This window comes from Podarcis erhardii (assembly GCF_964252035.2).
Source record: "Podarcis erhardii genome assembly, chromosome: 3".
Lineage (NCBI taxonomy): Eukaryota > Metazoa > Chordata > Lepidosauria > Squamata > Lacertidae > Podarcis > Podarcis erhardii.
In genome coordinates, this window is record NC_138507.1 from 7,998,282 (window position 1) to 8,058,689 (window position 60,408).

Consider the following 60,408-nt stretch of genomic DNA (forward strand, 5'->3'; position numbering starts at 1 on the left):
GACTTCCACTGCCTCCCGCAGTTTGGTCAAACTCATGCTGGTAGCTTGTAGCAGACCATTTTTATAGTGGCAATCTAGTCTGCTCATAAAATTGTTTTTTAATGCCATAGTGTTGAATCTTTTGGTGTTTGAAGGACAAGCATAATTCATCAAAGGTTCATGTAGGGAATTCTAAAACTGTTTTTTTTTATAAAAAAAATAATGACATGATCAATGTTATTCCTGGCAGTATTCAAGCTCATGAGGGTTATTCTTTGATCTAAGATAAATAACAAGACACTTCACAACTAAACACCACACCCACTTTTCCAAGTTGAGGCAATCCTATTTTCATGTGCTATGCAGAAACCAAGACTTCAGTCCTGCAAAGACATACATGGAGACCTCACCTTATTTTTATCATAAAACAATGGGGGGGGGGCGGTTTACCTGATTTTGTTTGTCATGCCAGTCCCACTAAAAGCAATAACCCAAAGGTTAATGGGTCTACTCTGAGTATGACACTGAGTATGGCATTGGATATCATAGAATCATTTAAATGTACGAGTTAGAAGGGACCCAAAGGGTTTAATCATAAGCTGCTTTGGGTGGGCATTTCCCAGAAAAGTGTCCTAGAGTTTAGAAAAAAAAGTGGCCTTTTAAAGAAAATTAATGATAAAAATAAATAAATTATAAAAATGTGATGGCAAAAGAGCTTGTTTTAAAGATGTAGCATTGCTGATTTGGTATATTTGAAGTATAATTTGCACAAGGATACCTATCCTTAAAAAGTTCACATATTGACACAAATGTCAGTTAAATAAAATGTGACAAAACCTAGGGAGAAAACACAGGTTTCCAGCTCCTTTATTACAAAGGTCAAAAGTTATAACAATTTCAATTATTCACATGAACGCAGCTGGTATGCACAGTTACACAGACACAAGACCATCTTTATTCCATGAGCAAAGCAACTTTCCACCTATTTTATTAGAGATAAGAATGTGCTTCTCATTTGTCACAGCTTTGTAAACAGGTTTACATAGGACATAGCACCGGAGTTCAGTCCCCTGCGCAAGCTTATGCAACTTTCCTTTGACTTTGGAAAGAGCTCTGTTGTGATTATGCTTAACCCGAAAGGCTGTCTTCAGTGCAACAGAGCTTTTGCAGCTCAAAAGTGACTAGCAGCCCAGTTTCATTACATTTCACATACAAAAATATCACTGGTAACCTGAAAACTCAATGGGCTTGATACATGACCATTATACTGAATTACTGCATATTCAGGTATTAGCATTATACACACACAAAAAAAACTTAAACCATGGATGTATCATTTCACCACTCTCTTACACACTTCTCAAGAACTCCACCACTGCTGTTGACTGTAAGAGTTGTTTCAGAGACTGGGAAACAGGAAAACAACATCTCACAGGATAGGAAAGGTTTTACAAGATCCAGCAATCACACTCTCCTTACCCCCTCCCCTGGAACAACCAGCTTGATTAGGGCTGTGTGACTATTGTGGTACCAGATGTACCATCATTGGGAATTTGCATTCTTCCTGTGTGCCATGGTAGAAAGAGATTACTAGGAAGAGGTAGGTAGGGAGGTGTATTGAAGTTTATGGCACGTGGCAGGCAGGCCACATTGAAGCGCCTACTAACTAGGGTGAAGGAGCACAGTGATTTAAACAAAAAGCACAAGAAGCTGTCACCAACATATTGCAGCATGGGATAAACATAGCTAGGAGCCTTCAGATAGGGTTGCCATACGTCCTCTTTTTCTAGGACAATGGCCTCTCTTTCATGGGTATGTAAAATGAGAGTTCATCATAGCGATGCATACTTAAAAGCAGAAGTTGGCAAATGTGTCCTCCTCTTTTGCTCTTCAAAATATGGCAACCCTACTTCAGACCTCGATGGACACACCTCCAGTGTTCATTATAGCGAAGGTGTGGGAACAGTCAGATTGGGGAAGAGGATAAATGTCAAAATCCCAGTAACGCTGATGTTACGCCCATGATCTGGAACACATTCACTTGGAAACAAGTCCCATCAATTTTAAAATAAGCTTATCCCCAAGTGAGTGTGTGCTTTGAAGTCTCATTTGTCAAACAAAAGCATCTATACAGAGCGCCTCTGTTAAGGCTTTGCACTGGTCTGAAGATAGGTTCTTTCAACCAAGAGATTGTTCTTTTGCCTCTGCCTCACTTTGCTTCAGAAGAAGGTTTCTTTGTTGATCCACATGAGGCTGCGGGTCTCGTTCGGCTTGCACTCATACTCAATGCAGGCAAAGCTGTTTCCCCACTGACAGTGGTCTCGCTTGTGGTAGTTGTAGAATTTGACTTGCCATACTGTTTCAAAAGCGCCGATGTCAGTGACCTGGAGAGAGCAAACCCAATTCACTTCTTGTTAAGAGCTAGAAAAACCACCACCATCATCATTATTACTGTTATTTTATTATAAGAATTTTAGAGAGCCAGTGTGGTGTAGTGGTTAAGAGCGGTAGACTCGTAATCTGGGGAACCGGGTTCGCGTCTCCGCTCCTCCACATGCAGCTGCTGGGTTACCTTGGGTTAGTCACACTTCTTTGAATTCTCTCAGCCCCACTCACCTCACAGAGTGTTTGTTGTGGGGGAGGAAGGGAAAGGAGAATGTTAGCCGCTTTGAGACTTCTTCGGGTAGTGATAAAGCGGGATATCAAATCCAAACTACTATTTATAGAAGGACAGAGTGAGAAAAAATAAAGAAAAAGTGAGACTGAATGAAAAAATGGAAAATACAGTATTTTTTCTTTTTCTTAAAGAGCTGCAAAATCAGCATGACTGCACATTCAGAGGTCCTGTGAATACCCTGTAGCCTGACAAACACTAACCTAAACAACTGTATCAGAATTAACAGAGTTGCTGCACATTAAATAAAATAAGTTCTTTGAAATAAAGCTTTCGCAGGACAGTGCTCGCTTAACTCTGTGGCATGAATAGCAACACATCCCTATGCATGTCTAATCAGAAACAAAATAGATTGGAAAGAGAAGTTGCTGAATTGAAGCTTATTACCAAACTTAAGAAACGCGGGTGGCGCTGTGGGTTAAACCACAGAGCCTAGGACTTGCTGATCAGAAGGTCGGCGGTTCGAATCCCCACGATGGGGTGAGCTCCCGTTGCTCAGTCCCAGCTCCTGCCAACCTCCCTAGTTCGAAAGCACATCAAAAGTGCAAGTAGATAAATAGGAACCACTCTGGCGGAAAGCTAAACGGCACTTCCATGCGCTGCTCTGGTTCGCCAGAAGCGACTTAGTCATGCTGGCCACATGACCCGGAAGCTGTACGCCGGCTCCCTTGGCCAATAAAGCGAGATGAGCACCGCAACCCCAGAGTCGGTCACTTCTGTGACAGATACTTATGCCAAAACAAAGTCAAATCTGGCTTCATTCCACAACAACTTATATTGGGCATGAAGATGCTTTAAAAATTGTGATAGCTGAAAAACCACACACAAAGTCACCCCTCTAGGATCAGACACCACTTACCATATGGACCTGCAGGTGGGCCAATTACCAGACTATTGTAAGGGCAGACAAGCGTATCCAGATACGTGGATGTGCTTAATCTCCTGTTAGTTTACTGCTGACTGCAACTGCTTTTAAAGCATTTTGGTTGATTTTTAAACTGATTTTATTGCAAGCATAAACTGATTTTTAAACTGATTTTGTTGCAAGCATAAAATGTGGCAGGGCTGAAACTAGACTTTCTGTCACCCAGGGCAAAGACCCAGTTCAGCACCTCCCCCCACGTGTGTTTGCACACACACACACACACACACACACACACACACCTCAACACATTTGTTCATAAAGGGCATAAAAAGTAGTTAAAGGCTGGAGAAGTCTCTGCAAATAGTAGAACTGTCTGTGGCTTTCATTCAACCTTAAGTAGATCTCCTCAGAGTGTAATAGATCATTTGAGGAATTCTAAGACTGTATGACCAAAGGGAAAATGAAAAAGTAAGAGTAAATTGAAAGGGTTTGCACAGAAGAACATGACTTTAATATACAGTGGTGCCTTGCAAGACGAAATGAATCCGTTCCGCGAGTCTCTTCGTCTAGCGTTTTTTTCGTCTTGCAAAGCAAGCCCATTGATGGCTTAGCGGATTAGCGCTATTAGCGGTTTAGCATCTTTTAGCGGCTTAGCGGATAAGCAGATAAGCGGCTTAGAAAAAGGGGGGGGGGAGGAAAAAACTCCCGCAGGAACTCACAAGACATTTTCGTCTTGCGAAGCAAGCCCATAGGAAATTCGTTTTGCGAAGCACCTCCAAAATGGAAAACCCTTTTGTCTAGCGGGTTTTTCGTCTTGCGAGGCGTTCGTCTTGCGGGGCACCACTGTACCTGGGTGTGTTTGTCTAACTTATCCTGTTTTCCTAAGATCCTGTTGGGGCGGGGGTTATGGGGCTGGGACTCCCTGTTAGCTCGATTGTCAAGCAATTATTCCCTGTTTACCTGGCTTTTTTTTTAATATTCTCTTTTTTTTATTAAAGATTTTCTTGTTTTACAGAAGTATGTGTAATGTCTCTCGTATTTTTTCATGTAACATTTTTACAAATCAGTTTCATTTATTGAGATGTTAGTGGTTTACCTGGCTTTTGGCTCATTGAATGCTCTGTAAATGAAGGATTAAGATGAAATGGTTATCTGTTGTCTCTAGGAGCCACAGGTCCACTCCACCCCCCCCTTGCTGACAGGTGGGAAGCCTGGTGCCCTTGGGAAAGGGTCAGGGGTAGAGATACTGACTGCCCCCCTCCCATTGGCTACAGCCCTGAATGGGAGCAGGAAAGTCCATGTCCACAATCTTGAGCAGAGGAAAGGTGGGATATAAATGTAATAAAATATATTTTGGACTGTGACTAAGTTTTATTCAAAGTAGATGCATCAAAATTAATGAACAGGACTATGTTAAGTCCATTAATTTCCATGGGTCTACTCTCAGTAAAAGGGACGCAGGTGGCACTGTGGGTTAAACCACAGAGCCTAGGACTTGCCGATCAGAAGGTTGGCAGTTCGAATCCCCGCAACGGGGGGAGCTCCCGTTGCTTGGTCCCTTCTCCTGCCAACCTAGCAGTTCGAAAGCACATCAAAGTGCAAGTAGATAAATAGGTACCGCTCCGGTGGGAAGGTAAATGGCGTTTCCATGCGCTGCTCTGGTTCGCCAGAAGCGACTTAGTCATGCTGGCCACATGACCTGGAAGCTGTACGCCGGCTCCCTTGGCCAATAAAATGAGATGAGCGCCGCAACCCCAGGGTCGGCCACAACTGGTCAGGGGTCCCTTTACCTTTACCTTACTCTCAGTAAAGCCCCACCCTAACTACCATAAATCTTGTTCTATATTTCAGCTGCAATTGCCCATGTGTTTTCTAGTACAGGACCAGCCTAATACATTTTGCTGCAAATTGCCCCTGCATTTCCCAAGTCAAGATGCACAGTAGACAAGACTGGCCTGCACCATAGACAGAAAAACTCATGAGCAAACTCTTTCCTTTCTTTCCAGAAGTATAAATATAATAATAAACTAAACTATTCACTTCCCTTTCATAACACTACGCTCCATGCTTCTACAGAACTGTGGCAAAACCACAACCCTACTGCAACTCCAATGAATTTCCACCCCTTCACCTCTTAGTTTTTTCACCTACAATTATGTCTCTTGCATTAGCATATATAGTAGAACCTGGTGCAACTGGTTGCACAAATAAAATGCACAGCAGGGGAAACATCAGGAAGAAATTAGCTTCCTTCAAAAATACACCGAGGCAGTGACCACCAATATAGTTTTGAAATAACTTCATTTATGCCCACTGAAAATAATGACCTGTTATGACTTGGACTACTGCAATGCACTCTGTGTGGGGCTACCTTTGAAGGTGACTCACAAAATACAACTAATTCAGAATTTGGCTGCTAGGCTGGTGACTGGGAGCAGCCACTAGGACCATGTAACAGTAGTCTTAAAGGATCTACACTGCCTTCCTGTACGTTTCCGAGCACAATTCAAAGTGTTGGTGCTAACCTTTAAAGCCATAAACGGCCTTGGCCCAGTATACCTGAAGGAGCATCTCCAACTCTATCGTCTAGCCTGGACACTGAGGTCCAGCTCCGAGGGTCTTATGGTGGTTCCCCCACTTTGAGAAGTGAAGTTTCAGGGCATCAGGCAAAGGACCTTCTTGGTAGTGACGCTGACCCTTTGGAATGCCCTCTCATCAGATGTCAAGGAGATAAAGTATACAGCTATTAGAAGACATCTGATGGCAGCCCTGTTTGGGAAAGTGTTTAATGGATGATGTTTCGTTATGTTTTTTATATTCTGTTGGAAGCTGTCCAGAATGGCTGGAGCAACCCAAGCAGATGGGTGGGGTATAAGTAATAAACCATTATTATTGTTGTTATTATGACTATGATTAGGCCAGGAGCACTGGAAAATGGAAACTGTAAATCACAACTGACAAATACTTGTTGCAGCTACATTCGACTTGCTTAAATCAAAAGGTCTTGAAAGATGGGGAGGACAGAGAGAGAATTGAAAGCAGTTGGTCATGTTATTACTGACAGCTAATCTTTGTCAAGTGCCTTCATTCTAATGATCAAGAGCTGACCTTTGCTCATCTAAATGCATCTAAGATTTTCCAGACCAGTGATTATTGTGAGCAAATTCCAGGATGACTTTTCAGCCTAGTCAGAATCAGAAGCTTCGGAGTCTCACCTAACAGACATGAAAGGGGGGGGGGGGCTTGCTTGTTATTAGATTATATAGTGGCCCCAGGATAGGCTTCTGACATAGTAACAGGAGAGAGAGATCTCTGTCCCAAGGAACTTACAAATGAAATTAGCAACTGTTAGCCTCACAAGAAGAGAATGGTAGAAAAGGGGAGGCAAGGGTTAACCAGGATGCACATGGCTTTGCCCACATTTCCAACTGTAAAACCTATGAGCTGAACTTGATGGTAAAAAAAACAACTCAAAGCAGTTTACAAAAGATAAAACAGCAGAATCGAGAAAAAATTGCAACTACCGTATTGACCCGAATATAAGCCGCAAATGAATATAAGCCGCACGTTTAAAATTGGAGGTGGGGGGGAGAAAAAAAGGAAAAATACCCAAATATAAGCTACTCCATTCCTTGCTGCTTCTGGCTGCATACTGGGGGAGGGGGGCGTGCTGCGTTTCCGTCGGCCTTTCCCTTTCCTCGCTCTCTCCCTTCCCGGCCTTGGGGGAGAGGATGGGGGGGCTACATGTGGGGAGGGCCCCCGCTTTGCTGTGCCCCTGCTGCTGTTTGCCCTGTGCTCCTGGCCGCATACCATAAGGTCACAAATATAAGCCGCACTTCAACTTTTCACGGTCGGAATTTGGGGGGAAAGTGAGGCTTATATTCCGGTCAATATAGTAATAGAAATTAAAATTAACAAAACTTTTAAAGCATCTGGGTAGGATTGTCTAAACAGGAATGTTTTTAGCAGGTGCCAAAATGACTGCTGTGAAGGTTCTCAATAGGCAGGGAGTTCCAAAGTGCAAATGCTGCCGCACCGAAAGTCTCAGTTGCATGATAAGCCTCCCACTGACAACATAAACAAGGGACCTCTGACCTTTTTGGACCCGGAGGCACATTTGGAAATTTAAGAACTGTCACAGGCACACAGAACACCCATTTCACAGAGGATGCTCATCTCCAGGCAGGCAAAGCACCTATGCTCCCCCCAAATAAGAACATAGATAAAACAGGCAACCAAACCTCTCCCAAAGCCCACAGCTTTAAAAAATGGAAGGAGCACAGGGCCTTGGTGGGGACAGTGGAAGATATCTGAAGATGCTGTGGTGGTGCCCACGGGTGCCACGTTGGGGAACCCAGGCTGAAGATGAGTGAAGGAATAATTGCTTAAGCATGCCAGAGATGTTTGCAATCGGAACATCTGTTCATAGGAGATTTTCAGGGATCTTACGTAACAGCTAGGCTTTCAGCTCCTGTGCAAGGCAGCAGTGCAATGCTTATTTGAGCCCAACTCCCCAACCATGATGTTTCTGCCACTACAGATATGTTAACATCGGTCCAAAGGCTGGAACTCTGCTGTGTCATCTGCTCTCAGGCTTGCCAGGTCAGTGTTCTTCCTGGAGAGGTGCGCCCTGTGCCTTTACCACAAAACTGCACAAAGCAATGATGCCAGGAAGGAAAACCTAGACTTGCAAAGTACTGGTTTTTACACGTCTCCTGCCTGAGTTGTTACCACACATGGTAGCTGTTCCATTCTCCTGGTCTTACTATGCAGGCTGCTCAGCAATCGCCATGGTTTATATGCATACACCTTGCAGTTTGTGGCTATCTGATGCAGTGGGCCAGGAATTCTGCCCCCAACACCCTCCATTTCCACTGAAATCCAAAGCCCAGTTCTGAAAGGTGGTCTCCGTTTCACAGTTATAAGAATGCAAGGCTTATGAGATGCAGAAGCTCTTAACAGAGAAGGAAAATAAGAGATCTTATAAAGGTGTTCACAGCTAACGGAGATGCAGATGGCTTGCAAAATGGAAAGGGCTTTACTCGGGAGTGTGTGGGTATTAGAGCCAAATATGATAGATGATATAAATAACAAACAACACCTTGGAGCTGATGTGTTGACAGAGGGTGCAATAAGCTGAAAAATGCAACTCAGGGGGATTAAATAACTTAAAGGGGCACAGTTTGGCCAGATTTGGCAGCTTTTGCTAAGTGTCTATATGGCAGAGATTGCTCTTTCAGTGGGGCAAGATGGGTGAACATAAATCCTACACAGGTTAAAGGGAAAGGGAAAGGGAACCCTGACCATTAGGTCCAGTCATGGCTGACTCTGGAGTCGCGGCGCCTACCTCGCTTTATTGGCTGAGGGAGCTGGCGTACAGCTTCCGGGTCATGTGGCCAGCAGGACTAAGCCACTTCTGGCGAACCAAAGCAGCGCATGGAAATGCCATTTACCTTCCCACTGGAGCGGTACCTATTTATCTACTTGCACTTTGACGTGCTTTCGAACTGCTAGGTGGGCAGGAGCAGGGACCGAACAACGGGAGCGCACCCCGTCACGGGGATTCGAACCACTGGCCTTCTGATCAGCAAGTCCTAGGCTCTGTGGTTTAACCCACAGTGCCACACAGCTTACATTGCTGCAATAGCACAATACAGCAGTAAAAGATTCCTTGCACCTCACCACCAAGGATGGCAGGGGAAAGCAAAAGCTGTAATCCTTTGCTCTGGATTCAAGAACCCTGAATGGAGTCTCCCAGTAAAGATAAAGAGATGATGGAAACATGGGAAATGCTAGCATGTTAATGGTCAGCCACAGCTAATTCTGAGTGTTTTAGCCAAGGACGCATATCTTTAAACTAATGCCCAAGCCAGAAGAAGCCAACCTGGTTCCCTCTAGAAAATGTTGGACTCCTGTCAGTACCGGCCTGCATTGTGCTTGCCTCTGAATGGCCCAGTTTTGCTGCAAGAATATGTCTAGTCACGGATGACCACGTGTCACTCCTTAAACCTCAGGTGAACTGGAGCGATGAATGGGTCAGCTGAGGTCATGGGCTCTGCAGAGTAATGGCCAGTCAGCCTTTGGAGCTTCACGCTGTCACAGATGCTTAAAAAGATAGAAGTCCAAGGTAAAGGGGAATTACAACAGACAGTGCTATCTTCTTAAGGGCAATACCTTTTAAACAGACCAGAATGCACTGCCCGTGCCCAGACAACATCACTTATGCTACCCCACACCCAAAAACACACACTACCTGTATGTTGATCTGTATGGGCTGCCTCTCGCCACTTTTAGTGTGAGTTACGCCTTCTGTATCGTAGATTCCAGTGTAGGTAACAGCTTGGGGGTCTCTCGACTTCTCTTCCAGGGGGAACGTTACTCCCCCAATACCCATAGTCCTGAAAGAGTAGTTAATATTCTTAGCAAGCCTCTCTTCCTAATGTGGAGAGAGAAAGTAAGGTTTACAAGCAAACATCTGCCATGATTATAACCAGCTCCCTTTAGTTTTCTGTCCATATATCAGAATGTAACAGAGAAGGGAAGGCAGAACAAATGCCATGCTACTGTCATTCATTAGAGTGCAGGAGGGGGGACATACAATGGACAGATACTCTCAAGAAACAAAGAAGTATTTAGTTCCACCACTTTCTGTTCAGGAGGCCATCAAAGAAGATGTGTCTCCTCCACGTGAGGACCAGAGGGTGGCCTTTTCTGCAGTGGCTCCCTGGTGGAATGCTTGCCTGGTACCTTCATTATACATCTTTAGGCTCCCAGGCCTTTGAATGATTCACACTCTATGTCCTTTTAAATGTCCTTGTGGGAGAGAGGGTTATGGGTTTGTTTTGTTTTTTGCATTTTTATTTTGTATTTTATGCTGTGAACTGCCCTGAGATAAATAATCATATTCTCTCCACCCCAAGGGATGTCCTAAAAATAGGCTGGAGACTCTTTTTTGCAGAAGTGCAGCAATAATGTGTCAAGTGAGGTTTAAGGCCTTGGTTCAAAGAGAGCAGAGTGCAAGATGTGTGTCTGGTGCAAACACCATTCCTTGCTTTGAAAGGGAGGAAAACAAGCAAGGAGTTTGTCAGTCCTTAGATAAAACATGTGATCATGTGTGTGCACATTTAAACTCACTTAGGAGCATAGCACCACCATGGAATAAAATGGACCTTCTGCTGCCTGATGCTACTCAGAAGCAATTCATATTTAATTCAGTGGGTTCTGCTTCCAGCTACAGGGGCGGACTTTGGGCTTTCAAATTTCAACAGCACCAAAATTCGGTGGCCTCTTGCCTTGCCTTCCATTCCAAGTCATTGTTGTGACCCCCCCCCCCCCGCAGCACCCTCTTGGCTCAGCACCTAGTGCAGGTGAACCAGTAGCACTCCCCTAGATCCGCCTCTGCCAGGTAAGTGGGGAAAGGTTTGCAACTTCACTTATGGAGCTCCTAAGCTCCATTTCACTGTATAAAAGGTAATGCTGTACCTTTACAGCTTTGGGCTCACATTAGTCCCTTTTTGGAAGGGAAATTCATTAACTCACCTGCTGTTTTATGATGTCTCCGATGAAGTTTTCCTATTACTGGCTTTTGTTATTTTAATTATTGTTGTTTACTGTTTTGATATTTTAATGCAATAATGTTATTGTATTACAGTGCATTGCTGTATTGTGATATATTGTATTTTTATGGTAATCTACTCTGGCAATCATTTTCTTAAAGTAAAAAGGAAAGGAAAGAGGGGGCTCAGACTTTGGGGGTCCATTAGCTTGCTGCATTTTAGCTTGCTTATTCAGTGAGTTAGTTATTAAATTTGTACACTGCCCTTCATCCAAAGATCACAGGACAGTTCACAACAAAATGAGAATGCAAAATGAAACAAAAACAACCCACTAACCCCAACCTCCCCTCCATTTAAAAGGGCATAGAAAGCTAGTCAAAGGCCTGGTTATAGACAAACATTTTCACATTCCACAAACGGGGAGTCACCCTCTCGGCCTCTCAAGGAGGGGGCAAAGAAGAAGGGCCTCAGATGATGATGATAGCAGGGTCTGGGTTGGAGAGAGACTTCTTTGGATGCTGTGGCACTTATTGCTTTAAGTCCTGATTTTAATGAATTCGTCTTTGACATTACCCTAATACCCCCCACCCCCAAAAAACCCGTTTGAATGGAAGGCAGAAAATGAATGTTTTAAATAAATGTCTCGGATCAGTCCCCTGGCGGTCCAGGAGTCAACCCTAGGCCCATTTGCTGCTGCCCCTCCTCACCGCCTGCAGCTCTGCACGAGGTCACCGGGCGGGGGACAGGCGGTGTCCCCTGATTCCAGAAGCCCTGGATCCGCCCTGCTTCCAAGACACCCCTAGAGGATGCGCGCAGGAGGGGAGGCCGGTTACATAAGCAAAGCCGGAGCGAGGACGCCGGGCAGATCCGCTCCATTGTCCCCCGCATCCCCTGTGCGTCGCCCTCCTCCGGTCTCCAGCGCCGCACCTCGCCGGGCCTTCGAGTCCAGCCTCTCCAGCCCCTTCCCTGCACCCGCACCGGCCCTTTTCTGCTGGCAGGGAGCGGGCCGTTTGCCTGCAAGGCTGGCCTTCGCTAGCAGGCTGCTCGGCGCTTTATTCCTCGGGCGCAACGCAGCAAGGGAGCTCGGTTCCTTTTTTGCCAAGATCCTGTTGGCGCTGCGGGTCCAGCTGGCCGCTGTGCGGGGTCAGAGATAAGCGCAGAGATGCCGAAAGGAAAGAATAAGAATGGGGATAAAGATGGAAGCCTGTCCCTTTGCCAGGGAACAAATCTGGGCGGGCAGGCGCGCTGCAAGAAGCAGAAGCTGCTCTTGGGGAGGGAAAGGTGAGGAAGGCAGGTAGGTCCCACTTACGTGGCCTGGATGGCTCCGGGCTTAATGGCCACCTCGACTTTGTACTTGGCCCCCGTGAGCAGCTTGATGGTCCGGTTCTGCCCGAACCTCTGGCCGTCCACCTTGAAGTAGACGGGCCCGTCGTTGGGCTGGATCTTGAGCGAGATCTTGATCCGCACCACGGTGGGCACCTCGGCCATGGCTGCGTCTTTGCGCTCCGCTCCTTCGGCGAGGATGGAGGCGCCAGGGGAAGAGGAGAGGGAAAAGGAGGGCAGGCTCTCCCCCCCCCCCGGATCCCCCTCGCCACGAATGACGACGGAGGCCCGCTACACCCCCACCCCACCCCCCTCCCGCGCGGGTGCGCGCTCGGGTGCGGACGGAAAGAGCGGCGGGGCGGGCGGAGCGCGCGCGGGCGCGCCGCTGGGTCTGTGCGCAACGCGAGGCGCGGAAGTTAATCCCCGCTGGCCTGATTCTGGGCCGCCCCCGAGCCAAGCCGGGCCCCTCCCCGCGGACTCGGTCAGACGCGGACAGCGGAGAAGGGAAACCCCCCCCCCCAGCGCCTCACGGGTGGGGCTGCTTTACGAAAATCAGTGCGAAGGGGGCCTCTGGCTCGGATTTAATCGCTCCGGGTGGAAACAGCTGTCTGCCGAGCATCTTCTCTCCGGGTGGCACCACGAAGAAGCTGGACTTTGGGTGCCGTAGACTGATGGTTGGAAGGGACCCCCGGGGGTCATCTAGTCCAACCCCCTGCAAAGCAGGAATCTCAACTAGATCATACATCCAGAGGTGGACTTTGGGAATATGGTGCCCTGAGCGAGGATGGCGCCCCCTCCCTAAATATTTCTGATTTTCAACAATTCACTTCTGTACAGTTGCTTTCTTAGATCTTCTCAGCAGGTGCCCAAATAAATACAGTGGTACCTTGGGTTACATACGCTTCAGGTTACAGACTCCGCTAACCCAGAAATAGTACCTCGGGTAAAGAACTTTTCTTCAGGATAAGAACAGAAATCGTTCTCCGGCGGTGTGGCAGCAGCGGGAGGCCCCATTAGCTAAAGTGGTGCTTCAGGTTAAGAACAGTTTCAGCTTAAGAACGGACCTCCGGAATGAATTAAGTTATTAACCCGAGGTACCACTGTATAGGTTTTATTATGATCTTCCATACTTGCTGGATGGGTTTTGATGCTGGGTGTCATCAATGTTACCTATCTCCTTAGGTCCCAGCAAGGTAGTGAGGTCCAGGTGTCTGAAGTTGGTGGTGATAGACTGGATGAGGCCTAACAAACTGAAAGATTGGTTGGTGGGAAGCAATCTGGTTGATCTAGGATCAAGTGCTGAGCCTATTCTGGATGGGGTTCCACGCACCCATCCTTGAAAGAGAAGATTTGCACCTTGAAGGTGCTTGTGAGTTTGGCTATTACAGGATGAACCAAAGGTAGCAGCGGCCAGTAGTTTTGCCTACTACACCAGTTGAATGAACTTTTAGCCACAGAGATGCAGACCACAGGAACCTCAAAATTAGACTACTGCAATGCATAGACTACTGCAATGCAAGTAGATAAATAGGTACCGCTCCGGCGGGAAGGTAAACGGTGTTTCCGTGCGCTGCTCTGGTTCGCCAGAAGCGGCTTAGTCATGCTGGCCGCATGACCCGGAAGCTGTACGCTGGCTCCCTCGGCCAGTAAAGCGAGACGAGTGCTGCAACCCCAGAGTCAGCCATGACTGGACCTAATGGTCAGGGGTCCCTTTACCTTTACCTAATTAGTATGTAGGATTTCAATGGCTTGAGTTCAATACATTTAGCTCTGGCAGGATTAGTTGAACATTCACATATTTACCAGCTTCTATGGTGTCAAGTCATGCTGGCTGACAAGGCAGCTAAGGGTGGGTGTTATGTATATTTGGGTGATACTGCTAGCATCTTTATATAACAGGCCCATGCCTAAAATGTAGGCCTTTATTCTTGCATTATTTGTTTCTCATTTTTTTAATGTACTGGATTTGGGATTTCAATCCAGCGTGTCTCTTTCTAAGAATCAAGCAGATTTTTATCTACAGATTTGACTCTTAACCTGGTGCCTGGGGAAGTTGTGTTTATTCTTCTTTTGGGAGTTTCCAGAAAAATGCTAGACCAGAATCTACTGCCAGGGAATCCAATGTAGTGCCCTTCAGATGTTGTTGGACTCAATTTCCATTAGCCTCAGCCAGAACGGTTGACAACCGACAACCAGGGATGATGGGAGTCCACCCACATCTGTAGGGCACCATGTTGCATACCCCTGATCTACCACAATGTTTTGCGTACAGAACCAATGGCCAACTGGTTCTTTTCATGCTCTGCTTTGTTGAAATCCTTTTTCCTGAATCTGGTCTTTTAATTTCACATACATTAGAAGGATACTTTCACAGTACCCTTCATTTTCTGCAATCAGCTCAGAGGGAATGAAGGTCATTTGGGCGACTAGTAAATCCATCCTTTACTTTTCCTGTTTCTTGAAGCTCAAAATGTTAGTAATATGCATCTATATTAATGCTGCCTCAGCATTGGTAGCTACAGGTAGGTAGCACTGTTGGTCTGCCGTAGTCAAAACAAAATAAAAAAATCCATTCCAGTAGCACCTTAGAGACCAACTAAATTTGTTATTGGTATGAGCTTTTGTGTGTATGCACACTTCTTCAGATACTGGACTTCCATTTTATGTGTCTCAATGTGGTGCCTTCTATGGTTCTAGTTACAGGTAGCAGCCATGTTGGTCTGCCGTAGTCGAAACAAAATAAAAAAAATCAAACAAACTTAGTTGGTCTCTAAGGTGCTACTTAGTGATGTATGGAAGTGAGAGCTGGACCACAAAGAAGGCTGATCACCAAAGAATTGATGCTTTTGAATTATGGTGCTGGAGGAGACTCTTGAGAGTCCCATGGACTGCAAGAAGACCAAACCTATCCATTCTGAAGGAAATCAGCCCTGAGTGCTCACTGGAAGGACAGATCCTGAAGCTGAGGCTCCAGTACTTTGGCCACCTCATGAGAAGAGAAGACTCCCTGGAAAAGACCCTGATGTTGGGAAAGATGGAGGGCACAAGGAGAAGGGGACGACAGAGGACGAGATGGTTGGACAGTGTTCTCGAAGCTACCAGCATGAGTTTGACCAAACTGCGGGAGGCAGTGGAAGACAGGAGTGCCTGGCGTGCTCTGGTCCATGGGGTCACGAAGAGTCAGACATGAATAAACGACTAAACAACAACAACAAAGGTGCTACTGGAAGGAATTTTTAAATTTTGTTTCAGCATTGTTAGTTTTGAGAGATGGGACATTGAACTAAAAAGCAATCTAATGTGAATTGTACATGAAAAGTGTGCATGAGAAAGGGGAGTATCAGCTATTTTCAAGAGTGGAGTTTACATTTGTACTGAATTATTTTCCCCCAAATTTACCTAAATTCAGTTTTGGGATGTTTGGAAAATCCATTGTACTGTGTTGATCATAAACAGTACAGTTATGATGAACTGAGATATACGACTTGATATCACACGATGAGGTTGAATTCGTGGTCAGGATATCATCTTCTATTTGGGGCTCATTCTAAATGCTTGCGAGTATTACATTTTTAAGGTCAGGGTTCATATTGTAGCACCTGCTTACTGCTACAGCTATTATTATTTGAACTTATATTTTAAATGCAATGTTAGTAGATAGATAGATAGATAGATGATTGATTGATTGATAGATAGATAGATAGATAGATGATTAGATAGATAGATAGATAGATAGATAGATAGATAGATATAGATGATAGATTGATAGATAGATGATAGATTAGATAGACAGATAGATGATAGATTAGATAGACAGATAGATGATAGATAGATAGATAGATAGATGATAGATAGATAGATAGATAGATAGATAGATAGATAGATAGATGATTGATGATAGATAGATAGATAGATAGATATAGATAGATGATAGATTGATTGAGAGATGATAGATTAGATAGATAGATGATAGATAGATAGATAGATAGATAGATAGATAGATAGATAGATAGATAATAGATAGATAGATAGATAGATGATAGATTGATTGATAGATGATAGATTAGATAGATAGATAGATAGATAGATAGATAGATAGATAGATAGATGATAGATAGATAGATGTAGATAGATAGATATAGATAGATGATAGAGATAGATAGATAGATAGATAGATAGATAGATAGATAGATAGATAGATAGATGATAGATAGATGATAGATAGATTGATAGATGATAGATTAATAGATAGATAGATAGATAGATAGATAGATAGATAGATAGAGATAGATAGATGATAGATAGATAGATGATAGATAGATGATAGATAGAGATAGATAGATGATTGATAGATAGATATAGATGCACAGCCACTTGCACTGGGAAAACAGGGCAAATTGCTCTTTTACCACTCATTGATCATCCTGACTATACAGGCAAATAGGCAATTAAGGCTGTACTAAAAAAGTAGGTCATTTGTGCAGAGTCATCCTGAGGACACACCCTTAGAACACTTGCATAATCGTAGGTGAGAAAGGTATCTGGCTGTGTCACACCAACATGATAAATTGGCCAACAAGGAAAGTTACCATAATACTTTGCAAAACAGATTTGGAGAATCGAAAGCACATGGGGCAGGGGGTGAAAATGCCTGGCAGACAACAAGTACAATACTGGTGCTGGCATGTGAGAAGAGGGCTAGAGTTAAAAAACAACAACCCAGCAATGATGGGATCATTCCCATTATAAAAATGTTTAACTTAGCTCTAAGTATGTCTTAGCAATGTAAAGTATTGACATGGGGTTGAAAGTTGCTCCTGTCTAGATACCCAGGGTTCTTTCAGCACCATAGATGTGGACAGTTACCAACCAAGAAACTGATTTACACACTGCTAAAAGACAGTTACTCGATGTAAACTTCCTCCCCCTAGCTATTTTAATTCCTACAGAGCTCAAACCTTCTGAGTTCCAGCTAATCTAACATTTCATTATCCAGGGACCGAGACCGGGGAGGGAAGATGGTGAAAGAAAAATTGGGAATTTAAAGTGTATATATTGTGATATTTTTTTAAAAAAATTCTTTTTCTTTTAATGAGAGATGGGAAAACCGTGGAATGGAATCTTTGTGACCCTAGGGGAAACGTCTTAAGAGAATAATTTTAGATATATAAGTTTTAAGGAGAAATAAGATTAAATAAAGTAAAAGTGGATGGTCAATAGGCGAATGAGAGAATGGAAAATTACAGTATATTAAGATAAGTTATAAAGATAAAAATAAAGATGAAGGATTTGCTGAAATATCTATTTGAATTAGAATACAAAGAGGGGAGGTGTGAGGAGGTCAAGGAAATAAGTTAAGAAAGGGAGTTATATTAAGGTTTAACTTGTTCTTTTGTCGTTTTTTGATTGTATTTTCTTGTTTTTTCTTTTTAGCTGTTTTTGCTTTTTTATTTCTTTTATCTTTATTTTTTTCTTGGATCTGTTTTGTTTTTCTATTCTGTGTTCCTTTTTGTAACCTTTTAAAACATGAATAAATATTATTTGAAAAAAAACCACATTTCATTATCCAATTGAGGAGTAACAAATGATAACACAGGAAGGTAGATGCATAGAAAGAAATAGTCAAACCATTAGCAGAACTAATAGCAGAAGGCAGAATGCCAGAACATTGGCTAGCACATTGGCTAGAATGAGCAATCAATTAGAACTCTTGCTTGAGTGGAGCATATCATGCCTGGGTAAATTGTGTGGAGCTGAAAATATTGATTTGAATTTGCTTTTCTCCTAAACAATAGGCTGGATCTATAATGACTTTAAATCCATTGCCAGCCTTTTATATTTATTCCATTTGAACAAACAGCTTTATGTAGACAAAGGGAGAGTGGCATTTTTATTTTCTTGTCCTGGGAGTTTTGCAGCATAATTTGTTGTTGTTGTTGACCTACCCTTCACTCAAAAATCCCTGGGTAGGTTGTTGGCATCCATATGTTTTGGGAGACAGTGGAAGAGTGCACCTTTGGGGGTGAAGTCAAACTGTTGGAAGGTTATAGAGCCTGCTGTGGCTGTAGAGACCGATATGGGAGAGAGATGTTTTGCTGCAGCTGCAGAAGATGAGAACAGTTTAAGATAACTTACAATTACAAAAATGGGGTGGGTCCTGAAAATATATGTCTCAAGTGTCGAAGACCAGGGTTCAGAAGTGCTTTCAAGGAAATCTGTGTCATGAAGGTGACAGATGCACTACAGTGGAGAGGGAGTTCCACAAATGAGGTGGTCCTTCAGAGAATGTCTTCTCCTGGGCCAATATCTACTCAAGCTTCTGAGAGTGGTAGAGCTACTAAGAGTGCTATCTATCTATCTATCTATCTATCTATCTATCTATCTATCATCTATCTATCTATCTATCATCTATCTATCATCTATCTATCTATCTAATCTATCTACAGTATCTATCATCTATATCATCTGTCTATCATCTATCTATCATCTATCTATTATTTACCTACCTACCTACCTCCTTACCTATCTAAATAACTTTTTATTGGGTTTGATAAATAAGAGTGATAGGAATAATAAATGATGTAAATAAATAGACCTAGAATAAAGCGCTTTCTTTTTCATTTCATTAATTAAATGTGGGCCAAGTTCTATCAATGCTGTGGCTTTGTCATAATGCTTCATTGAAGTAAATTTGGCGCTCAATCCTTGGGAGCCCAGCTGCTTTCAGGGCCTTTTTGCTCTCAGTTGTCGTAAGCATGGGTGGGCACACACACATTTGCATATACAGTGGTACCTCGGGTTAAGAACTTAATTTGTTCTGGAGGTCTGTTCTTAACCTGAAACTGTTCTTAACCTGAAGCACCACTTTAGCTAATGGGGCTGCCGTCAGAGCACAATTTCTGTTCTCATCCTGAAGCAAAGTTCTTAACCTGAAGTAATATTTCTGGGTTAGCAGAGTCTGTAACCTGAAGCGTATGTAACCCGAGGTACCACTGTACACAAGTCCTCCACAAGTAAGTGACAAGTATTTCCTCATGTCCAAATTAAACATTTGATAATTATTGTGCTTATTAAAGGTCTACTGCTATGGTCATGTGATAAATATAGATCCTGTTAACTGTCTATTGAGACTAATCCATTTAGGATAAATATATAAACTAATCCATTTGTGATAAATATAGATCCTGTTAACTGTTAACTGACAAAGGACAATGATCAGCTCTTCCCTCTGGGGGCAGGATACTGCAAACTCCCCTTTGTCCTCTGGAAAGTACTCATGGGGAGGGGGAAAGGCGGAACCGGCCAGGTGACAAGACTCTCAGGTTACCACCACAACTCCTCCCTCAACCCCTCCTTTTTGTGATGTGTCAGTGATGTAGTCATGATGTAGTTGTGATGTAGTTCTAGGGGTGTAGCTTGGGGGATTAGTAGCTAATAAAAGTTGGGGTCTACTTTTGTGCGGGGCTTCCATCTTGTTCCACCTTGTGGCGGGTGGGAGTCCTGTCGTGACAGTCTTCAATAAAGACCAAGCCTACTGGCTGCTGTTTTGCTCTGGTATTCCTGGCTGCTGTCCTTGTTTTTTGTCCAAGGGAGCCCTCTGCTTTCTCCATTAACACTAGCAATTGCTAATGCAATGCCTGATCACAACCTTTTTCTAGGGAAAATCCTCTCACCTGCACCTTGCCTCGAACCATAAGAATGAGCAAGTCAATTTTTACAATGCAACAGGAAGGACCTTAGCTCAGTGGTAGAGCACATGTTTTGCATGCCAAAAGTCTGAGTTTAAATCCACAGGTCAGACAGGGAAAGACCCCTGCCTGAAACCCTGGACAGCTGCTGCCAGCCAGTGTCAACAATATGGAGCTAGCTGAACCAATGTGTTCTGTATACAAGAGAACTTTCTATGCTCCTATGATTGCCACCAGAATCTGCCTCTGTTGCACCTTATTGCATTGGTTTATGTCCCTACTGCATTCTGACTTCTCCATACAGTGGTACCTCAGGTTAAGTACTTAATTCGTTCTGGAGGTCCGTACTTAACCTGAAACTGTTCTTAACCTGAAGCACCACTTTAGCTAATGGGGCCTCCTGCTGCCGCTGCGTCGCCGGAGCACGATTTCTGTTCTCATCCTGAAGCCAAGTTCTTAACCCAAGGTACTATTTCTGGGTTAGCGGAGTGTGTAACCTGAAGCGTATGTAACCTGAGGTATGAGGTACCACTGTATTCATGTGTGCGCATGGCGGGGAATGTGAGAAATGTTAGTTTCTTAACTAGTGCACTGTCTTTTGAGGCAGCAAAACTGCATCTGCCGCGGAGCCACAACCAAAGAGCTGGGCTTACGTGCCACCTCCCTGAGTATGCGACCTCATGTGCAGCAAGGCAAGCAATACATTCAACGCAGCGGCGTAGCGTGGGTTGTCAGCACCCGGGGCAAGGCAAGTAATTTGCGCCCCTAACCCCTAACCTGCCGCCGCTGCCAGCTTCTTCTTGCTGCTGCCTGGGCTGGGGTATTTACGGTAAGGTAGCCACGGCGGCGGCGGCGGGTCCGTGTCAGGTGATCTGAGGCGAGTTGCCGCTGGCGCTGCCGCCCAAACGACACCGCTTGCCCGGAGGAGGAGGAGGGCAGAGAGGCGAGAAAAATGCAACATGGCCCAGCAGCTGCAGCAGCGGCAGCGGTGGGGCTGTGAGGAGGGGCTGCCTGGCGCGCCCTCCGCAGCCCTGACGCGCGGGGACTGCGGCGAGCGCTGAGAGCCACTGCCTGCCGGACGCCTTCAGCCCAGACGTGCGCACAGCTCGTCGGTTCCGCGAGACATGGGGCTCTGCTACAGCCTGTGCCCGAGGCTCTTCGGCGACTCCGGAGGCGGCGAGTGCGCCCCCCCCAGATGTTGCGCCCGGTGCGGCCGGCCCCCCCTGCACCCCCATGCTACGCCACTAATAATGGGGCATATTACGTTTTTCTGTTTTCTGCCTTTCTCAGCTTGTGGCCATCCAAATGTGGCTGCCAGAGTATATGGAACAGTGAGGGGAAACTGGGAAATCTTTCTGTTGTGTGCATTTGTTTAGACTCATTTGGTTTGGGAAGGCTTCAGCGCTTTAATTAGTGGAATGAAGCTGAAAGTTACTCTTCTCTAAAAATAACATCCTGTGAAATTTATGTTGCAGGCTGTGAGCTCAGTTGTGGCATTGTGGTTTTTTTTTATTAGCTCATTTCATAACTTTTGGGATTTTTCTCCTGCTTAGAAAAACAACTGGGGTTTTTTTTTTATAGCCTTAACAGAATCAACGGCTATGTAGATTTGTTACCCTCTTATTATAATTCTGGCAAACAGCTTTTGACTCTGCTCTTCTCTCCTTGCTTAATAGTCTATTGACAGGTGGAGTCAAATCAGCACCAGATTTTGTTCTTCAGTCATTTAGTCATGTCCGACTCTTCGTGACCCCCTGGACCAGAGCATGCCAGGCACTCCTGTCTTCCTCTGCCTCCCACAGTTTGGTCAAACTCATGCTGGTAGCTTCGAGAACACTGTCCAAACCATCTCATCCTTTGTCGTCCCCTTCTCCTTGTGCCCTCCATCTTTCCTAGCATCAGGGTCTTTTCCAGGGAGTCTTCTCTTCTCATGAGGTGGCCAAAGTACTGGAGCCTCAGCTTCAGGATCTGTCCTTCCAGTGAGCATTCAGGGCTGATTTCCTTCAGAATGGAGAGGTTTGATCTTCTTGCAGTCCATGGGACTCTCAAGAGTCTCCTCCAGCACCATCAATTCTTTGGTGATCAGCCTTCTTTATGGTCCAGCTCTCACTTCCATACAGCACTACTGGGAAAACCATAGCTTTAACTATATGGATTTTTGACGACAAGGTGATGATGTCTCTGCTTTTTAAGATGCTGTCTAGGTTTGTCATTGCTTTTCTCCCAAGATGCAGGCGTCTTTTAATTTCGTGACTGCTACCACCATCTGCAGTAATCATGGAGCCCAAGAAGGTAAAATCTCTCACTGCCTCCATTTCTTCCCCTTCTATTTGCCAGGAGGTGATGGGACCAGTGGCCATGATCTTCATTTTTTTGATGTTGAGCTTCAGACCATATTTTGCACTCTCCTCTTTCACCCTCATTAAGAAGTTCTTTAATTCCTCCTCACTTTCTGCCATCAAGGTTGTGTCATCTGCATATCTGAGGTTGTTGATATTTCTTCTGGCAATCCTAATTCTGCCTTGGGATTCATCCAGTCCAGACTTTCACATGATGAATTCTGCATATAATTTAAATAAGCAGGAAGACAATATACAGCCCTGTCGTACTCCATTCTCAATTTTGAACCAATCAGTTCTTCCATATCCAGTTCTAACCCTAACTCTAACTGTTGCTTATTGTCCAACATAGAGATTTCTCAGGAGACAGATGAGGTGATCAGGCACTCCCATTTCTTTAAGAACTTGCCATAGTTTGCTGTGGTCAACACAGTCAAAGGCTTTTGCATAGTCAATGAAGCAGAAGTAGGTGATTTTCTGGAACTCTCTGGCTTTCATAATAATAATAATAATAATAATAATAATAATAATAAACAATAATAATAATTAATAATACCACCTATATTTATATCGTGCATTCTAAGAAGATCTCTAAAAAGCAAGTGTACCAAAATGAATTATTGCGAAAATAAGAAATATTGAAGGGTGGGGCACCAAATTTTGTCCTCACCATGGGGCACCGTATTACCAAAGTCTGCCCATGGTCAAATGCACCCCAACAGCGCTGAGAGAAAAATCTTTAGACAATTTTTTTCTGGTCAACTGGCTACCCTAAGGTTGAATGCATATCAAACCTCTAGCAAGATTAGGATGCACATATATGAGGGCTTTTCCTAGTGGGAAAAATAACCATTCAAATTTGCTATAAGATGTGAAATTTATCCAGGGCTTTAAGAAACAGTATATGCAACAAGATAATCCGTAGGTGTTCAAAGATGGGTTTAAATACTCTAGGGCTGCCATATGTCCGGATTTTCCCAGACATTACTGGGATTAAAAAAGCAGAAACATCACCTTGCCAACAAAGGTCCGTATAGTTAAAGCTATGGTTTTCCCAGTAGTGATGTATGGAAGTGAGAGCTGGACCACCAAGAAGGCTCGCTGAAGAATGGATGCTTTTGAATTATGGTGCTGGAGGAGACTCTTGAGAGTCCCATGGACTCTCGGTTTGAATGAATCAAACCTCTCCATTCTGAAGGAAATCAGCCCTGAGTGCTCACTGGAAGGACAGATCCTGAAGCTGAGGCTCCAATACTTTGGCCACCTCATGAGAAGAGAAGACTCCTTGGAAAAGACCCTGATGTTGGGAAAGATGGAGGGCACAAGGAGAAGGGGGTGACAGAGGACGAGATGGTTGGACAGTGTTCTCGAAGAGACCAACATGAGTTTGACCAAACTGGGAGGCAGTGGAAGACAGGAGTGCCTGGCGTGCTCTGGTCCAGGGGGTCACAAAGAGTCAGACACGACTAAACAACAACAACATTGGGATTTCAAAGGCGGAAATGGCATCTGGGGTGGAGTGGGATTTCTGAAAGGCAGCACTTTGTCCTGGGTCTTAGGCAAGTCAATAAAAAACGTTTTTTGGAATTTTTCTAAAAAGGGGGGGAGGGGGGAAGTCAATAACCTCAACAATTTTTGGGGTGTCCTGGTTTTTACTTTTTGAAATATGGCAACACTAAAATACTTGTATGTCTGAACCTGAGCGTGTAGTAGGAGAGTCTGTTACAACCTTGCTTTCCATCTACCAGTTTAGCTGAAACTTTAGCAGTCTAGTGTCACATTTGACTACAATGAAAGAAAAGGGGGCCGTCACACAAACACATTCCAAAATAGGTACAGTGGTACCTCGGGTTAAGTACTTAATTCGTTCTGGAGGTCCGTTCTTAACCTGAAACTGTTCTTAACCTGAAGCACCACTTTAGCTAATGGGGCCTCCTGCTGCTGCTGCGCCACCGGAGCACGATTTCTGTTCTCATCCTGAAGCACAGTTCTTAACCCGAGGTAATCTTTCTGGGTTAGCGAAGTCTGTAACCTGAAGAGTATGTAACCCAAGGTACCACTGTACATCCATAGAAACAAACATTTTATAAATATCTCCAGTTGCTTCTAGTACCAGAAGGGGGCACTTCTATAACTGAGAAAAACAGCCGAGTAGACTATGGTGAAGTAAGCATGCAATTTTTAAATCTTACCAGGAACAGCGATTTTAAAAAACCCCCAAAACTCTGCAGTAACTATACCGTTCTTATGCCGTTATTGCGGGGCAGCCTGACATTTTTCCTCCGTGTAGCCCTTGCGAGGATATTGAGTTGTTCTAGGACTGAATGTCTTGTGCTTTGTCCCTGGGAAAATATGCCCTATGGCTAGAACATTCATTTCAGTTGTGAATATGACTGAAATTCTACCACTGGATTGTGTCTGTGGCAACAAATCCTTCTCCCATTGCACACTATTCTGACCTGTATGTTATATATGCTTCTTTTTAAAAGCAGTGAATTCTAGCAGAGCTCTCCTTCTGTAGTAATGCTTCATCTTTGGGGTTTATTTAGTCGTTTATATAGAACAGGGCTGGAGAAACTTGTGGTCCCACCAGGATTTTTTTAGCTACAGGTCCTACCATACCTTTCTGTTGGCCATGCTGGAGTCCAGTAACATCTGGAGGCTCCCCACATCTGGGTGCTCAAAATGCCTCAGATGCCTTATTCTATTGTGATCCTGACCGCAACCCTCAAAGAGCAGGTGCTCCACTCTGCTGTTATTGTATTATGTATGTGTTGTCATACCTGCGTGATTCTTTATTAGAGAATTTGTATATCACCCTTGATAAATTCCAAGGTGGTTTATAATACAGTGGTACCTCGGGTTACAGACGCTTCAGGTTACAGATGTTTCAGGATACAGACTCCACTAACCCAGAAATAGTACCTTGGGTTAAGAAGTTTGCTTCAGGATGAGAAGAAAAATCGTGCTCCAGCGGCAGTGGGAGGCCCCATTAGCTAAAGTGGTACTTCAGGTTAAGAACAGTTTTAGGTTAAGAATGGACCTCCAGAACGAATAAAGTTCTTAACCTGAGGTTACCACTGTACACAATTTAAACACAATGTGAAAACTAAAGCAAACATATCATGATCAGTGTTGTTATCCCCCACATTTCAGAAAGGGAACTCCTCTAAGTGGTGTACATGGAATGCAAGACAATGAAAAGAGGTTAAAATGATAAAATCAGAATTGAGTTAACATGCCTGCTAGCACTGGAATTTCAATAGGGGTGGGGACAGCCTGACCTCATATGGGAGGGAGTCCCGCAAATTTGGGCCCACAATAGTGAATAGGGGACGCGGGTGGCGCTGTGGGTAAAACCTCAGCGCCTAGGGCTTGCCGATCGTCAGGTCAGCGGTTCGAATCCCCGTGGCAGGGTGCGCTCCTGTTGCTCGGTCCCAGCACCTGCCAACCTAGCAGTTCGAAAGCACCCCCGGGTGCAAGTAGATAAATAGGGACCGCTTACTAGCGGGAAGGTAAACGGCGTTTCCATGTGCTGCGCTGGCTCGCCAGATGCAGCTTGTCACGCTGGCCACGTGACCCGGAAGTGTCTGCGGACAGCGCTGGCCCCTGGCCTCTTAAGTGAGATGGGCACACAACCGTAGAGTCAGACACGACTGGCCCGTACGGGCAGGGGTACCTTTACCTTTAGTGAATGCATGATTCCTGGTGGACTTGAGCCGTGTGTCCACACCATAGGAGACTGCTAACAGTGATGCCCTCAGAGACCTTGGTGATCAGGCAGGGACACCAGGCAGACCTTGACATAACCTGGACCCAAAACACCCACCCACCCCACTCACACATGAAGACAAAGATCACCACAGCCAGTCACAAACAAACAACCACACCCTAGGCCAATCCCAACCTCTCTCACCACCAAAGAAACACAGATGAACAGCAGAGAACCTGCACGAGCAACGCTGACAGCAAATCCCACATATATTAAGTAAAATAGAAACATCGCCACCCGACCCCACCCCCACCCATCTTTCCCCCCCCCCACCCCTTTTCCCCCTCTAATGTCTCAACAAATGAAACTGATTTGTAAAAATGTTACATGGGAAAAATACGAGAGACTTTACACATACTTCTGTAAAACAAGAAAATCTTTAATAATAATAAAAAAATAACCTGGACCCAAGTTGTTAAGGACTTTCAACCTTGAACTCAGATATCAGCATATGGGCTCATAGCCATTGCTATCCAAAGATGATGGATGGAACAGGCAACAGAGCTTGCTGACTAAACCTCAGTTGGTGACCAGAGTTATCTGGGGAGAATCCTACCTCAGTGTTCTTTATCCTAAACAAAGCTAAAAAGATGTATTGTGATACCATTGCTGCTAGGTCATTGTCATTAAGAGAACTTCATTGTTTTTGTCTAGGTCAAATATCCCAGGCTGCCACTCCACAAGAGCGCCTCTTAAAATGTGTACTCACTTAATTTAACAAGAGAAGCTCTGTTCTCTGAGACTTCTGGAAAAAGAAAATACATTGGTGCTTATTTCCCCCACCCAGTTTGTGCTAAGAGCTCAGTGTAAACAATGTTATTATTAGTTTATACTGTATTTTTAAAAGTTCTTAACTTACCATGTACACATGATTCTGCATTTCCTTCTTCCGGAAGAGGAAATGAGCCTGCTTTCATGTGATTAACAAGCAGAGGGATTTGTGAAAGTGACAGCTGTATAAATGCAGCTCGCGAAACCTTTGCATTGTCAGATGTGTTTGAATTCTGCTGGAGCAGAAGGAGCAGCGCAGAGATGGAACCCGAGCGAGAACCCAGGCGTATCAGGGAAGGATACCTCGTCAAGAAGGTACGTGCGAACCATTTTGGACAAAAGCTGTGGGAGGGCAATGCTTGATCTGAGCAAACTGGAATGCCGGGCTCACTATGCTTGAGCTTGTGAACCTCAGAGCTATAACTCTCAGGCAGAAGGACAGGACATTTACATAGAACGTAAAAGCCCTCGCTAATCTCTGTAATATTTATGCTTGAAATACAGAGTGCCTTTTGTTTTCTGTGAGCATGCAGTGGCAAGTGGGGAAGGGGGACAGGACAGACATGCCTCTTCCACGATAGCTCGGTTGGTAGAACATGAGACACTTCATCTCAAGGTCCTGGGTTCAAGCCCCATGTTGGGCAAAAGATTCCTTCATTTCAGGGGGTTGGACTAAATGACTCTCGTGGTCCCTTCCCACGCTACAATTGTATGATTCTACGCATGAAATTATGCCTGTTGTGGAGAAATTGGATAGAGAGACATCATAATCCAAGAAGATGGGCTAGCCAAAAAAGCTGGCATCAGCTGGTAAAGGGCAGGCTCTAAGTACAAATAATAAATATTTATTTGATGATGCTGGATGAGACCACAGAAGACTGAACTTAAGGCAAGTGATCTTTCTCTCTAAACCAATGAGAATCCTCCGGGGTAATTGACACCCACATCCCACAACACAGGATTGATGGAATGTTAGATGAGTAGGAAAACCCTACAAGGAAATGCCCAGACCACAAGACCAACTAAGATGGCAAGGGAGGAACCAAAAGAGGCTTCTTGTGTGCTGATAAGGAACTTGCCAAAGCAGAAGCTTTTCTGTTGGGGAATTCTAAGTGCCACAAACAAGAACAAAAGAGTTGGCGCTTCATCTTTGCCTAAAGTTTATTTTGGACATTTATACCCTACTTTTCTGGGGCAATTCATATGAATTAACACCGAGGGCCTTCTGGCAGTTCCCTCGCTGTGAGAAGCCAAGTTACAGGGAACCAGGCAGAGGGCCTTCTCTGTAGTGGCATCCGCCCTGTGGAACGCCCTCCCACCAGATGTCAAAGAGAAAAATAACTACCAAACGTTTAGAAGACATCAGAAGGCAGCCCTGTTTAGGGAAGCTTTTAATGTTTAATAGGTTATTGTATTTTAGTGTTTTGTTGGAAGCCGCCCAGAGTGGCTGGGGAAACTCAGACAGATGGAGCAGGGTATAAATAATAAATTCTTCTTCTTCTTCTTCTTCTTCTTCTTCTTCTTCTTCTTCTTCTTCTTCTTCTTCTTCACAAACTTAACAAGAAAACAGCAGTGTCATAACACAGTGTTATAAACACCGTTATCAACAGCAGACAAAAGACATATCAAAGGCTCAGATAAAAAAATGCCCACTGGATTGAATTAGTCTTAAAAGCAAGGGAAGGCTATTCCATAGTTTAGGTGACACAACTGAAAAGACCTTCTCTCTTTAGCTGATGAAGGGAAAACCAGAAGGGCTTCAGAATCAAGCAGATTCATATGGAAGGAAGTGATTCCTGAGATGTGCTGGTCTGAGGCCCCAGGTCTAGGGGTAGAATGTGGCCCTCCAAGCATCTCTACCTGGCCCTTGGGACTCTCTCCAGGCCACTGCCCTCAGCAGCCATGCTCCACGTGCTTTTGCCTGGCTGAAATGTGCTCTTTCCCTGCAATAATGCCTCTTGCTTGCCTGAATGAAGTTATCTCTCTCTCTCTCTCTCTCTCTCTCTCTGTGTGTGTGTGTGTGTGTGTGTGTACTTCTGACTTTTACATGGCTAGAATGTAGTCAGCTATACAAAGGTAACAGATGCATTTAGGGAATACACAAAGCAAAACACAGCCATTCTTCCAGATTCACACTTCTCTGAATTTTGCCACTTCCCTAGCCAAGAAATATATGAGGGTTAAATGTGGATAAAAATACATATATCGATAATATTAACATACAGAAATGCATTATATTCAGGGAGAGTGTTTTGCAAAAAATATATGTGTTAGTAATTCCACATACACACACAAAAAAATTGTTTACTGGGAGAAATTAGCACTAAAATGTGATCAAGTCTTCATGAGAATTTAGAAAGATAAATATTTGCACATTCCTGCAGAAATGACCTGAACTTAAGTTGGAAAAATGAGATGCAAATGAACCCAAATTGATAGATCTACCCACTCCTAGATCCATCTGGGGCTGGGTTATGACAAAAGATGTGGGGAGGCTTTCTCATCTCGGGCATGCTAGTCATGGGCTTGACTTGCCAGCAGAATATATGTGGTACAACTCTCAGTGTTCAACAGGTGGGGCAGCTGGGAGCAGCCGTTGTGTTTAGGCATGTGGTGTAACAGACTCAAAGGAAAGGAGAAGTGGTATTTTGGGGAAGTTGCCCAGAAGTCACACTTCTAGTTTTCTATCTCTTCCCCTCCTAAAAAAAGAAAAGAAGTACCGGTATTATTCATTTGAGAATAATATTCAGGGAACTTCTGTCTTGGCTCCGTTCTTTGATTGATTGAAAGAGTAGACAACAATGGGTTAAAACAAAAGCACATTGTGGGGGGGGCGTTGTAGATGCAAAAGACGCCAGGTCTCCTGCTTCTTTACTAATTGCATAGGAATTTCAGCAAGTGTAGCTCTGCGTCTATATACCGTATTTTTCGCTCTATAAGACGCACCAGACCACAAGATGCACCTAGTTTGTGGAGGAAGAAAACAAGAAAAAAAAATATTCTGAATCTCAGATGCCAGAACAGCAAGAGGGATCACTGCGCAGTGAAAGCAGCAATCCCTCTTGCTGTTCTGGCTTCTGGGATAGCTGCGCAGCCTGCATTCGCTCCGTAAGACGCACACACATTTCGCCTTACTTTTTAGGAGGGAAAAAGTGAGTCTTATACAGCAAAAAATATGGTAATTATTTAAGTTACAGGAGCTCTGTCCTTTTTTTCCATCTGACTAACCTACTACACCATAGGAAGTGAAATCAATCCCTCCCTCCCCTACTCAGTTTGGGTTCCAGGGGTTGGGATTTCCAAAGCCAAACTTCTTCCAGCTTGCCTTAGAAATATTACTGCAAGCTCCAGGCATGCGTGCCAGGAAGAGAAAGCCCTAGTCATTTGATTATCAGTTCTAGAGAAAACAGTTTGTCTCTCATGTACGTCACAACCTGTGAGGCCCTACAAGCTCTTCAGAAATGAAAGTTCCCATTAATTATTTCCAAGCCAGAGCCTACAAGTCTCTTTTGGGATGGTCCACAATGCGTATGAGGATAGAACTTTGGGAGCAATTCCGAAGAAGAGATTTTGTGGCCATGATTTCAATGTAGAAAATCAGACTCTACATGAAATAGGACAAAATTGCCGTTATAAGCCGTAAGGTATCACAGAAGGCAGCAAAGATTCTCTGGCCTTCGTGCACAAAGAACGGACATTCCATACATGTAAGAAGTCCTACAATCTTAGTACAGTGGTACCTCAGGTTACATACGCTTCAGGTTACATATGCTTCAGGTTACAGACTCTGCTAACCTAGAAATAATACCTCGGGTTAAGAACTTTGCTTCAGGATGAGAACAGAAATCGTGCTCTGGCGGCATGGCAGCAGCAGGAGGACCCATTAGCTAAAGTGGTGCTTCAGGTTAAGAACAATTTCAGGTTAAGAATGGACCTCTGGAACGAATTAAGTACTTAACCCGAGGTACCACTGTATTGATTGATCTAGTTCAGTATGGTTGACACTGATCAGCAGCTCTCCACGATTTTAGTCCTTTCCAGCCCTACCTGGACACCCCAGGGATCAAACTGGAAACCTCTTGTGTGCAAAGCATACAGTATGCTCTGAACTGCAACCGTTCCCCTTTCAAGGAATCCCTACCCAGGCCAGCGCCAGCTTGCAGCACCCTCAGGCAGCAGCAGCTGATCAGACACAGCATCGTTTGAGTCACTGTGGGAGATCTGAAATGGCAGCTCCCTTGCCTTGGTCATGGTGCTGCCGCTGAAGCAAAAATCTGCCTGTCAGCTAATATAGACCGCTTTACCAAGACGTGCCCTCAGATCTCCAGTTGTCCCTGAGCCTAACCAGGACCGGCCTAGTGGTTTGTATTGCGAAGCCTTACAATATGAATAGGTAACAACAGCAAGCTAGGGAGAAAGCAATTAACGGTATACAATGGACCTCTGAAGCTATAACCCTATACAGTGGTACCTCAGGTTAAGTACTTAATTTGTTCCGGAGGTCCGTTCTTAACCTGAAACTGTTCTTAATCTGAGGTACCACTTTAGCTAATGGGGCCTCCTGCTGCTGCTGCACTGCTGCTGTGCTATTTCTGTTCTCATCCTGAAGCAAAGTTCTTAACCCGAGGTACTATTTCTGGGTTAGCGGAGTCTGTAACCTAAAGCGTATGTAACCTGAAGCATATGTAACCCGAGGTACGACTGTATTGAGTTACTTAGGACTCAAGAAAGCTCAGTGTAAGTCTATGGGCTGTGAATCTGAGTAGACGTGTGTGACCAGGGGACAAAATCTCAAACCCAGGGTTGAATGCAACCTCTCTACTAGTCCTCAGAATTGCGCTACATGTCACAAACAGCATACATATTGTAACGAAAGAGAACGCTTCTCGCTTTCACACGGGACAGCACCTTGTGGTTTTCTCAGCTTCTTCAGTTGAGAGGTGTTGGGGAAATTACACGATTTGCCTGTTAAGTTTTGCTTCTTGATCTCATGTGAGTACAATTATGTGACCCTAACTGTACTGTGGTGAGGGCAAGCACTCTGTGCTGCTCTGAGGCACTTTCCTGAATGGTTATGTCTCATGTTTCAGGGCGTTGCCCTGGCACTGAAAAGGGATTCTGGGCTCAACTTTTACAATGAGCACAGGAACAAGCAGAGCCCTTTGTGTTAACATAACTCCTTCTATCCAAAGCGACTTTCCTTTCCTTTTTCTTTCTAATGTGTTTTTATTAAAAGTGCATACCGTGTCTCTGTATCCAATCACAGAGTCCTTCATGCGGGTCAGTTACATTCAGTGTGACATCACTGTCCAATGTCAATGAGCAGTCATCATTCAAAGGCAGTCCCCGAGCCTTATAGCGCCCTCTCTGGCCCTTCCACTTCTCTCTCCTTTCTGCCTCCCATCCCATTCCCTGGAACAACCTTGACCTGAGCAAGCAATGACATCTTTCTGTGATGTGTACAGAGCTTCTGAACTGAGCCAACATTATGCCTTCAAACCATGACTGAATCAAATAATTCAGAAACCCCAATATGGGCAGCAATTAATTAAAGCTTTATGGGTCTGGTTTTAGAGACCTCTTCTTTTCAACTGATTTATGTTGTAGTGCAGTCCTGCTGGCCACTACTTACAGGTACACAATAGATCACAAATATGTTATTTTCCTAATCACAAATTACCAGCCTCTGTCTAATAATCAGGACATCTTGTTTTTAAAACCCTGTCCTAAAGCCATACAGCTGAACATGCCTGCTTTCTTAATATATTGGTATGTTAGTTTTTGCTTCTTGGAGAAACCTCAAAACAGCCAGTATAGTGTGAGAATTAAGTAACCAAGCTAGTTGCTTCACACTTTATACAGAACTGCGAAATTGCAAGTCACCGCTAAATGCTGTTCTAACCTAACCACTTTTCATAATGCTCAGCACTCCTTTTCCCTTAACCCCCTGCTCCCCTATTATTTTTCAGACTACTGCAGAGTTCACATGGCATTTGATACAAAAATTATATTGTCTAAGGTGTTTGAATATCGGGTGAGTCAAATTCCTCTCCCAGCTCTAGGAATAGGCACAATTTACTTAGTTATTTAATTTGCATCTTGCTCTTCTTTCCAGAGGAGCCCAGTGCAGCAAACATCAAATTTGTTAAGAGTAAGGCATTCTTCCAGAATGGCAGCTGAAAAAAGTAAGAGAGGACTTCTGCAGGAACCCAAACCTCTATTGGGTCTGTGCCTGTTGTATACTCCTTTCATTTCATTAAAAGGTAGAATACACACATAAGGACAGATCAACCCCATATATACAAAGAAGAAGAAGAAGAGTTTGGATTTGATATCCCGCTTTATCACTACCTGAAGGAGTCTCAAAGCGGCTTTTTGATGCACCTTTATTTATTTATTTTTTATAATAATATTTATTAAAGTTTCAAAAGAATTACAAAAATGAAAGAAGAAAAAGAAAACAAAAAATACAAAATACAGAAAAAGTAAAAAAAGCAATTAAAAACATTTCAATCTTTCCATATCTTATCTTTCTTTTACTTATTTCCCTGACCTCCTCACACCTCCCTCTTTTGTATTCTAGTTCAATTGTTGTTTCAGCAAATCCTTACCCTTTTTGCATTTATCTTGATACTTTATCGTAATATATTATAGCTTTACATTTTTACATGTTAACAATCCATTTTTACGTACCCCTTAACCACCTTATTGCTAAAACCACTTAGCTTCATTCCAACCTCCCTCTAACATTCCTTAATTCATTTGATGCACCTTTAAAGCATCAACGTTAAAGGTCAGCGTTTTGATTTGGATTTCGGCATCAATGTCAGCCCTTGTGAAAAGATAACTGCCCAATGGTTCCCAAGCAGTTATCTTTTCACACGGGCTGACATTGATGCTGAAATCCAGCATCGCCTGAGCTCTGCGGGTGCAGCTTTCTCCTGATTGAAATGCACAGTGTTTGAGGTCTGGGACATTCACAGGGAAACCAAAAGGCTTGTTTACAAAGCTATTGTACTACCAACCTTGCTGCATGCTTGTGAAACATGGACCGCTTATAAACGCCATCTCCGACTCCTTGAAAGTATCCATCAATGGTGTCTCCAAAATTTTTCACACATCACTTAGGAAGACGGACAAACTAATGCCAGTGTACTGGAAAATGCAAAGATCACCAGTGTCGAAGCAATAATTCTTTCAACATCAACTTTGTTGGACTGGTCATGTTGTGCTGATGCCTGATGATCGTCTTCCAAAGCAACTACTCTATTCCAAACTTAAAAATGGAAAGTGTAATGCTGGTGGTCAACAAAATATGTTTAAAGACTGTCTCAAGGGAAATATAAAAAAGTAGTATAAACACCGACAATTGGGAAACACTGGCCTGCGAGCGCTCCAGTTGGAGAACAACCTTTACCAAAGGTGTCGTGCTCAAACTCAGGATGAAAGGGAGGTTGTGTAAGGATGTGTGGATCCAGAATTGGCCTCCACAGTCACTTATGGACTCACTGTTAAAACCATGTTCATGGAAACCTCCTTACTCGGATATGAGTGATTGCCAAAGAAGAAGCTACTTGGGAACCATTGGGTTCCACGATAGAAGAAAGGAAGGATCTAAATGTATGGGTGGGGGAATGAATAAATAACCCTAATACTGAATGTTACATTGTTTTTAGAATCTCCTTGTGTCTTTGGGGATTGATAGGTGCTTGACATGTTTTGGGTAAATAAGGATTTATTTAGACGCAACTTCATTAAAAATGCTTTCATTGGCATTGTCACAGGACGCATAGATAATTTTGTCTTGTTTGCATACAGGGTAGCATGTTTAACACCTGGAAACCCATGTGGGTAGTCTTGTTAGAAGACGGAATTGAATACTTTAAGAAGAAGACAGACAACAGCCCTAAAGGAATGATTCCTCTGAAGGGAAGCACCTTCACAAGTCCCTGCCAGGATTTTGGTAAAAGGATGGTGAGTATGCATGTCTTCTGAAGTACACTGAAGAAAGCAGGCAGGAAGGTGGGGCGTTTAAGCTATGGATTAGGTTTTTTCCACTGTAGTTAAGATATTGTCAGATCTTGCTGGCTGCAGAAGCTGATACTAGCCTTCCTAGTGTTTAGAGAGGGTGCCATGCAAATTCAGCCCAGCAAAATGCTAAGACAGGGTGGGGAACCAGACAATGTTGGACTCAAACACCTATCAGCTTCAGCCAGCATGGCCAACGGTCAGGGATGATGGGAGCTGTAGTCCACCAGCACCCGGAAAGCTGTTGGGCTCCCCAGCCCTGTTCTAAGAAAACAATGCTGGTTGTTTTCTTTCTAAGGATAGACTCAGGGCTTATTCACAACTCCCTTTGCCCTGCCTCTTTCCCTTGGGTTAACCCAGTCAGAACAAGTAGCCTTTGGGTTTTTCATGGATTGCTGTTCTAGTTTTGTGGTGGGACAATGGCAAAATCACTTGGACCTGTGCCTAGAAAGATGGGGAAAGCAGAAAACCAAGCATGGGATGAGCGGAAGGGTGGACAAGCCCTCGCTTGACAGATTTTTGTTATTATGGGAATTTACATGAATCAGAGTTGTTAAGTTCCAGCATGCATCTCGACTATACTTTGACAGTGCAGTTCTTCGCACAGATAAAGAACTGGGGGCTATTGATATTGTGGTGAGACAGCTTCTCTGTCTTCAAAAAAACTCACATATCTGAGTAAGGGGCAGTAGGAATTGTTGGCTGGAACTAAAGTTCTTCAGTTAGGAGGAACAGCAGTCTGATTATGTAACTGTTGCTGAACTGTATGGGACCATTTCTTTCCAAATCAGTATGTACAAGATCAGACTGTGCTTGTCTTCCAAGATTGGGGCAAATTGATTCAATGTTTCCACCCCTGGAACTCTGTAGTAGTCTGAGTGCTCAGTGCCTTTCTCAGATATCCGTCTGGGCAGAGAAGTCAGAAAGATGATTAGACCACTGCAGTTTTCCAGAAAGGGCAACGTGAAAGCAATAGTTTAAAATAGTTAGTCCTACTTTGGAAAGCATGCATGTGATCCCAAGTCCCTTTCAGTTCAAACTGTTGTATCCAACTTAGAACAAACCCATTAAAATGAATGAACCTAAGCAAGTTATTTCCATTAACTTCAATGGGTCTACTCTGAGCACTCCTTGGCTACAACCCTATTTTCTTCAATAGTGTGTGGATTGTGCTAATTCCCTAGCCTAAGATAAATTAGATACTCAGCTTTTGCTATGTTGTGTCTTTGTGTATAAACAATAAATCAGCATGAATGTTTCCTGGTTATTTCTGTATTGCATGATCAAACCAAGGTTGCAGGTTTGATGGGACAGCTGCACATTCCTGCAATGTAGGGGGTTAGAGATGATCCTAAAAGTCCTTTCCAACTCTACAATTTTATGATTCTAAGAGCAGAAAGTGGTGTAAAAATTCTATTCTGTTCCATACTACTTTACAGTTCCTTCCCAGCTTGCCCAGTTTAAGCAGTTTATACTGCTGTATTTAGGCTGCAATTCCATACATACTAAGGGATACGGGTGGCGCTGTGGGTTAAACTACAGAGCCTAGGACTTGCTGATCAGAAGGTTGGCAGTTCGAATCCCTGCCACGGGGTGAGCTCCCGTTGTTCAGTCCCTGCTCCTGCCAACCTAGCAGTTCGAAAGCACGTCAAAGTGCAAGTAGATAGATAGGTACCGCCCTGGTGGGAAGGCGTTTCCGTGCGCTGCTCTGGTTCGCCAGAAGCGGCTTAGTCATACTGGCCACATGACCCGGAAGCTGTACACCGGCTCCCTCGGCCAATAAAGCGAGATGAGTGCCACAATCCCAGAGTCGACCACGACTGGACCTAATAGCCAGGGGCCCCTTTACCCCTTTACCTCTATACATACTTACCTGGGCATATGCGCCATTGAACTTGGTGGGTATTACTTCTGAGTAGGCAAGTGCATGCTTGTTTTGTTAGTTGCTTGTTCATATAAGCTGTGCTGACAAATATATGTAACCTGCACACACTGTACCTTTAGAGCACATTTGAAGCATATTATTTCTCTCAAAGAATTCAGAGCCTGGTAATTTACCTTTCAAAGAGTTATAATTCCAAGCAACACTTACCAAACCACAGTGCCCAGAATTCTTTGACGGGCAAAATGTGCTTTAAAGGTCTAGGGTACATGCAGCCCTTATGCAATGGATAAGTGTAAATGATTATGAAATGGTTCTCTTCTAGTTTGTCATGAAGCTCACTACCGCCAAGCAACAGGACCACTTCTTCCAAGCCTCTCATCTCGAGGACAGAGATGTCTGGGTGAAAGACATCAAGAAGGCCATTAAGTGCATCGCGGGAGGTCAGCGGTTTTCTAGGAAATCCACCAGGAAGTCTATTAAGCTTCCAACCACCATCAACCTGGGGTTTGTTAAAATAGACTTCTTCAAATATTAATTTAAAAGGCAGGAACATATCCTCTTGTTTACTTAGGGGCTAATTACACATATGGGATGCGGGTAACGCTGTGGGTTAAACCACAGAGCCTAGGACTTGCCAATCAGAAGGTCGGCGGTTCGAATCCCCGCGACGGGGTGAGCTCCCATGGCTCAGTCCCTGCTCCTGCCCACCTAGCAGTTCAAAAGCATGTCAAAGTGCAAGTAGATAAATAGGTACCGCTCCGGCGGGAAGGTAAACGGCGTTTCCATGCGCTGCTCTGGTTCGCCAGAAGCGGCTTAGTCATGCTAGCCACATGACTAGAAGCTGTACGCCGGATCCCTCGGCCAATAATACGAGATGAGCGCCGCAACCCCAGAGTCAGTCACAACTGGACCTAATGGTCAGGGGTCCCTTTACCTTTAATTACACATAAATGTGATGCTATGATTTCAAAAAAGAAAAGAAGAGCAGCCTTGAGAGATGGAAATTTGGGCTGGAGAAGTGATGGGGAGGTAGAGGAGTGCTTCATCCTTTCCCCAGCTCCCCCCCCTCCCTCATTCACATATCCCAGTTGTTTATCCTCCAATGGAGCCTGGAAAAAATACATATTAAAATTGTGAGTAGAGAAAGGATTAAACACACACACACACACACACACACACACACACACTTCTCCAAATTCCCATCTCTCAAAGCTGCTTTTTATTTATTTAAAGGATATGTGTGTGTGGAGCTATTTTAATGGCATTCACACTTGGGTTGTAGTAATCTGGTTTTATTTAATCATCATTTCTTTGCTTTCCTGTGACAGTAGCTGTTGGGCAGATATGTAGGCATCAGGCATTGTTATAAAGCGAAGCTTTGTTTTCCCTATTCCCAAAATGCACAAGAAACTCAGAACCTGGCTAGAACAAAGCAGTGAGATTACAAAAGTTTAAAATATTAATTGACAGAAGAGGAAGTTGATTTTTTTGTTTTTCCCCAAGTCCACTTGCAATTTGACTTTCACTTAGATTTAGTTAGGGTAGGAACATAAAGAGCCCTGCAGGCTCAGTCCAAAAGCCTATATATAGCCCAGCATCCTGTTCTTACAGTGGCCGAGTAGATATGTGTTGAAAACCCACAAGCAGGACATGAGTAGACCAACACTCTTCCCCACTTGTGGTTCTCAGCAGCTGGCAGTTAGAGCCATCCTGCTTCTGAAAGGGGAAATGTGTGCTATGAATTTGTCTAATATCCTTGTAAAGCCATCCAAGTTGGTGGCCATCACAACATTCTGTAGAAGCAGAAAGTCCTATCTTTGAGGGAAGCAGATTTATTGTGTAAGAGCTCCCAATCAACTTATTGTGCAACCTAAATTTGCTGGAATGTGATTGAATCCCACCTGTAAACAGTGACATCCTGGAAGCATCCTGTGTTTAGACATATGTCTGTATGATTATCTCAACTGTGTTGTTGTTGTTTAGTCATTTAGTCATGTCCGACTCTTTGTGGCCCCATAGACCAGAGCACGCCAGGCACTCCTGTCTTCCACTGCCTCCCACAGTTTGGTCAAACTCATGCTGGTAGCTTCGAGAACACTATCTCGTCCTCTATCATCCCCTTCTCCTTGTGCCCTCCATCTTTCCCAACTTCAGGGTCTTTTCCAGAGAGTCTTCTCTTCTCATGGTCAAAGTATTGGAGCCTCAGCTTCACGATCTGTCCTTCCAGTGAGCACTCAGGGCTGATTTCCTTCAGAATGGATAGGTTTGATCTTCTTGCAGTCCCTGGGACTCTCAAGAGTCTCCTCCAGCACCAGAATTCAAAAGCATCAATTCTTCGGTGATCAGCCTTCTTGATGGTCCAGCTCTCACTTCCATACATCACTAGTGGGAAAACCATAGCTTTAAATATACGAACCTTTGTCGGCAAGGTGATGTTTCTGCTTTTTAAGATGCTGTCTAGGTTTGTCATTGCTTTCCTCCCAAGAAGGATGGACAAAAGCTTTCATAGAAAGGCCACTTATTAGTTGTCTAAGTTATAAAAGCATGAGGTGAGCCTCCTTAAAGGATGTAGGCATTTCCTATGCCTGCCTAAGACAGGGGTAGGCAACCTAAGGCCCATGAGCCAGAAGCGGCCCCTGAACCGAGCCGCCTGCTCAGTGAGTCCTCATGTGCTGCGCTAAACCGGCACAGTGTGGAGCTGGGACTCGCTTCTGTGGTGCTGGAAATCACGTCTGTGCATGCACAGATGCCGAAAATCACATCTGCACAGATGCCAGAAATAATGTCTGTGCAGACGCTGGAAATCGCGGACACGCGCTCATGGGTACACAGTCCAACCCACGGAGAGATCTCCGCGGGGGTGAACTGGCCCAGGTGAGGGAAACCTTGCCGACCCCTGGCCTAAGGCATCTTTCCCCCTGTCTGCTACATTGTCAAGTGAGTCTGGTAATTGCCTTGTAAATATGCTTTGTACTGCTAGCTGGGTGAGTGGTGAAGCAAGCCCATCGCCACTTCATAAGAAGAAGAACAACAAGAAGAAGAATTTGGATTTGATATCCCACTTTATCACTACCCAAAGGTGCCTCAAAGTGGCTAACATTCTCCTTTCCCTTCCTCTCCCACAACAAACACTCTGTGAGGTGAGTGGGGCTGAGAGACTTCAAAGAAGTGTGACTGGCCCAAGGTCACCCAGCAGCTGCATGTGGAGGAGCGGGGAAGCGAACCCGGTTCCCCAGATTACGAGTCTACCGCTCTTAACCACTACACCACACATTGGACTCAAACCATATGCTTAAGCGATGATTCGGGTGTGACCAAATAAGGTAGAAGGAAATGCCTTCTCGCCAGTCAGGCCAATGGTCCATTAACACGATACCAGCTACCCTGACTGTCAAAAGCTCCCAGTCAGGTGTTGTTTTCTTAGCCCTAGATGACAGAGTCTTCCTATTACACAGAAAATATGTGCTCCACTCTGAGTTATCTGCAGTCACTGGTGGAGGAAGAGGGGTGCGGGGGGTGTGGTCTGCCTCAGGTGTCATCCCTGGGGGGGTGACATCACCCCCCCATCACATCTGGGACAGCATGTGCCAGAGCAGCTAGCTCTGCCTCTGTCTGCAATGAGTGGCCTCATGAAAATGGTGCTTTTAAAACAGCCATCATGGATGCCCCTACACAATGTGCTCTTTTTTGGTTTGTTCATCTGTATAGAAGCTCCCCACGGAACACTTCTGATTCTATAATTAGTGGGTCATTAAGGACTGGAGTTTGCAGAGTCCCTTTGATGCATTTGCAGAAGGAATTTAAACCCCAAAGAGCCAAATCGAACACTGTTTCCTAATTCTGCCTCACTTCTCTCACTGCACAGTGAACTGTATCTCTCAATGAAAGACCCTGACAAAGGGATACGAGAAATGAAGCTGGAAAAGGATAAGAAAATTTTCAACCACTGCTTTACTGGTAAAGAGCTCTTATTTTTCCCTTTCAAAAAAATGCTCCGTTGAGTAAAACAGGTGCTAGAAAATGGAGTCGCGACAGGAAATAGTTTGATGGGAGGAAAATGTCAGTTGGCATTCCAAAATAGTTGAACCTGCCAGTTCCTGGAGAAAATGTCCTATAGATATTGGACAGAATGTGGCGGCATTGAGAGGGGAAATTGTTTCTAGTAGACAGAATGTGAAAACCGCATGGTCAAGGCTTTCCGATGAAGTGGGCTTGAGTTTTGAAAACTAATACCACAGCAAATTTGTTAGTCTTTAATATGGACTGGGCACAGCCCTAAATACTTCATATGATTTACATATTCACTGGCAATTGGAATAATTTGCAGAGCCTGGCTCAAACCAAGCCCAGATATAGTCACCACTGGCTTCATATTTCCAAACTGTACAGTGTTACCTCGGGTTACATATGCTTCAGGTTACATACGCTTCAGGTTACAGACGCCGCTAACCCAGAAATAGTGCTTCAGGTTAAGAACTTTGCTTCAGGACGAGAACAGAAATCGGGCTCCGGCGGCGCGGCAGCAGCAGGAGGCCCCATTAGCTAAAGTGGTACTTCAGGTTAAGAACAGTTTCAGGTTAAGTACGGACCTCCAGAACGAATTAAGTACTTAACCCGAGCTGCCACTGTAATTGCAATTTGAATTTAATTGAGAACATACCGTATTTTTCGCATCAGACCACAAGACGCACCTAGTTTTTGGAGGAGGAAAACAAGAAAAAAAATATTCTGAATCTCAGAAGCCAGAACAGCAAGAGGGATCGCTGTGCAGTGAAAGCAGCAATCCCTCTTGCTGTTCTGGCTTCTGGGATAGCTGCGCAGCCTGCATTCGCTCCATAAGACGCACACACATTTCCCCTTACTTTTAAGGAGGGAAAAAGTGAGTCTTCTAAAGCAAAAAATACGGTATCTCTTTGATTTGCTTAACTACTTGCAGCCTGCAGTACTTCTGCTCAAATGCCTTGGTTCATTTCCTTGCCCTTAGGTAGTTGTGTGGTTGATTGGCTCCTGTCAAACAACTCTATCCGGAATCGCCAAGAGGGTCAAATGTTGGCATCTGCCCTGTTGAACGAAGGTTATTTTCAGCCTGCTGGAGATATATCCAAGAGTGCACTGGAGGGCCTGTCAGAAACTTCCTTCCTTGACCACGAAGACGCCTATTATTATTTTGTAAGTAGCAATGCATAACTCTTCTGTGTGGGATCGCTGGAGGTTGGGGGGACACGGGAACCCTAGAAAATATAGCTTTTCAGACTGGCTGCAATATGAGGGTCTCATCTAATGCAGTCTCTGTGGGTAGGTGTATACTGTATATATGTGCATGTGTGTTGAAATATATGTCTATGTATATTTCCTGATGGGACGTGGGTGGTGCTGTGGGTTAAACCACAGAGTCTAGGACTTGCAGATCAGAAGGTCAGCAGTTCGAATCCCCGCAACGGGGTGAGCTCCCGTTGCTCAGTCCCTGCTCCTGCCAACCTAGCAGTTCGAAAGCACGTCAGAGTACAAGTAAATAAATAGGTACTGTTCTGGCGGGAAGGTAAATGGTATTTCCGTGCGCTGCTCTGGTTTGCCAGAAGCGGCTTAGTCATGCTGGCCACATGACCCGGAAGCTGTACGCCAGCTCCCTCGGCCAATAAAGCGAGATGAGCGCCGCAACCCCAGAGTCGGTCACAACTGGACCTAATGGTCAGGGGTCCCTTTACCTTTACCTTTACCTTTATATTTCCTGGTACTACACTTGGTCTCCCCATTGACTTTTTTATCAGGGCGTATACTCCACATTGCTTGATACAAATTAACCACCTTTCACTACTGCAGTTGGTGAGATCAGAGCTGAAAGGTGGTCTGTTTGGTGCAAACATCTTCAAATATTGATGCTACCTGATTGGCCCCCAAAGTTTCATGATTCATCTAATTTTACCTTCAACCAGAATCCTTCCTTCTGTTTTTAAAGTGGATGTGTTAGTTATGCAGTAGCAAGGATTGACTTTTGACTGTTACAGGATTGCAGCATTGGTTTGGTTTTCCCCCCTAGCTGCCACAATTTTTTTAATATGTCTTGGATACTTATATTTAAATCTCTGCTTCCCAGCCTTTAATTTATTTAATTTATTGCAAAGCACTTGGGAGGAAGAATGACTTGGCATCCCTCTGCTTCAGCAGAAGCAACAGAGCAAGCCAGCATTCCTCCGAAAGATAGTGACTGTGAATCACGGAAGTGCAAGACCTGGCCTCAGTTAGCTGTCATTTCAGAGGAGGCTGCCTTGACTTCTTCTGTAAATGTATTCTATTGACATCTTTGTGGGTATTTTCCTATCCTAAGAGGGTTAATTGTAAATATATGACTCCAACCATTTCCACAGGCCTTCTGGAAATACAGGGTTGAATTCAGTGAAGTTCTACTCATGGGTAGACCCATTGAGGTTAATGGGCTGAAGTTAGTCATGTCCATTTATTTGAAAGGTTCTACGCTGAGTATAACTAATATTGGGTCTTATGAGTGGGAATCAATAGTGTTGCTGCATGCATAGAATGTGGTCTGGCTCATGCAGTGGGCCTCCCCAAATTCAGGGACTGGTTGGATCAGGTGGAGTGGTAGAGGCTGCCAGCCCAAGAGGATGACAACTTAGAGTAAGGTTACCAGATTTTTTTCATATAATCCAGGGACAGTTTTTTGGTGGTTTTTTTTTTTAAAGAAAGAAAAAAAGTTTTTTTAAAAAAGAAGTAATATCCTTCCTTTGGAGCACTAGCTGCCATGGAGTAGGCTCGGGTCGGGCTTGGGCTCGGCCATGTGTCCTTGCCCTCGCAGTGCTCTCCTACTTCTCCTCCTAAGCGGTGGCGGCAGTGGCAGTGGCGTGGCAAGGTCAGGGCTCCCCTCTTTTTTCTCCTTCCTCTTTCTCTCTCTTCCTTCTCCTTCTCCTCTCCTCCTTCTCCCTGCATCGGCTCCGGGGTTTTCCTGGCCCTGGAGTGCCGCGGGCAGTCGGCTGGGTAGCCGGGCGCTCTCGCTCCCGACTCAATTTGGGTCACCGGGGGGGGGGGCGTCTGTGGTTCCCCCTTGGCAGTGGCAGTCTCAGCAGCCCGGAGCCAGCCTGGTAGCGCAGTTGGCTCTTGCTGGCTTCAGGAGCTGCTCGCTGCCGTGGCGCCCACCATTTTGCCTCGCTGGTAGTCCCCATATGTATGATGTATATTGAAGCAATCATGCAACATTCATTCCCTACTAATAAATCTACAACACTTAAAATATAAATCCGGGGACATTCCGGGGACGGATTTTGTCCAGGGACAGATTTGCAAATCCAGGGACTGTCCCCGGGAAACAGGGATGTCTGGTAACCATAACTTAGAGCCCAGAGCCTGGGGGGGAACAACTGAGGAGCAGTCAGCAGAAGGGATGAGCTGGGAACTGATAGAAGCAGGAGACCAGAGGGGTCAAGGATGCAGAGACAGTCCCAGTCCTACAGACTCTCTTTCCCCTCTGACCCCTCGCTCCAGGAGGGTACTATGCCAGACAGGCCCAGAGGAGGAGCTCACCCCACAGCCTTCCTCTGCTTGGGAGGAACCCAGAGTGAGAGGATAGAGGGGAGGGGCATACCTAGGGTTTAGTTTCAGCAATGCCTTCATTGAGTTAAGATGAAACAGGGACATTGATGTATTGTTGGTAAGTTGTTGTTTTGCTAATAATAAGCTAATTTCATTCCGTCCCTTCTTTATATGTGTCTACCCTGTGGATGACCTGACTCCTTGACAGCTCCTTGACACCCATCCTCTCCTCCCCCCAACCCTCTAATCTGCTCTGGAAAGTAAGGGGAGCCCTCAGAACAGGTTGGGTGTGTGCATGAATGGGGGCAGGATAGAGGGGAAAGTCACATGGCATGAGTAGACCTCATTCCCCATGTGCATACTCTACTTAGCACTACAGTGAATTTTATAAAACCAGACCTTAGATTTGGTACATCCATCCTACTGAGTTTGAGGTTCTACTTTTATCACTAAATGGAGCTTGCGGGGGTGGAAGAGGGAATGAACCTTCTCTTTCACCCTCTTACCTCCCCCTGTTCCACTGCTTGAAGACTTTTGGAACTGGAGTTTGTGGTGTGGATTTAAGCAATGAAGCATGGGAAGGTAAGGAGTAGGTACATTGTACTCCATCCCCTGTGTGCTTCACTTCATGACAAAAGTGCTTTATAACCAGTGCACAACTGTTTGTTGTTGTTTAGTCATTTAGTTGTGTCCGACTCTTCGTGACCCCATGGACCAGAGCATGCCAGGCACTCCTGTCTTCCACTGCCTCCCATAGTTCGGTCAAACTCATGCTGGGAGCTTCGAGAACACTGTCCAACCATCTCGTCCTCTGTTGTCCCCTTCTCCTTGTGCCCTTCATCTTTCCCAACATCAGGGTCTTTTCCAGGGAGTCTTCTCTTCTCATGAGGTGGCCAAAGCACTGGAGCCTCAGCTTCAGGATCTGTCCTTCCAGTGAGCACTCAGGGCTGATTTCCTTCAGAATGGAGAGGTTTGATCTTCTTGCAGTCCATGGGACTCTCAAGAGTCTCCTCCAGCACCATAATTCAAAAGCATCAATCCTTCAGCGATCAGCCTTCTTTATGGTCCAGCTCTCACTTCCACAACTAGTTTGGCCTTAAGACTGGGCTTCTCAGTCTTCTGTATCCATGATTATCTAGATTGCCAACTTCATTCGCTGATGCTGTCTAAGGGAATGCTAGTTGCATAGCTGTTGGCAAGGTCCCATATAATCAGTCCTGAGATTCTACAACTCTAGTTGGCAACTTTTTTAAGAAAGAAAAACAAACACACGCCATATTTTGTTGCTGAACAATTTGGTTGTGCCATCTGACTCACTCCTCCATGACAAGGGCTTCCTTAAATTAGGTACTCTAATTTTCTTTTTCATAGAATGCAGATGAAGAGATTAGTTATTTAACCCTCCCTTGACCCCACCCCACCCTGCTCCAGTGTGACCAGTGAGAGGAAGAAAGAGTACTCTCCATATTCTGCATTTCAGTTGCTCAATCCATTTCGCTCGGATATTGACTTGTATGCACAAGAAAGCAAGGCGAGAACTTTCTCTGAGGCTCTACTGATCACATCGGAGAGGAAGTACCTTAAAATGCTGTTTGCCACAAAGGAAAAAGGAATTTGGGGCATACTTCCTGTACACATGCTTTGTGCATGGTGCATGTATTCACTACGATGCATAAATCTTAGTCTGTAGTCCAGGTAAAAGAATGACAAGTGGGATCCCATAGAGTAACACATCAAACTTGAAATATACTCGGAGTCGAGTGTGGATTTCATGCTCTTTATTCAGCTCATAGTAGCGAGGAATGAAAGTTCCCCCACAATATCTGCTTTATATACATTATTTACACAATGGGCCACATGCGATTGGCTAATTCTGGGATTCCCCTGTAGACCAATCAGGTTGCGGATTCACTTCCACCTGGAGCTGGATTGGTGGCTCCTGTGGACCAATCATACTGCTGCATTGTTCTAGGACCAATAAGACTGCTGCATTCTGAATCCTATTGTTCTAGGACCAGTCAGACTGCTGCATTTTGGATCCTATTGTTCTAGGATCAATCAGACTGCTGCATTTTGGATCCTATTCACTCAGTACATATCAAAACTCTTTCAGGTGATGTTAGCAACATGGTCTTGTTCTTTCCTTAAAACAGGCAGACAGTGGATTCTTCAGTGAAGGGAATTCCAGTGATGATGATGGGATCTTCAAGGAAGAATTCAGAGGCACAGTGGTCAAACAGGGATGTTTACTGAAACAGGTTGGTATAGACCTTGTTTGCTGTGATGGCTCAGAAAAGCAGTCAATATAGTACAGAAATATAACCCTTCTTAGGAAAACTGCCTAGGCTGAAACTTCTCTTGACTCTCATAGCTGTGCTGTGTTGCTCAGTGGCGATCAGCTAGTGGAACAGGGCATCCTTCAAATCCTCCAAGGGGGAAGTCACAATCAATCTGGTTTTGCCCAATTCCAACAGAATTGCAACACTACCGTCACGCACGGGGCATATGAAGATTTTATAACCATGTGACTCACTGAGCTTGTCACTTGCTTCATGCAATCCTAAGAAGAAATTGCAGCACTGAGAGGAAATGATCACAGACTGAATCCACGGTAGAACGTTGGCCGTCAATTTTGAGGCACTTTCAGGAATATAAGTGGCACAGTATCCAAAATGTGAAGGGGAAATGAATTCTAAATGTTGTGTTTTCTTTCTAGTACTTTAGAGACATTCTTCAGTCTGAATTATTTCAAGAGATACTGAGTTTTATAAGGAAGAAAAAGTACCACTTTTTTTAAAGGGTGTGTATTTGGAGTTACCCAAGCGAACACTTTTAAGAGGCTTTTTGGATGTAAGGATTGGTGCAAGAAAAGCTTGCATTATAGCTAGTTTGAGGCTGAACAATATATTGCCTAAGGTCTACAACTGACCTGTAAAAGCTGTTGCCACAGATCTTCATTCCTTCTTGGGAATAATACTCATTATAGTCTGTGCTCTAGACCAGGGGGTCCCAATCTGTGGTCTATAGACCACCACTGGTCTGTGAGCTTTATTCAGGTGGTCCACAGCATGTTCACATTAAATTGACATATTGATTTTTTATTGCTTCTTTAATTTCTTATATTGTACTTTACTGGATTGCAAATTGAATTCTGTGGAAGGCAAATAAAATATAAGAAATAAAGGAAGCAATGAAAACAGTAAGAAATCATACAGCATCTAGCACATCGCATTGCAATTGCTAAAACAGGCAGAAAGAATCATTAAGTGGTGATTAGCAATTTTCAAATGGTTCATAGGAAAAATAGTTTAGAGCAGTCGTTGCCAAACTGTAATGGCTATTTCCCACCCAAGAAAGAACCAGCAGGCATCTGAAAATGAAGATACTGTATGTGGCAATTGGTTTTAGAGGTCAATTTTAATTGCATTGGGAATTCTATAGAAGGGTGACATATACATCCCTAAAATAAAATAAAATGAAATAACTTTTAGGGTCTTGATTGTGCTGAGGCAGCAAAAACAGCAGAACTCCAGCAAAAGCCATGGATACTCTCCTTCTGACATTCCTGGGATGCAGCCAGGGGTTTTTTTGAGCAGAAACGTACCTTTTTAAAATTAATTTTGTGTGTTAAACCACAGAGCCTAGGGCTTGCCGATCAGAAGGTTGGCGGTTCGAATCCCCGTGACAAAGTGAGCTCCCGTTGCTCTGTCCCTGCTCCTGCCAACCTAGCAGTTTGAAAGCACGTCCAAGTGCAAGTAGATAAATAGGTACCACTCTGGCGGGAAGGTAAACGGCGTTTCTGTGCGCTGCTCTGGTTCGCCAGAAGCGGCTTAGTCAGGCTGGCCACATGACCCGGAAGCTGTACGCTGGCTCCCTCGGCTAATAAAGCGAGATGAGCGCCGCAACCCCAGAGTCGGCCACGACTGGACCTAATGGTCAGGGGTCTCTTTACCTTTACCTTTTCAATTATTTTTTTGGCCAGGGGAAAGGGGAGCTGGAACAGATATACACCCAATGCCTGAGCCAAAAATCCACCTATATCTGTAATCAATAAAGTTGTGGCCATTTCTAATCCAGATCCCTGTCTGCTTGAGTTTATTAATAATATCTTACATTTAGCCACTGCCCGGGGGGGGGGGGGAGGTGTTGCAATGTGACTGGATCTGCAATAAACAAAAAAAAACAAACTTACTTCTTGGTGAGTTTCCCCAACTCCCCCCCCCCCCGAAAAAAAGCACTGGGTGCAGCTATCGCACCATTCTTGCTTAGCTACCACAGTGTTCTTCAGTTCTCTTTTTGGGATTTGTTCTTGCAGTGCAGAAAATGAAAGTCATACATTCATTACATTTATTTAGGGGCACCGGAGGAAAAACTGGAAAGTACGAAAGTTTGTCCTGAGAGAAGACCCTGCCTACATGCATTACTATGATCCTGCAGGGGTAAGCCCGTTTTCTGTGGTTTTGCTGGACATTTGATATGAAACCCACCTTCAGAATCATGGGTTTGAGTGGCAGGATTGTTTATGTGAATTGTGTTCAGTTGCTGGGACCTCTTCTTTTTAAAAATTAAAGCATCTTCTTTTTAAAGCATCTTCTTTTAAAAAAATATTTATTTATTTTATTGAGCAAGAAAAACCTTAAAATACATTCCATACCAACATACATTACATACATTCCATAAATTATAAAGATTATAAAGAATTGAAATAGAAGGGGGGGAGAAAAGAAGAAAAAGAAAAAAGGAATTAAAAGAAATAAAAGTATAAGTAGAAAAAGGCTATACTTTTATCTGAAGTACACATCAGCAAAGGAAAAGAAACTTCCAACTAAACCCATTGTACTATTTTACCTTTAAGCTATTATTTACACAGTTTCCTAAAGTTGTTTCTCTTCATCTTAATTCGGACGTTTTCCAACAATTACTTTATATTACATGGCTCATTCAATATCTGCCAGGAAGTTTTCATGGTCACAGTACCCTTTGAGATATTCCTTAATTACTATTCCTTATTAACTTCTTGTATTGAGTTTCCTCTCACTGTTCCTGTTCTCCTTGCTAATTGTAAATACTCTATCAATTTGGCTTGCCACTCAATCTTTGAAGGGATAATTTCACTTTTCCAATTTCTTGCTATTAGAATCCTTGCTGCTGTATCTTCAGGGCTGTATATTCTAATATATTTTATCAACTTATTTATAGGCCACCTTTCATGGCATAACCCCAAGCAAGGAAGCTTATGTGTAATAAAAACGCAATACAATGCGAAGTGAAATGGCAGCAGTACAATCGTTTTTTAAAACATGGGCTAGTTAAAATAGGGTTGCCATATTCCAAAAGTTAAAATCCAGACAAAGTTGTTGAGGTGTGTTTTTTTTTGGGGGGGGGGTAGGTCAAAGTTGTTGAGTTCTTTTGGGGAACATTTCCACACAAAAAGGAAGATGTTTCCGGGCTTTTTTGGAATTTTTTTTTTGGATTATTTTTTGAAAAAAGCCCCCCCCCCCCATACGTCTGGGTTTCCCAGACATCTTGCAAATTCGGCAAAAATCCACCTCGACGCCATTCTGCTGGATGATTCCTGGACATGTCCGCAAAAATCCGGACATATGGCAGCCCGAAGTTAAAATAAGTGAATAAAATAACCGAATAGATTTATGCAGCCAAAAAAGCTGTATGTTCTAAAACAGCTCTCTAGTTTAGTCACATTTAATAAATACCTAAATAAAGGGGAAGTATCCCAATTTGGGGGGGGGTGCAGTGAGTACAAAATGCACCCATTTCAGAAAGGCTTTGTCAAATGAGCTTCAGTCAGCAAAGTGGCTCCCAACCCCCAACTTTTGTGGGTTGTTCTGTTGTTCTAGCACAGTTTTTCTTCCATCTGACCGTCTGCCAATACACTGAGTTCTAACGTTATGTGTCTGAGAGAGAGGGGGAAAAACCTTTTCATTATTTCCACATGGTTCATAATGTCAGTAACTCTGGGTGAAACCTACTTTCCTTCACCTTTCTTCTACACTGAAGAACCCTGATTTTCTGGTTTTACTCCTCGATTGCCTATAGCCCATAGCTGTCAACGTTTCCCCTTTTTTTAAGGGAAATTCCCTTATTCTGAATAGGATTCCTCGCAAGAAAAGGGGAAAGTTGACAGCTATGCTATAGCCTGTGCCAACACACACACACACACACACAGCCATAGCCATGTCCATCTCATTCCAAAATGAGTTTTTAACCAAGATAAGAGACTCAAGTTCTTCATGATTTCCTCCTAGATTACACCATAGCCTGCATAAACACACACATGGATGGCCGTAATAATTTCTGTCGTGTTGGTTTCAGCTGGAAGCGAAAAATGGTTTCCAGAATGAGTTTTTAGCCAAGCTAACGATGGTTTGATTTTGAATCATTTCAGGGGGAAGAGCCACTTGGAGCCATTCACTTGAGGGGTTGTGTGGTGACAGCGGTTGAAGATGCACCAGATGGTAAGCAGCAGCACATAGAGACTGTCCCTCGTGCCGTGCATGTTCATGCCTCATTCTAAGAAGTCTTTGTAACACTTCTGGTGGTGCCCCTGGGCGGGTGCCTCAGACAATTCTTTCTTTCTTTCTTTCCTTCTTTCTTTCAAGTAAGAAGTAAGTCTCCAGTCCTCCAGTCTCCAGTCTTTTCAGAAAGAAAGTTGTGAAGCAAAATGTGCCAATATCTTCTAAGAGATTTCTGTGAAACAAGAGTGGTATGGCGGCCTTGTAGATTTCTCCTGGTACTGAGGAACGCTGCCTCTTGGTTTTAGACAGGAACAGCAGTCTATAGCTGACTTTCCATCGTATGTGTTAAGTTGTGGGTCAACATATCAGATGACACAGCGATTCTTCAGACAGCTCTTGTTTATTCACAGGCCAGAACAGAACAGGGCTTAGGGGTTCAGCTAACCTGCTTATATAGAGCTCAACTATAAAACAACAGTAGCAACTTTCTGTAACTATCCAATCGCTGAACGTCACTTTCAATGCCTTATTTGCATATGCAGACCTGAGTAAACTATCTACAGTATCCCCCTGCTGGCCCAGGGTGAGAACTTCAGTACATAACACCATGCATAAGATTGTCAAGGGCAGGGCTGTCTTAACCATAGGCACCAGGGGTGCAGGGCACCGGGGCTCTCAGGGGCACCAGGCCAAGAGTCCGGGGCCCTAGAGTTGGAGTGCGGGGAAGAGCCCACCCGCAGATCCTTGCACCCCGGCGCCACATATGCTTAAGATGGCCCTGGTCAACGGGTGGTTGCCACTCTAGTTTTGTGGTATGCCACATCCCCTCCATGGCAGCCATTTTGTGATGGGCAGCCCCAGCATGCTTTCAAAATTCAAAATGTCTCTGGTGCTCTAAAAAGGTTGGTGATCCCTGCTTCTTAACATATTCGAGGCCTGGAAGCAAATGGCTCAAACACTCAGTTTTGTTGATTCCCAAACTGGGGCAGTCACATGAAAAAAACCGGCATCTCCCTCTTAATATGTCAATTAGATAGAATTATCTTTGAATGTGAGCTGAATTGAATGCCTTTCCCCATCCCTATTTCCTTGTCACGAAGGCATTTTGATCTGTTCATTTATGCTTAAATCTGTCTGCAGGTAAAACCAGCATTGGCTAGAATTTTCTTGTGATTTATTCTGTCTTTTCAGTATCAGTATTCAATATCCATACACTGCCTAAACAGAGCATGAGAGAGGTTTAAAAAAGGGGTGGGAACAACGATCACCATTTCTGACCATTAGTGCTGGCTCAGGCCCAACCATACTAGGTCACTGGCATGGCTAACCATGATGCTGGCAGATATGCCTCCCAATTTCAAATGAAATACAGGCTTATATATTTATGTAGAATTGATTTTCTACATGGAAATTGGAAGAATTTCAATTGTGTTTGCGAGAGTTGTGTGAAAATGGAAGAGACCATTGAGCCAGAAGAACTGAAACAGCTCCCAGACTCCTTTGCTCACAGTCTTCTTTCTCTCACAATTAGGCAAGAAAAATGATGTTGGGGGCAACCTGTTTGAAATCATTACTGCAAATGAGGTCCACTACGTCTTGCAAGCAGCCACCTCCACAGAACGTACAGAATGGATCAAGGCCGTTCAAGTGGTTTCCAGGACTGGAAAGTGAAGAACTATAAACCCTAGCAAAATACGAGTGCCTCTTGTTCAAAGGGTTTCTCCACACAACTGGCTATCTGTAGCCTTGTTCTCGTTCACAGATACCAGGATGGTTATAACCCTGAAACTTGTATTTGACAATAACCTGTCTTAGAATTAGCCCAGTATTTCATATGCCTGTGTCCTGTTCGCTTTCTATACCTTCCCATTATCCAAAACAGGATCATTTGGCCTCGTCACAGCAGTCTGTAAAGTTTTCTCCTGTACCACCAAGTAAAGAAGATGCTACTTTAAGGCAGATGCATGGCTAAGTGTTACGTAACCCTTATGATTTCTGCATATGGTAGTGGTTTGGGGGGAATAGTTTGTAAAATGAGTTTTGTATTTTAACAAACCCTCCTCCTCTTCACATATATGTGTATCTGTAAGAAGCGCCAACTGAAGTAAATGGAGTTCTATTTGCCCTAAGAGTATTAAAACTACAGCTAATGTCATGGAAATATATATATATATATTTGAAAAATGAACAAACTTGCTTTTCTGTCTATTTCTTCCTTTCTTTCTTTGATGAGCCAATGAGAAGAATGGTGAGGATTATTATTTTTAAAATACATACATGTATAAAAATACACACGCTCTGTCTCATACGCACCCACATCCACACAGCCAGCACTGCTGTGGTCACTGAATAAGCCACAGGCTTCAGGCTGCTATTCTAGATACGAGTATGGCTTGTAACTTTAAGCCAAAGCTGTAACCCAAAGTTATGATGGTGAACTAGGGCTGGCCCAAGACACCTTGCTGCCTGAGGTGAACAAGAAAATGGCACCCACCCAGAACTGTCGTTTGTCAAGGCTGCTGGGTTAGAGCATGGATAGGAATATCAGGCTCACGGAGGCAGGATCTGCTGCCCCTTCCAGCTTTCCAGAACCTTCCACTCTGGGTTTTTCCTGCTTTTTTCTTTTTCTTTTGGAGTCTTTTTTACTTTATTTATACTTATGCATCATATAATTAAACGGAAAAAATACAAATCATACAAATAAACAGAATAAAGCCAGAAATACATAGATACAGTCATACCTCGGGTTAAAGTCGCTTCAGGTTGAGCGTTTTCAGGTTGCGCTCCGCGGCGACCCGGAAGCAACGGTATGCATTACTTCCGGGTTTCGCCGCTCGCGCATGCGCAGACGCTCAAAATGACGTCATGCGCATACACAGAAGCGGCAAATCACGACCCACGCACAGACACAGGTTGCATTCTGCTCTGGATACAAATGGGGCTCCGGAACAGATCTTGTTGCATTCCAGAGGTACCACTGTACAAACATAATGACATAAACTGCAATAAAAAATATAAGCACTATACTCTCCTAAGAAAAAGGAAAAAGAGAAAATAAAAAGAAGAAAATAAAAAAATGATTAAAAGAAAAGGTGACTTCCAACTAACTAGCTTTAACAATTCACCATCCCTCCTCCCCAAGCACTGTGACTGCATTCTAGTCCTGGATTGGAAGCTGGAGCTGTCACTGAGCAAAGCTCAACTCCTGTCTAGCTACCACAGCATTCCCCCAATATGGTGGTGCTTTGCAACACTTTGAAGACAGGCTGTCTGGCTTTCTTAAAGCACACTGTACAAGCAATTGTCTTGGGAATCTCTTCCCCTTCTTTCCTTATTTCCTCGCCATACTTTTCCAAAGTGATCAACAAGGTGGCATGGGCAGGGCAGCATTGATACCTGGTTTCCCAATGCTACACATCGCTGCTGGTTACTGAGAGGGAGAGGGGGAGGGGGGAGGCCAAGGAGAACTCCACATGGTGCAGACACAGTAGTGGGGCCAATCTTGCGACTTCAGTACTGCTTGCCTCCATCCCATATGTTTAATTAAGGTTTAAAAACCCCAATTAAACAAGTGGTTTGGAGTAGGAGAAGGCAACAAAGCATGTGTTTAATTAAGATTTAAAACCCTTAGGACTGGCCCCCAAGTTGATTCATTTGGCTACAACAGTGTTGTACAACACTGTTGCTAACTTCAAATTATGTACATTATGCATATATTTACATATTTCCAATTTTATCATTGGAAACATTTTATTTTATCTTTGCTTTTGCACAAGCAAACAATTTCTGAATTTTCAGTTTTCACAGAATAATTTCAAAGCACCTTATAATAAAATAAAATGAGAGGTAGTGAATGGCTCAGGGATACCCAATGAACTTCATGGCTGAGCCAGAACACAAACCTGGGTCTCCCAGTACAAGCCTAACTCATAGAAGCTTCTACATACTTATAATGAGCTCCACTTAAAAAATGAAACAGATACCACACACATCTTGTGCAAAAAGGATAGACGGATGAACTTATGTAAGCTGTGTGAAAGTGGAATGAGTTCAATACTCATTAGTTTGAATTTCACAACTCCAGTGTATCTCATGAAGTAGCTTAATCACCAAGATAGAAAGAAATGGTTAATGCTGAGATAAGCAGATCTTCTTTTTTGGTCTTGGCCATAAAATGGACAGGATTTGCTCTGAATAACATCCAGTCTGTGAAAAGACTGAATCATTGATAAGGAGTTATGAGAATCAAATAAATTGTGCAGTAAATGATGATGGAAGTTCCATTGAATCTATTTTTCTCCCTCACATCTTCGACAATAACCCTTAAAGGAGAAGGGGAAGCTTCATTGCTCCTGGTCTCTTGTTGTCTATAACAGCTGTTCCTGGGTGATCTGTGGGCTTTCAGATGTCACTGGACTGCAACTTCCATCATCCCTGGCCATTGGTCATGCTGGCGAGGGCTGATGGGAACAGGAGTCCCAACACCACCTGGAGAAACCTTAGGTTTGCTAACCATGGTTTAGAACAGGCTTCCTCAACCTCAGCCCTCCAGATGTTTTGAGACTACAATTCCCACTGGTCCTGCTAGCTAGGGATCATGGGAGTTGTAAGCCACAAACATCTGGAGGGCCGAGGTTGAGGAAGCCTGGTTTAGAAAATGCACTGCAGTATCTATCACTTCAGTCTGGTTTGGATGAGCTTGAATAGTAAGTAGGTCAAGGCTGGCTGCAGGGGCTGTTGATAGAAGCAGATTTAGGGCAGCACAACAGGTTCTGCTGCCACTGGTATGGATGCATTGCGTCCCCTCTTTGACTTGTGCCATCTAATATAGACCCCTACAGTGCCACCTGATTGATAGGAACGATGTCGCCAAGGTATTGTTATAGGTTTTTTGGGGGGTGCACCTCTGAACCCAATAAAGTAATGAATGTCAGAATCTAGCGAGGAAAGGAAAATGCAAGGTACAGAAATGTGCCAGAAAAGGAATTCCTGGCTGGGCTGCTTGAATGCAAACCCTTATGAAACAATGGCCAGGCACCTACACAGAAAGTTCACAGGTCTGTGCAAAACAGGGGTTGCCAAGGTGACGCGGAGGACTGTGAGCTGACAAGAGAAAGTGGAGTGCTGGGAAGAAGGAGGAGGACAAAGGCCAGGCCTCCACAAACTGCTGGGCAGGCCAGAAGTCCACACAGGGGCTGGAGGTCAGAGCTATATTGGCTACTGACCACTGAGCCTCTTGGACTTGCCGATTGGAAGGTTGCCGGTTTGAATCCCCGCGACGGGGCGAGCTCCCATTGCTCTGTCCCAGCTCCTGCCCACCTAGCAGTTCGAAAGCACACCAGTACAAGTAGATAAATAGGTACCGCTGCAGCGGGAAGGTAAACGGGGTTTCCGTGTGTTCTGGTTTCCGTCACGGTGTCCCATTGCGCCAGAAGCGGTTTAGTCATGCTGGCCACATGACCCAGAAAGCTGTCTGTGGACAAACGCCAGCACTCTCATCCTGAAAGCGAGATGAGCGCCGCAACCCCATAGTCGCCTTTGACTGGACTTAACCATCCAGGGGTCCTTGGCCTTTTTACCTTTGCCTTTTACTGACTGGAGGTGCATTGTACATTGCACATTGTGGCAGCCTTTGGCTATGTGCAATAAAACTGACTGACTGATTGACTGGAGGTGCTGCAACACAGATACTGGGAGCCATGTCTGACTGCTGCTTTGAACCCCAGCTTGCTGAAGCTATGACAGGAGCAACAGGAGACACTTGGGGTTCCTCCATTGCAGATTTCCAGGTGTAAATATGTGCTAACAGAACATATTTCTTAAAGACACTAGCCTCTGCTGTCCCTTGCTCTTTCCAACGGAGACAACCCTGGGAAGGGCCTGGAATCTCGCACTGCTCATGGACCTTGGGGTGTAACAGAATGAATGTATGCTAAAGGGCAGGACTGAGTGTATCAAGATGAAAACCACAACACAGATGGCCCACAGAATGTAGTACAGTACCTGATCCAGAAGTACCTTTCTATATCAGCCACTTTGGTTGTAGTAGGTAAGCTTGAAAATGTGTGCACAATAATGCACAGACAGAATGATAGAAATCAAGATTCTCTGGTTTCTTTCCCCACAGTGAGTGGGGAAATTCTTTGTTAAAAGTGGGATTGATATAGTGTAGTGTACCCCAAAACTTAGTAAAGCTGTGTGACATACCTGCTTGAATGAATGCATAAATTCATTATGCCAAAGAACAATGAAATGTGTTACAAACAGAATTGTTGTTGTTGTTTAGTCATTTAGTCGTATCCGACTCTTCGTGACCCCCTGGACCAGAGCACACCAGGCACTCCTGTCTTCCACTGCCTCCCGCAGTTTGGTCAAACTCATGCTGGTAGCTTCGAGAACACTGTCCAACCATCTCGTCCTCTGTCATCCCCTTCTCCTTGTGCCCTCCATCTTTCCCAACATCAGGGTCTTTTCCAGGGAGTCTTCTCTTCTCATGAGGTGGCCAAAGTACTGGAGCCTCAGCTTCAGGATCTGTCCTTCAAGGGAGCACTCAGGGCTGATTTCCTTCAGAATGGAGAGGTTTGATCTTCTTGTAGTCCATGGGACTCTCAAGAGTCTCCTCCAACACCATAATTCAAAAGCATAAAAAGAAACCAGGCGAATTTATAAAGGGAGCAAAAGGAAGTTCTGACTTTATTATCTGCTTCCTAATTTGTACTGATGACTAGCTCACTGAATTCAGTTCCCTTATCAGTAACGTAGCCAGAATCATCAAATGAACAGACAATATCAAAATATCTAGGAAGAGTACTAAATTTCTGGTAGAATCAGCCTCTCTCTGGCCTCCCTGTAGTGTAAAAAGGAGATGACCAACAGATTCATCATTCCAGTTCCACAAAGACAAAATCTTTAACTTAAGCAGAATCTTATTAAATTGGGCAGTTAGAAGAACAGAGGGCAAAACATTAAAACAAGTGAGCACTAAAGCTTTCCAGTACTGGTAAATAGTTAATGTCCGCAAATATGAAATTCTGACAATTTCATAAAGTGTGGAACTGGAGGTCATCGCAGCACAGTGCCTCTGAACGCCACAACCTTACATGTAGTATAATTTCATGTCCCCGAACAAATTTCTCATTTGGGACTCAAGGAATGATTACAACAGCAGCAGCAAGAATGTTTTTTTAAAAAATGGGGAAAGTGGTCAGGTTCACGTACACCATGCCTCAACCCTTAATCATGTACATGTTTCATCATTATTTCTGAGTTCTAAAAATTAATGTTTTAAGGGGAAACTACTCATTGCTAGCCTTTCCTGTAAGTCATCAATGCTGACAGATGTGTCAGTGGTTCCACAATGAAAAGGGAAGAGAGAGGAGGAAGATAAAGCTTGCTCATTTAGCTAATGTCTTCATGATAATTGCTGTGTGGTTCCTACCACCCAGGCTCTTACCTCTAAAAATATGCTGTAGTGTTGCAAACCAAGGAAAGCGGAACTCATCCTATTTTTTGTACTACAATATGATGTGTCGGTCTCAGAGTTATAAAAAGGTCACTGAGGCTGTGCAAACTCTACACCACTGTCTGTGTTTCTGTGCTATCTTGATTATTTCATTGCTTCATGGCTGCTGTCCTCAGCTTAAACAAAATATAATTATTACTATTTATTTATTTATTTATTTATTTTTTCCCGCCCATCTGGGCAGCTCCCAACAGAATATTAAAAACACAATAAAACATCAAACGTTAAAAACTTCCCTAAACAGTGTTGCCTTCAGATGTCTTCTAAAAGTCAGATAGTTGTTTATTTTCCTTGACATCTGATGGGAGGGCGTTCCACAGGGTGGGTGCCACTACCGAGAAGGCCCCCTGCCTGGTTCCCTGCAACCTCACTTTGTATTCCTCATTTTCCCATTATCTGTCATCATAAATCCCATTATCTGGTTTGGCTTCCATTAAAAATTATTTTCATTATTTATTAAATGTTTACCTTGCCCTTCTTCCCAAATGAGCACAGGGTGGTAAAGAACAAATTAGCAAAATATTATTGAATGTACTTAAGAACATTAAGAACATCTCAAAGTAGTCATCACAGCTAATAATTTCAAGGTTGCCAGGAACAGTGTCTTTCAACCATCGGATATCTGAACATTAATGAAGGAGACAGACATGCTTCACCAGGAAGCGTGGAACCTTCACCAAGTATGCCCTGTCGCAGGTTCATGCCAACTGGGCAGCATCCAGCAGCATCACCAACAGGGCCTCCTCTGCTGATTGTAGTTATCTGAGATGTTAATGCCATCTGGGCAGCACCAACCCAAGAGCAGCATTAGCAAGAAGCCTCCCACCACCACCACAAGGTCAAAGATGGTTAATATTAGAGGAGTCACTCTAGAAAACAGGGACACTTGGAGGGTCCGCTTTTGCTGCTTTTGCAATATTTGATTTACTTACAGATGCACAAGTGGAGCAGAAGTGGAAGGAAGCAGCACAGCAGCTGTTAGATACGCTGCCCCACATCAGATCCCCAGAGAGATACCTGCATCATACAAGGCCTACGCAGCTCACAGCTAGTGCTTATCTCTCTCTTCCTCCAGAGTTTTTCACAGAAACAACCTCAAATCATTCGTGATTGTAGCATGAGATTGAGACAAGAATACCTTATAAGTACAGTGGTGCCCCGCAAGACGAATGCCGCGCAAGACGAAAAACCCGCTAGACGAAAGGGTTTTCCGTTTTTCGAGGCACTTCGCAAGACGAATTTCCCTATGGGCTTGCTTCGCAAGACGAAAACGTCTTGCGAGTCTTGTGAGTTTTTCCCCTCCTCCCCTTTTTCTAAGCCGCTAAGCCGCTAATAGCCGCTTAGCCGCTAAGCCGCTAATAGCGCTAATCTGCTAAGCCGCTAATAGGGATGCTTCGCAAGACGAAAAAACCGCTAGACGAAGAGACTCGCGGAACGGATTATTTTCATCTTGTGAGGCACCACTGTATGGCAGAAGTTGTGCTGAAGGCCTCTTGCTCTACAGAAACCTTGCTCTCTACAAAGTGCTGCAATCATTTGATTACTTGGGATAGTAATCAAACTGGCCTGGCTGGAATATGTCCTTGAACTCTAGTATAACACTTCTTACTTTCCTTGATGGAAGATGCAGTTGTTTGTGAGTGTGTCAAAACTAGACTACTGTACAAAGGTAAAATTCACATTTGTTCTTCTGCCTACTTTTGCACCAGGCAACATTCACTACTGGCATGTTCCATGGAAGGTAGCTCAGATGAGGTTGCAACCCCCAGGCTGAAAAAGGTTCCCCATCCCTGGGGTATAGGATTGCATTCCAAACCACCGTAAGCCACTCTATATTATTTTACCTCCTAGTTATCTGGTGATCTCCTAGAGTAATCAAATGAAATTTGAACATATGGCATGATAAAAGTCTGTAATTCTGTCAGGACAAGTTATTTGTTATTTACTGTTGCAACAATTGTTTTCTCAAAATTTATCCTCTGTACCAT

The 60,408-nt window shown here is 44.1% G+C and overlaps 2 protein-coding genes across 2 annotated transcripts; one reads left to right on the forward strand and one right to left on the reverse strand.

The window, feature by feature from the left end:
• Positions 1–830: 830 nt before the first annotated feature.
• CNRIP1 (cannabinoid receptor interacting protein 1) lies at positions 831–12,683 on the reverse strand. Its single transcript, XM_081855768.1, has 3 exons — positions 12,384–12,683; positions 9,772–9,916; positions 831–2,363 (listed from the first exon to the last, which is right to left on the reverse strand). The coding sequence occupies exons 1-3, from the start codon at positions 12,560–12,562 to the stop codon at positions 2,199–2,201; spliced, it is 489 nt and encodes a 162-aa protein (XP_081711894.1). The 5' UTR covers positions 12,563–12,683; the 3' UTR covers positions 831–2,198.
• A 14,435-nt stretch (positions 12,684–27,118) lies between these two features.
• On the forward strand, positions 27,119–53,038 carry PLEK (pleckstrin). Its single transcript, XM_081855676.1, has 9 exons — positions 27,119–27,282; positions 34,786–34,941; positions 37,203–37,384; positions 40,746–40,837; positions 41,865–42,049; positions 46,576–46,680; positions 48,778–48,861; positions 50,829–50,898; positions 52,430–53,038. Exons 1-9 carry the CDS (start codon positions 27,229–27,231, stop codon positions 52,567–52,569), a joined length of 1,068 nt encoding a protein of 355 aa, XP_081711802.1. The 5' UTR covers positions 27,119–27,228; the 3' UTR covers positions 52,570–53,038.
• Positions 53,039–60,408: the final 7,370 nt, after the last annotated feature.

Coding starts and splice junctions, on each gene's coding strand:
- CNRIP1 (XM_081855768.1), bottom strand. CDS start 12,562: ATGGCCGAGGTGCCCACCGTGGTGCGGATCAAGATCTCGCTCAAGATC. Junction 9,917..12,383: donor CCCGGAGCCATCCAGGCCAC/GTAAGTGGGACC, acceptor CTACTCTTTCAG/GACTATGGGTATTGGGGGAG. Junction 2,364..9,771: donor CCATACAGATCAACATACAG/GTAGTGTGTGTT, acceptor TGCTCTCTCCAG/GTCACTGACATCGGCGCTTT.
- PLEK (XM_081855676.1), top strand. CDS start 27,229: ATGGAACCCGAGCGAGAACCCAGGCGTATCAGGGAAGGATACCTCGTC. Junction 27,283..34,785: donor AAGGATACCTCGTCAAGAAG/GTACGTGCGAAC, acceptor GTTTGCATACAG/GGTAGCATGTTTAACACCTG. Junction 46,681..48,777: donor AGGGATGTTTACTGAAACAG/GTTGGTATAGAC, acceptor ACATTTATTTAG/GGGCACCGGAGGAAAAACTG.